Source organism: Tachyglossus aculeatus, chromosome 20 (genome assembly GCF_015852505.1).
Source record: "Tachyglossus aculeatus isolate mTacAcu1 chromosome 20, mTacAcu1.pri, whole genome shotgun sequence".
Classification (NCBI taxonomy): Eukaryota; Metazoa; Chordata; class Mammalia; order Monotremata; family Tachyglossidae; genus Tachyglossus; species Tachyglossus aculeatus.
Window position 1 is genome coordinate 27,030,114 of NC_052085.1, and position 54,715 is coordinate 27,084,828.

Below are 54,715 nucleotides of genomic sequence, written 5' to 3' on the forward strand. Positions count from 1 at the left end.
TTAACAAACACCCTCACTATGATGATTATTATTCTCTGCGCCTCAGTTCCCTATCTGTAAACTGGGGATGAAGACTGTGAGCCCCACGTGGGACCACCTCATGACCTTATATCCCCCGCTGCCCCCGGCGCTTAGAACAGTTCTTGGCACCTAGTAAGCGCTTAACAAACACCCTCACTATGATGATTATTATTCTCTGCACCTCAGTTCCCTCATCTGTAAAATGGGGATGAAGACTGTGAGCTCCACGTGGGACCACCTGATCACCTTATATCCCCCGCTGCCCCCGGCGCTTAGAACAGTGCTTGGCCCATAGTAAGCGCTTAACAAACACCCTCACTATGATGATTATTATTCTCTGCGCCTCAGTTCCCTCATCTGTCAAACGGGGATGAAGACTGTGGTCTCCACGTGGGATCACCTGATGACCTTATATCCCCCACTGCCCCCGGCGCTTAGAACAGTTCTTAGCATCTAGTAAGCGCTTAACAAACACCCTCACTATGATGATGATTATTCTCTGCGCCTCAGTTCCCTCATCTGTCAAATGGGGATGAAGACTGTGAGCTCCACGTGGGACCACCTGATCACCTTCTATCCTCCCCCAACGCCCCGGCACTTAGAACAGTTCTTGGCCCATAGTAAGCGCTTAACAAACACCCTCACTATGATGATGATTATTCTCTGCGCCTCAGTTCCCTCATCTGTCAAATGGGGATGAAGACTGTGAGCTCCACGTGGGACCACCTGATCACCTTCTATCCTCCCCCAACACCCCGGCACTTAGAACAGTTCTTGGCCCATTGTAAGCGCTTAACAAACACCCTCACTATGATGATTATTATTCTCTGCACCTCAGTTCCCTCATCTGTAAAATGGGGATGAAGACTGTGAGCTCCACGTGGGACCACCTGATCACCTTGCATCCCCCCCGGCGCTTAGAACAGTGCTTGGCCCATAGTAAGCGCTTAACAAACACCCTCACTATGATGATTATTATTCTCTGCGCCTCAGTTCCCTCATCTGTCAAATGGGGATGAAGACTGTGGTCTCCACGTGGGACCACCTGATCACCTTATATCCCCCCACCCCCGGCGCTTAGAACAGTGCTTGGCCCATAGTAAGCGCTTAACAAACACCCTCACTATGATGATTATTATTCTCTGCACCTCAGTTCCCTCATCTGTCAAATGGGGATGAAGACTGTGGTCTCCACGTGGGACCACCTGATCACCTTATATCCCCCCACCCCCGGCGCTTAGAACAGTGCTTGGCCCATAGTAAGCGCTTAACAAACACCCTCACTATGATGATTATTATTCTCTGCGCCTCAGTTCCCTCATCTGTCAAATGGGGATGAAGACTGTGGTCTCCACGTGGGACCACCTGATCACCTTATATCCCCCCCGCCCCGGCGCTTATAACAGTTCTTGGCACATAGTAAGCGCTTAGCAAACACCCTCACTATGATGATTATTATTCTCTGCGCCTCAGTTCCCTCATCTGTAAAATGGGGATGAAGACTGTGAGCTCCACGTGGAACCACCTGATCACCTTATATCCCCCGCTGCCCCCGGCGCTTATAACAGTTCTTGGCACCTAGTAAGCACTTAACAAATACTATTATTATTATTATTATTATTATTATTACTATTATTACGTGGTGCAATGACCCCCCATCTCCCTCACCAGTCAGGCGTCGTGTGAAGGCGGGAAACGCCTCGCGCGCCCCGCGCTTCCGGCTCCACGTGCGCCCCCCCCACCAGCATCGGCGCATGCTCAGTAGCGGGGGGGGCACCCCCCTGGGGTGAAGGGGAGGCGGAATCGGCGCATGCTCAGTAGCGGGGGCACCCCCCGGGGTGAAGGGGGGGTGGAATCGACGCATGCTCAGTAGCGGGGTGCACGAGGTGGGGGGGGTCGGCGCATGCTCTATAGTGGGGGGCACCCCCCCCGTCCAGGGTCGGCGCATGCTCAGTAGCGGGGGACCCCCCTTCCTCCACGGATCGGCGCATGCTCAGTAGCGGGGCACCCCCCCCCGCCCCCCCGTCCCAGTCAGGAGGAAGCTCCCGCCCGGCGTCGAGCTTCCCCGTGGCGGAAGAGCTGGAGCCCCGGGAGCGATGGAAACGGCGGCGCCGGCGGCGGCCGTGGCGTCTGAGGGAGAAGATTTAGGTACCCACGGCCCCCTCCGCTTCCAACGGAACCCCGGGCCGGGACAGAGCGCCCCCGATTTCCTTTTTGTCCGGGGGCCAACGACCGGTCCCCCCCCGCCGCGCCGAAAGTGGTAGCTCCCTCCAGGGGGCGCCTGAGGGGCTTCGGGACGTACCACTCTCAGCCGAGGGGTGGATGGAGGGAAGGGATGATGCTGGCATTTGTTAAGCGCTGACTATGTGCAGAGCACTGTTCTAAGCGCTGGGGGGGGGTACAAGGTGATCAGGTTGTCCCACGTGGGGCTCACAGTCTTAATCCCCATTTTACGGATGAGATAACTGAGGCTCAGTGAAGTGACTTGCCCAAGGTCACACAGCAGACAGGTGGCGGAGCCAAGATTCGAACCCATGACCTCTGACTCCAAAGCTCGGGCTCTTGCCACTGAGCCACGATGCGTCCAGACCAGTCCTGATGCCCGCGCTCCTTCCCTTCCCCACAGCACCTGTATATATGTTTGTATATATTTATTACTCTATTTATTTTACTTGTACATATCGATTCTATTGATTTTATTTTGTTAGTATGTTTGGTTTTGTTCTCTCCCCCTTCTAGACTGTGAGCCCACTGTTGGGTAGGGACCGTCTCTCTATGTTGCCAACTTGGACTTCCCAAGCGCTTAGTACAGTGCTCTGCACACAGTAAGCGCTCAATAAATACGATTGATTGATTGACAGACGGAATGCGTCCTCCAGCCCTTCCCTCGCCTTTTGGCTTGGCTGCTGGTGGGTGGGGGATTCCATCCTTGACCAGGGTGAATTGCTCAGTCAGTCGTATGTATTGAGCGCTTACTGTGTGCAGAGCACTGTACTGAGCGCTTGGGAAGTACAATCAATCATATTTATTGAGCGTTTACTGTGTGCAGAGCACTGTACTAAGCGCTTGGGAAGTACAAGTTGGCAACATATAGAGACAGTCATCATCGTCAATCGTATTTATTGATCGCTCTCTATGTGCAGAGCACTGTACTAAGCGCTTGGGAAGTACAGGTTGGCAACATATAGAGACAGTCCCTGCCCAACAGTGGGCTCACAGTCTCGGCAACGTATAATAATAATGGAATTTATTAAGCGCTTACTAGGTGCAAAGCACTGTTCTAAGCGCTGGGGAGGTTACAAGGTGATCAGGTTGTCCCTCGGGGGGCTCACAGTCTTAATCCCCGTTTTACAGATGAGGTAACTGAGGCACAGAGAAGTTAAGTGACTTGCCCAAAGTCACACAGCTGACAAGTGGCAGAGCCGGGGTTTGAACCCATAACTTCTTGACTCCAAAGCCCGGGCTCCTTCCAATGAGCCATGCTGCTTCTCATTAAATGTTCTGTCCTTTGGATTTTCTTCTCCATAAGTGCTGAAACTAAAAGTTGCGTATCTGCCAAGGCAAATGCACTGAAATAAGTGCTAGGTTCCAGTTTAAACATAGGGGAATATTGCCCCTCCAATAAATTAATACGACAAAAAAGGAAAAAGTCTTTTAAAGTGGGCAGCAGCATGTGCTCCTGGTTCTGATTGTATGTTAACAATGGTCAGAACTGAGTCAACAGCTCCATCATTTACTTAGACTCAAATGTGATGTATTCAAAGGTCAAAACGGACTCTGTGTAGTATTAATTAAGGATGTGGGGGGAGGATAAATAATCTCTTCAACAGTTACATACGTCCCTGTTAAAAAGCCAACAACTCCAATGACTGCTGTAAAGATATCTTTGAAGATGATCCGCGAACACAAATTTTCCCTATAAAACGTGAGAATTTCAACCAGCGGTGGAAGGATCAGGGCCAGGGTGCTGCTGCTCACAGCTCCAACAAAAGAAATCACCAGGCCTAAGCAAGGAATCAGAATTGCTACAGCACAATATAGAGACGGTCCCTACCCAACTGCGGGCATTCATTCCTTGTATCCCCCCAGCGCTTAGAACAGTGCTTGGCACATAGTAAGCGCTTAAGAAATACCATCATCATTATTATTCACTCATTCCTCGTATCCCCCCAGTGCTTAGAACAGTGCTTGGCACATAGTAAGCGCTTAAGAAATACCATCATCATTATTATTCATTCATTCATTCCTCATATCCCCCCAGCACTTAGAACAGTGCTTGGCACATAGTAAGCGCTTAACTAATACCATCATCATCATTATTATTATTCATTCATTCATTCCTTGTATTCCCCCCAGCGCTTAGAACAGTGCTTGGCACATAGTAAGCGCTTAACAAATACCATCATCATTATTATTCATTCATTCCTCGTATCCCCCCAGTGCTTAAAATAGTGATTGGCACATAGTAAGCGCTTAAGAAATACCATCATCATTATTATTCATTCATTCCTCATATCCCCCCAGCGCTTAGGACAGTACTTGGCACATAGTAAGCGCTTAACAAATACTATCATCGTCATTATTATTCATTCATTAATTCCTTGTATCCCCCCAGCGCTTAGAACAGTGCTTGGCACATAGTAAGCGCTATTATTCACTCATTCCTCGTATCCCCCCAGTGCTTAGAATAGTGCTTGGCACATAGTAAGTGCTTAAGAAATACCATCATCATTATTATTCATTCATTCATTTCTCATATCCCCCCAGCGCTTAGAACAGTACTTGGCACATAGTAAGAGCTTAACAAATACCATCATCATTATTATTATTCATTCATTCATTCCTTGTATCCCCCCCAGCGCTTAGAACAGTGCTTGGCACATAGTGCTTAACAAATACCATCATCATTAATATCATTCTTTCACTCGTTCACTCATTCATTCCTCGTATCCACCCAGCGCTTAGAACAGTGCTTGGCACATAGCGCTTAACAAATACCATCATCATTATTATTAATTCATTCATTCATTCCTTGTATCCCCCCAGCGCTTAGAACAGTGCTTGGCACATAGCGCTTAACAAATACCATCATCATTAATATCATTCATTTACTCATTCATTCCTCGTATCCCCCCAGGGCCTAGAACAGTGCTTGGCACATAGTAAGTGCTTAACAAATATCATTATTATTATTATTATTATTATTAATTCATTCATTCCTTGTATCCCCCCAGCGCTTAGAACAGTGCTTGGCACATTGGCTTACTGTGTGCAAAGCACTGGGGTTGTCATTCATGCATTCAGTAGTATTTATTGAGGACTTAATAATAATGATGGCATTTGCTAAGCACTTACTGTTGGGTAGGGACTGTCTCTATATGTTGCCAACTTGTACTTCCCAAGCGCTTAGTACAGTGTTCTGCACACAGTAAGCGCTCAAATACGATTGATTGATTGATTACTGTGCGCAAAGCACTGGGGTTGTCATGCATTCATTCAGTCGTATTTCCTCAGCATTTACTGTGTGCAAAGCCCTGGGACTGACATGTCTTCATTCAGCTTCAGCCGTATTTATTGAGCGCTTACTGTGTGCAAAGCACTGGATCATCTTTTCATGCATTCAGTCTTATTTACTGAGCATTTACTGTGTGCAAAGTACTGGGATTGTCACTCTTTATTGTTGAATTGTACTTTCCCAAGCGCTGAGTCCAGTGCTCTGCAAACAGTAAGCGTATACTTTAGTATATGATTGAATTAGATTGAATATGATTGAATTAGAGCATAGATTAGAGCCCGTTTTTACCTATGAATACATCACATTTGACATTTGGGTCTAAGGAAATGGTGGAGCTGTTGACTCAGTTCTGAACATTGTTAACATAAAATCAGAACCAGGCGCACATGCTGCTACGCACTTTAAAAAACTTTTTTCCTTTTTTGTCGTATTAATTTATTGTAGGGGCTATATGATTGAATTAGAGTACAATATAATAACTCAGGCACAAGCTCAGAGTCTAGAGGGATGGAAACTTAGAACACCTGGGGTCAGAACAGGGCACTGTGTGTTTGCAGGCTGGGGGGGACTTGCTATCTTTTTTTAAAAATGCATTTATTAAAGGGTCTTTTCCCCAACGTCCAGGGTTGCCTTCCACTGGATAAGGCTTTGGAGAGGGGCACCGTTGTGGCTTGCCAACTTTCCCCCCCCACCCTGCCAACAGCTGCACCAACAAAGCAAATCAAATCAGAAATAGAAATTGCTCCCACCTGAAGTGAGCGGTGGTGTCCAATTTTGCTAAAATAGGAGCGAGCCTTGAAGGGTTGTCTTTGGGGCCCGTGGGAGTTTTCTTTCTGCTTCAGTGACAAGGTTGTGACACCCTCCTGCCAGGAACAAAACGAACAGAATCAGCTTTTCCCTTGGCTGAAAGACACTCACCATTTATTCAGTTGTATTTATTAAGAGCTTACTCGTGTGCAGAGCACTGTACTAAACGCTTGGGAAAGTACAGTGCAGCAATAAAGTGACAGTCCCTGCCCCCAGTGATCTTACAGTGTAGAGGAGGGTGAGACAGACGTCCATACAAATACACAGATGTCTCTATATGTTGCCAACTTGTACTTCCCAAGCGCTTAGTACAGTGCTCTGCACACAGTCAGCGCTCAATAAATACGATTGAATGAATGAATGAAGGCTTTTTGGAGATGTGCCTTCAGTAAGGCATTGTGTGAGGGGAAAGAGTAGTTATCTGTTGGATTATAGTCTTGCCAATTTGTATTTCCTAAGCGCTTAGTACAGTGCTCTGCACACAGTAAGCGCTCAATAAATACGATTGAATGAATGAATGAAGGCTTTTTGGAGGAGATGTGCCTTCAGTAAGGCATTGTAATGGGGGGGGGGAAAGAGTAATCTGGTGGATTACTCTTACTATAATATTACTATATAATAATATATTATAATATATATAATATAATATTACTATATTATAATATATTATAATATATTATATATAATATAATATAGTAGTAATAATAGTATAATTATAATATATATTATATAGTAGTAATAATATATATTATATTACTATAATAGTCTGTAGGTTGTAAACTTCTTATGGGCAGGGAATGAGTTTACCGAGTCTGCCATTTCAGTCAATCAGGGTATTTATTGAGCGCTTACTATAATAATAATGATAGTATTTGAAGCATCGTGGCTCAGTGGAAAGAGCACGGGCTTGGGAGTCAGAGGTCATGGGTTCTAATTCCGACTCCATTCATTCATTCAATCATATTGAGCACTTACTGTGTGCCGAGCACTGTACTAAGCGCTTGGGAAGTACAAGTTGGCAACATATAGAGACGGTCCCTACCCAACTACGGGCTCACAGTCTAGAAGGGGGAGACAGACAACAGAACAAAACTATGGACGGGTGTCAAGTCGTCAGAACAAATAGAAATAAAGCTAGATGCACCACATTAACAAAATAAATAGAATAGTAAATATGTACTTGTCAGCTGTGTGACTTTGGGCAAGTCACTTCACTTCTCTGTGCCTCAGTTCCTTCATCTGTAAAATGGGGACTAAGACTTGAGCCCCACGTGGGACAACTTGATCACCTTGTATCCCCCCAGCGCTTAGAACAGTGCTTTGTACATAGTAAGCGCTTAACAAGTACCATTATTATTATTATTATTATTAACTAGTAGATGTGTTCCCTGCCCAGTTTTCTGCTATGTGACATTGGGCCTAAAGTTTTAAGCATCACAGTTCATTAAAATATTGTACATGGAAAATACACTTTTTATTATATGTAGAATGCCTAGGCTTTTAAAATTATTTTTAATAATGGGTGCACTTTGGAGTTTTCTTTCTCTAGCGTATTGAGAATTTTATCTTCAGCAGCTTCCTTTTTTTTAAGGATTGGCAGTCATTAAAGGTGTGAATGATGATAGCTGCTATCAGCACCATTGTTGGAAGAAAGGGCTCATGTTATCAGTTAAACTAAACTACTAAGTAGTGTTTCGCTGTTATCTCTTCACACATTTTTCTGCCTTTACGATTCTAAGGAGATGAGAGGAGGAATGGAAAACATGGTTAACTACTTACAAATAGTTTACTGTGGTGACTTGTAACAAATAATGTTGTTAAAATATGGTCCAGTATGTGGTTTGAGAGCCAGTTTTCATGGGTGATGTACATCAGAGCATTGAGAAAATTGAGAATTTTTTTTTCTTTTGAGAAAATTGCTGCCATGAGCTCATATTAATGGGTGTTTTGGCTCGGTGATTTCATTTCTACAATCTGAGTAGTTAACAATGAATTCAAATTTACCTGTTTACAAGTTGGATATTTTGTCTGTGAATTTGGTCCGCTCATGTACTGGTTCCAGGGGCTTAATGTAAAGACTGAAATTGAGATAGGGCAATATGAAGCCTAAGTTTTAATCGTAACTTCTAGCTTTCATCATGGTTTGGCAAGGTGTCTAAACAGATTTATCACCATGCCTCTGCTCACCTACGCCCTCACACAAAATTACCTTATTTCTAGTCAGTAAATGGTCATTAATTTACTTGTATTGGCCCACTTTTCATCTCTATTTTTGCTACAGTCAACTTGATGACTTCCTTTATTCTGGGGCTTGCAGTTGTTGCCTATTTACTCGCAGTTTTGAAGTTTTGTGTGGTATTTCTCCAGCATGTTCACTCACTTGTTCACCTATCAAGAATTTCCTGTATGGTATTTGTTCCTAAACTTCATTGATTATGAAAGCATTTTTTTTTTACAAAACTTCAGGTTTTAAAATCCATTTTGTTATTACCATTCTTCCTTCCAAATTCTTAACTTTGAAAAGACATTTCACTTGGAGGACTGGAGACATTTGTAATTCTTGGGTGGGGGAGGATTAGGAGGAAGGAAATGTGGTACATGATTCAGTTAAAAATATTGGTCTTCCATGCTTTCTTACCTGTCCCTTGAAAAGTGTTTCATTATCAGATTTTAAAAATACTGTTTCATAATACAGATTCAGCACCATACCCTCCTGTAGCTATTTTCTATAAAGATGTTTGGGCTTAATAAGCGCATTATTTCTTTAATTAGGAAATTTTTCCCTTGGAAACTTGACACCAGTTGCGTTGTTTATTGTTGCCAGTGTTCTGGCTTTATGATACTTCTGCTCTGTTGAAAACAAACTTTGTTTAGCTGGGTTTGTGGTGCTTCTGAAGCCTGGGTTTTTTGTTTATCTTTGTCGCCCTGTTTAATTAGTTTTTGTAAATATTTTCCGAGAACAAGATGTTATGTTCAAAACTTGCAGACAGGTCCTAATTGGAGAAGAAATAGCTCTCATTTTCTCCACTTGCAAATTGAATAATTGTCCCCACATCTTTACGATGTGGTTTAAGATACCCGGGAAAATAGCAAGTGTTACTATCTTATAGTCTTTTCCCTTAAGTATTACTGGTTTTATTTATACTATAAAGTTGCCTTTTTTAGTTTGAGCAACTAAATAAAGCCATTAGATAGAGCCTGTAGTAGATAATGAAAGGCTTTGGAACACTTACCTGTAGAAGGTGGAATAGATGGAAAGCTCGTTGTGGGGAGGGGTTATGTCTGTTCATTGTTGTACTCTCCCAAGCGGTTAGTACAGTGCTTTGCACGCAGTAAGTGCTCAATAAATATGATTGAATGAATGAGTATTTTAGGCCATGTTGCTTTCCATTGCCAGTCCTTTACCATGGCCTGGTGTTGCCACCTAGTCAGTCAGTTGTATTTATTGAGCACTTACTGTGTGCAGAGCACTGTACTAAGCACCAGAGAGAGTACAATATATCAGTAAACAGACACTTTCCCTGCCCGCAATGAGTTTACAGTCTAGAGGGGGAGGGTTTCGTGCTAACTTTGCTGCTGGGTATCTGGAGTCCTGCAAATGCCCCCTCCCCGTCCCCCATTCATCACTTTTTTTCCTTCCCACCAATTTTGCATGAATGCAGGGAGTGGGGATTGGGAATGGTGAAATGAGAATTTGGAGCCAGGACCGCCCTATTGTTACAGCTTCCCTTGGGAATTTTGTCTGTAACTCATCTACTCCCCCAAGACACACCCCCTTCAATTATCATAGCATCTTAAAAGTATTGCCAAGGCATAACCCATAGCAAAAATGTAAATGGCTGTTTGTAACAAGCACAATATCCAACTTACCAACTGAAGTATTGGCTTATACCAGGAAAACCTCATGCTCAGAGACCTTCCATCCATTCATTCAGTCGTATTGATTGAGCGCTTACTGTGTGTAGAGCACTGTACTAAGCGCTTGGGAATCACAAATTGGCAACATATAGAGATGGTCCCTATCCGACAACGGACTCACAGTCCAGAAGGGGAAGACAGACAACAAAACATGTAGACAGGTGTCAGGTCATCAGAATAAATAAAAATAAAGCTAGATGCACATTATTAACAAAATAAATAGAATAGTAAATATGTACAAGTAAAATAAATAGAGTTATAAATCTGTGCAAACATATACACAGGTACTGTGTATAGGGGAAGGAGGTAGGGGTGGGGAGGAGGAGAGAAAAAAGGGGGCTCAAGACTTCCCAGACTAAGCCTTCATTTCCTCTTCACCTACTCCTTTCTTCATCCCTATTGCACTTGGATTTGCCCCCTTTATTCACCCCTTCCTCAACCTCCATTGCACTTATGTACATATCCGTAATTTATTTATATTAATGTCTGTTTCCCCCTATAGTGCTCAGTACAGTGCTCTGCACACAACTGGGGCGCAGTAAAGACGACTGATAACCAAAGATTTTCATGGACAACACAGAGCTAAACACTATTAACAGCATCTGTTACCAAGGCAGCCCAGTGGCCAATGATGCAGTGATAGGCAAGGAAGTAGATAATCAAATCCCAGTATGGCATCAAAATCAACAGGTCAGAATTCCAGATCTGCAGGGGACACACCCAGTGGTTATGGCAATATTTGCTTTTTGCAATTACCTGTAAATGAAAGTAGAGCAGAAAAAGAATTGTTCAGTAAAAATGGTTAAGAAGTTCTGGATTTATTTATTTTTTTTTACCAGCACTGCTTTAGTAAAGACAGTCATTACGTTGTGTGCCGAGGAAAATCCAAACTTTTCATAAGTGGAGGTGGGTAAAAGCGCATGTCTCATGTTGAGAGACGTTATTGTTTAATTGTGCGGATTTTGGATGTTTTAGAGGAGCACTAGTTTTCTTAATCTGGAGTTCATATAGCTGTAGAGTCCATTCTCAGGGTTTCTAGCAAATCAAAACACTTTTTGATAATCTAATATTATCGATAGTTTGGTGGCTAATAGAGTTAGCACTTCCTAATAGGATGCAGTAATACGGTGACTCGAGTCAGCAATGAGTGGGTTTCCTAATTGTGATCTGCTTTACATTGTCAGTGGATACTTTGAAGTACCCAGGTAACTTCATTTTATGGCCTCTTTCAAATAAAAATCTCCATCATAAATAGTTTGGTGCTTCCAGGGACTAGGGTGAATGAGGTCTCTTTGGTTATTTGTTGTTCTCAGAGAAACTGTGATCATCATTAACTGCATAATTTCGTTTGTATGTCGGATAATCGGGCTGTTGGGCAAAGACAGAAGCTGGAACATATGTATATATATAATACATATGGTCACTAAATGTCTTTCTGAACTATAATTAAATTGCATTGCTCCGGATTCATTAGTGATAGAAGATGAAGTTGTATCCATAAGTAAATCCAGCTGGAGGTCTAAAGTTTTAAGCATCATAGTTCATTAAAATATTGTACATGGAAAATACACTTTTTATTATATGTAGAATGCCTAGGCTTTTAAAATTATTTTTAATAATAGGTGCACTTTGGAGTTTTCTTTCTCTAGCATATTGAGAATTTTATCTTCAGCAGCTTTCCTTTTTTTGAAGGATTGGCAGTCATTAAAGGTGTGAATGATGATAGCTGCTATCAGCACCATTGTTGTTGGAAGAAAGGGCTCATGTTATCAGTTAAACTAAAATACTAAGTAGTGTTCCCCTGTTATCTCTTCACACATTTTTCTGCCTTTACAATTCTAGAGACGAGGAATGGAAAACATGGTTAACTACTTACAAATAGTTTACTGTGGTGACTTGTAACAAATAATGTTGTTAAAATATGGTCCAGTATGTGGTTTGAGAGCCAATTTTCATGGGTGATGTACATCAGAGCATTGAGAAAATTGAGAAACATTTTTTCTTTTGAGAAGATTGCTGCCATGAGCTCACATTAATGGGTGTTTTGGCTCGGTGATTTCATTTCTACAATCTGAGTAGTTAACAGTGAAGTCAAATTTACCTGTTCATAAGTTGGATATTTTGTCAGTGAATTTGGTCCGCTCATGTACTGGTTCCAGGGGCTTCATGTAAAGACTGAAACTGAGATAGGGAAATATGAAGCTTAGGTTTTAATCGTAACTTCTAGCTTTCATCATGGCTTGGCAAGGTGCCTAAACAGATTTATCACCAGAAAATTCAGCCGGATGGAATGTTTACCAACTACTGAATGAACACCAGGTTCAAGTCAGATTCTGGAATTCTCTACAAGTACATTGGAAGCTAGTCACACTCCCTGGTCTCATTAATCAATCAATGGTATTTGAGGAGCACTGTAGTAAGCGCTTGGTGGCGTTCAATACAGTGGGTAGACATGATATCTGGCCTCCAGGAGCTTGCAGTCTATGCTGGATGAGCCCCCAGAAAATCAACTACCTGGAGAGGGATGGTTTTCAGAACCTTCTCTCATCTAACCTATGGGCTGGTTTTTGAAAATGCATTCCAAATAGATTGAACACCTTTGAATACTTTTGAAAAAAAATAAATCTGCCTCTTTGGCAGTAACATTTTTTCACTTGCTTATGAATGGTATAGATAAACTAGTTTTCCTTTGATTCAACAGATTTAGTTAAACGAAAGTCAAGGATTCATTAACTTTTGATACTCCTGCTGCATTTTTAATGGTTTTCCTTTATCATTTTAATGTACGAAAGCATTTAAATTTGCATAGGAAGCTCATCTTTTCTTTCTCCCTTTCCTTTGCCCCATTTTATCCAATTGGTTAGTAAAGTCATCAGTATAATGAATAGAAAGACCTAAATTTATCTTTTGAAGTCTTGGAGTAGTATCAGTCTCACCTGCTCCTCTATAAAATGGAGCTTAAATCCCTATTTGGCACTGGCATTTTAGAGGATCATTTAACATTTTCAAAATGGGTTGAAGGTACATGCAGTAGACCCCTGCCAAAAGGAACTGTATCTTTTAAGTAAAGAGCACTTGAAAGCACCATATTGATAGCTCTGAAGAATGGGTAAGAAACCTATTATTTGTTATCGTATTGGAATTCATTGAGTCCAGCCATCTGGGTTAAAGATAGGCCTCCAAATACATATATCACTCAAATTCCCCTTCTTAGTTTGCCTGATCATATCAATTGCATTTTGCGTGGTTATTCCCCAGAGGGAGTTATCATTTCAGGCAGAGAATAAGCTGCAGATATGAAGAGCAGAGCCCCCATTTTGATGCGGAGTGGTGCAAATGAAAAGCAATATCCTTTAAAGAACGGACTTTTTTTTGATGTTCCCCAGAGATAGCTTGATGAGAGAAGAGGTTCCAATCGAGCAGGAAAACACATTGTCCATGTCGAATAAAGCCTCACTTCTCTATGCCAGGTGTAGACTGAAGATCACTTGATTTTTCCCTTTCTCTCAAGGCAACTCAGTCCATTAAAGGCGTTTATCTTTCTGAAGGACAGAAAGCAATGTTTTGGGGTCCCTTTACCTAGGTAAGATTGACAGGTACGCCAAGGATATTAAAAAAAATACAGTAAACTCACCATTTAGGGAAAACATTTTTCATGAAACGTACCTCTTCTGTTTCACGAAGAACTGATTTCTTTAGCCAGATGAGCTACGTGGCAGTTGGGTTTCGGAAAAACTTTTGAGTGATTTTGGAATGATAAGGGTGGTATATTTTGAACACGAGTACATAGTGTACTGGGAAAGTTCCAAGAACACGATTTAGGTTCTAAGGGGGAGTGGACAGAATAAGGCATTGTGACAAGTGGGAGGAGTGATCAGAAACAGGGTACACTTTAGAACTAAGTGCAAGGTAATAATAATAATAATAATAATAATGATAGCTCCGCCACTTATCTGCTGTGTGACCTTGGGCCAGTCGCTTCACTTCTCTTTGCCTCAGTTATCTGTAAAGTGGGGCTGGAGACTGTGAACCTTACGTGGGACAGGGACTGTGTTCAACCCAGTTTGCTTGTATCCATCCCAGTGCTCAATACAGTGTCTGGCACCTAGTAAGCACTAACAAATATTATAAAAAAAACCCCAACACTGTTTGGCTCTCATCGATTGTCTCAGCACACAGGATGCGATCCTATATATAGGACCAATATGTACACAGTAGACAAAATGGGGGAAATTATTGACTACACACTAATTATCACCCTAAAAAGTAACAACCTAAAACTCACCTTTAGCACTTAGGCATGCATCTTCAGATTTCTTGGGGAAAGCCCATAAGGTCATTAAGGGAAAGGAAAATTGGATCAGTTAAAGAAAGGAATCTGCAATAGTTTGCCGGGAGAAGATAATAGTAATAATAATGATGGTATTTGTTAAGCGCTTACTATGTGCCAAGCACTGTTCCACGATCTAGGGTAGATAGAAGGTAATCAGGCTGTCCCACATGGGGCTCACAGTCTTAATCCCCATTTTACAGATGAGGGAAGTGAGGCCCAGAGAAGTGAAGTCACTTGCCCAAAGTCACACAGCGATAAGTGGCAGTGCCGGGATAAGAGCCCATGACCTCTGATCCCAAGCCCGTGCTCTTTTCACTAAACCATGCTGGCTGAGGGGTGACTTTGATTTTTTCAAGAAAAGAGTACTACAATGGGGCACTCTACAAATTGCCAATAAGATCAACAGTTATTGTTATGTTTTGACTTACTGTACTTCAATCCTCCTAGGCCTTACCTCTTCCTGTTTTTTTCTGTATTAAAATGCTCAAAAGTGTTTATCGGTGCTGTATTGTTGTTCTGTAGATATGGACGTGATGAAACCTCTAATTGAAGAGCAAAACTCTGATGGTGCTTCGGATGAGGAGCAGGAACACGAACTGCTGCCAGTCCAGAAACATTACCAACTTGGTGGCCAAGAAGGCATTTCGTAAGTGCACGGTTTAAACAGGGAATTTTCACTTGCCCCCTTCCAAGTCTCCTGCGCTGGTAAGAAGATAAGACACAATGAGAAGTTTTAGAATTTCCACATGGCTCTGATTGGACACTTTTAGAGATGCTTTCATCTTTTAGGTGTTAAGAGATTGTCAGGTGATAGTTTAGAAGTAGTAATGGTATTTATTTAAGCACTTACAATGTGTGAGAGCTAATGCTTTCTACAGTATGTGCTAAATGCTGGGATAATTGCATGGTAAACAAGAGTAGACCTAGTTGGGATTCATGGTCCAAGTGGAAGTAAACTGGCACATAGAACAGTCACAATAAAATAAAAAGCAACGATGATTTGACTCGACACTGAGATTACATCGAATAAGGCAGACAAACACAGTTATTGGAGGAGGAATCGTCCGAGACCCCAAAGCTCTTGGTTTTTTAGGGACTCCGGGGTTATGTGGATCTCCTGTCATCCTCCTCCCCCCCAATCAATCAATCAATCGTATTTATTGAGCGCTTACTTTGTGCAGAGCACTGTACTAAGCGCTTTGGAAGTACAAGTTGGCACCCTTAAAGGGCAGTGGATTGGCCGGGCCAGCACTTGGCAGCTTTTTAATCAAGAGCACAATCTCAATCATTAATTCCTCTGGTGTGGAAAAATCAGGAAAGTCCAAGTTAACTGCAGTGTAATATTATATTTAAGAAATCCTTATTTGTTAGTCAGAGATCTTTTATGATTCGCCTTTTGCTACCAAACCAAACTGCTCTTCCTTTTCCAGAAATTTCCCCAGAGTGTTCTTTAAGCTTCTGAGATAAAATTGCCTTCTCAGCTCATGTGTGCCTATTTTTAGACCATAGTGCCCCAAGGCAAGAACGTATTTATTAAGAACATTTGGAATATTGAGAAATCAGCCAGTACAAATAAATGTCCTGATCATAACTGACTATAAACACTTATTTTTTAAATCTTTTACTCATCAAAAGTTCTGGACTATCTGGCCTCCAATCCCTAGTACAAATGTAGCAGGAGCTTTATAAGATGTAGGAAAGGACTTATAGGACATACAAGCCTACAGACAGGACATGCGTGTTCATATATGCACAGATACTAACCTATCAGTAGTATTTATTGAGCACTTAACTGTGTGCAGAGCACTGTACTAAACCTGTGCTACGTTAAAGATGTTTTTACCTTCTGAAAAATGAGATTTTGGGCTTTTAAATCTAGAACAATTGGGACATTATTGGTGTTTCGTTTTTGGCAATAAATTCTTATCATAACTTTTGTTTTACAGATTTGTCCAAACCCTAACCCATCTCCTCAAAGGAAATATCGGGACTGGTCTCCTCGGACTGCCTCTGGCAATAAAAAACGCTGGGATTGTGGTAAGGGCATTCTTTGTGTTCACCTACTGATCCATCTAAACTGCCAGTCAGAACAAATTCAGATTGCGGTTAGGTATTTCATTGGTCGAACACATTTTGGTATTTAACAGCTAAATATTTGAATGGAGCCTGTGAATAATAACAAGTTAATAACTGGTTCTGATCACTTGATTTTATTAAGTGGTTATTTGCAGTTTTATGCAAAATGGCCTAAACAGATAGTTTGTTCACCAGAAGCTCTACATTAGTCTTTATTACCCAAATACTGCGTGACCTTGGGCAAATCGCTTAACTTCTCTGTGCCTCAGTTACCTCATTTTGGGGATTGAAATTGCAAGCCCCATGTGGGACAGGACTATGTCCAACCCGATTTGCCTGTATCCACCCCAGCGTTTAGTACAGTGCCTGGGACATAGTAAGCACTTAACAAATGCCATTATTATTGGTTGGAATTGTTGGTCATACATCTGTTCTTTTCAGCCACACCTATATATTTTAGAATCTAGAGAGCAGACACACACCCATTCACCTATGTAATAAATAATTTCTACTCTGAATTTTTCATCTGAATGTTTCTTTTTGTGGTAATTTTTCTGAACCTTACAAAGCTGAGTCGAAATGTGAAGGCAGGGAAAATGGTATAAAAGATCTGTCAAAGCAGTTTGGTAGGATTTTGATCCTACAGACCTTTTAGCCATTTAGGCCACTCACAGTTACTTGAAGGCAGGATATTCTGTGTTGGAACGCATGACCCTTGCGTTTGCTGGCGGGTTGTGAGAGTTCTCATCAGCACTCCTCTGATTCCTTCTGGAAACACAGATCTGTAACCCTAGCAGAGATTAAATGCAACATAATTGACAGTTTTACAACTTCATTTGGAATCCTCGTTTGTTCTTGGATTTATCAGATTTGTACTGGTATTTCATTAATTGTAATTGTGAATTTGATTAGTCAGGACCGTAATGTGTATTTCTGTGTGCTTATAAGATAAATATATATATATGCAATATCGATTTTTAAACTTGTTTTCTGAACTTTTGCTCCTGCAGCTTGGACCAATCAGTCTTGTGTTTATAGGGATTATATCCGTTCACTGTATGCACATCTTGGTACGTTGCAGTCATTTTCTATGTCAGAGGTAAATGTGAAGTTGTTCAACCTATTTAATTTCTTTATTAAAGAATCCTAGGAGTTTAAAAGATCTCTTCCCTTCTTGAATTGTCAGTTAACTTCATTGAACTCTCCCACAGTTAGAGCAGTGCTCTGCACAGAGTAAGCACTCAGTAAATACTACCAGTTGTTTATTAAACCTTACAATGGAAAGTGGTACTTTTGAGCCTAATCTTCTTCTGTTGATATGTCCCTTCAATCTCTTATCTCCCCACCCTTTTGTCTCTCTGTTCTGCCTCACCTTTCTTTTTCTAATAGTCTTTGTTAAGCGCATTCAGTGTTGACAAAGTCGGAAGGGCCATTCCTGTAATCTGTAAGCAATGGAATCTGTTCTGATGTTGATATTTATGCAGTTTTTCCATAGTCATCCGAATAATTACTCCTTTCCATGATGTATTTAAAGTGATTGTTCTGGACAGCAAATCAGTCAATCAGTAGTATTTAATGAGCGTTTACTATATGTAGAGCAGTGTACTAAGCACTTGGGAGAGTACAATACAACAAAATTAGCATATTCCCTGCCCATAATGAGCTTATAGTCTAATGGCAGGAGGCGGCCGCTAATATGAGTAAATACATCATTTATAATATATAATTTAAAGATACGCACATAAATGGTGTGGAGCGGGGGATGGGGAGAATAGAAAATGGCTCTGAAATGTTCCTCATTCCATTTTGTTGTTGACTTCAGGTTGAAGAAGCCAACACTGGGCTACAGTGACACTGTTAGTTTTGCTATGGAAGTAGGCCCTTGGAGTTGTCTCCAGAAACAGGCCTCATGGGGAAGGTAAGCACTTCTAATTTTATTAATATATTATCCAAGTAAAAGAATGACAAGTCTCTTCTGAGTTAGAAAACATTGCATGTACAATGTAACTGAAGACGTGCCAGTTTTGCAGACTCGAAGCAAACTGGTCATTCTGTAATCACAGCATCAAATCTAGTTATGATGTTTAGCTTCATGTCTGTCAAGACACTGAAAGCATAGGGATAGTGCAGTAAGGCACAAACTGATGTTCTTGTTTAAATATAGCTTAATCTGTGGTCACGGTGATAGGATGTCAGGTAAACACAGAAATGATGTAACAGAAATGCACTTGCCCCACTAGAATAATAGTGTGAATGTCAACTATCATTTTGCTTTAAGGATTCTTCTATAGTAGTCATTTTTTTGCAACGGTTGTGCCTACATTGTAAAAGCGCTTATCTGTACCTCTATTTTGTAACCTTCTTGAGGGGGGAAAAAAACTACTGAGTGAAAGTAGTTGAAGGCTTTTGGAGGAGAAAAGCATATTTGTTTTTTATGGTATTTGTTTAGTATTTACTAATTCCAGGCACTGTAATAAGCACTGGGGCAGATACAAGCTAGTCAGGCTGGATGCAGTCCATCTCCGACATGGGGCTCACTGTCTTAATCCCCATTTTACAGATGAGGGAACTGAGGCACAGAGAAGTGAAGTGACTTACCCAAGGTCACACAGCAGACAAGTGGCAGAGCTGGGATTAGAACCCAGGTCCTTCTCACTCCCAGGCCTGTGCTTTATCCAGTAGGCTATGCTGCTTCTCCATAAATCCAAGGTATTACTGTGATTGCAGTATTTGGGTGTTTTCCTTAGGTTTCCATTGTAGCCCGGTGAAAGTTCTTCCTGAAATGTCAGTTGTTGGACTCCTGAGTACTGCACAACAGGCCTTTGGGTATCCCCACTCTCCATTCCAAGAGGCCCATCTGGTTCTGTGTCCGGGCAGAGATTGCAGATAATGTTACATGCATGTAACAGTCAAGCTTGATAGGTCTGCTTTGCCTAGTGCCTAAAACAAAGACTGTTATCACTATTATCATTAACATTGGTTTTTAGGAATTTGGAATGTGCCTAGTGGGGGGCTGCAGAGATCTCTGGACCTCTAAGCCATGTCTTCCTTTCTTGCCCTCTTCCTTTTCACTTTCCTTCAAACGGTCAAACAATTAATGGTATTTACTGAGTGCTTACTATGTGCAGAGCCTTGTACTAAATACTTGGGAGTGTACAATACAACAGAGTTGGTAGAGACGTTCCCTACCCACAACGAGCTTACAGTCTAACTATTCCAACTCTGCAGGGTTACTACACTAAGGGCAGCCTTGACATCAACCTCCCTTCTGAGACGGTGGGGAGGTCAGGTGTCCCCAGGGTGGTCCTCACTCTCGGCTTCAAGGCTGTCCATCACCTCACCCCCTCCTACCTCACCTCCCTTCTCTCCTTCTCCAGCCCAGCCTGCACCCTCCACTCCTCTGCCGCTAACCTCCTCACTGTACCTCATTCTCGCCCATCCCGCCGTCGACCCCCGGCCCACGTCCTCCCCCTGGCCTGGAATGCCCTCCCTCCACACATCCGCCAAGCTAGCTCTCTTCCTCTCTTCAAAGCCCTACTGAGAGCTCACCTTCTCCAGGAGGCCTTCCCAGACTGGGCCCTCCTTTTCCTCTCCTCCTCCCCATCCCTCCTGCCCCACCTCTTTCCCCTCTCCACAGCACCTGTATATATGTTTGTACAGATTTATTACTCTATTTATTTTACTTGTTCATATTTACTATTCTATTTTTTTTAATGATGTGCATCTAGCTTTATTTTTAGTTATTCTGATGACTTGACACCTGTCCATATGCTTTGTTTTATTATCTGTCTCCCCCTTCTAGACTGTGAGCCCGTTGTTGGGTAGGGACCGTCTCTAGATGTTCCCAACTTGTACTTCCCAAGCGCTTAGTACAGTGCTCTGCACACACTAAGCTCAATAAATATGAATGAATGAATGAATGCCCTTCATACCTCACCACCTGGCAATCTCTCAGCCTAGGAAATTTCCTAGTGCCCATTGAAGTGCTGTGCCCCGGGCACAGTGTCAGAATGTGAGCCCGATTGAAACATTAGGTGCAACTCACAAAATACCCAGGATTCAAGCAGCTACACAGTACAACAAATAGTGATTGAAGAAAGTTACAAGGAAACCATTCGTTTTTTGGAGAAAATTTTTCTACTGATCAACCTGTCTGAAGGGAAAGTGAAAAGCCAAAACTCAGATTAAAAAAAGAGGAATGTTTAGGTTTTTTTTTTTTACAAGTAAGGGAAAAGGGGAGGTGGGGCTGAAACAGCCAATGTAGTAGCTCTGTCACTCAGCTGCATCGTAGACATCCTGCAGCCTCTACCATTTGCTGTCATGTCTACCATCTGACATATTTCTAACCCTGCCCTTTCTGAAAACCAGGCCACCCCTATTCTCCAATCTGGATATGGTAAGCAGCCCTGCTTGACTCCAGAAAATGCTCTGGGACAGAGCTGGCAAGTCCCGAAATAGGCTCGGGCATTTAAAAGTACAATTCAGTTGCTTCTGAACTTGAAAGAGCCATATAGAAGTTTCCAGTTTAAGGAGAGAGGTCAGGGAAAGGAGCTGGGATAAGAGAACTGGGATTAGACTCTGGCAGTTACCCCACATCTTCCTTTTGCTCTAAGGGGAGGTCAAGGTTCATTGCAGGATTGAGAGGAGGTATTCCTGAAACCAATGGGTGTGATTAGGCAGATCCTGTAAAGATAACAGCAGTAAACAAATCCTGGGGGTTAATATGGTTTACAGAAAGGGCAGGGTTAGAAATATGGCAGATGGTAGACCGGAGGACAGTTAGCCAATGAGAAGCAATAAGGCTCAGTGGAAAAAGCCCAGGCTTGGGAGTCAGAGGTCATGGGTTCGAGTTTTGACTCCACCACCTGTCAGCTGTGTGACCTTGGGCAAGCCACTTAACTTCTCTGTGCCTCAGTTACCTCATCAGTAAAATAGGGATGAAGACTGTGAGCCCCACGTGGGACAACCTGATCACCTTGTATCCCCCCAGCGCTTAGAACAGTGCTTTGCACATAGTAAGCGCTTAACAGATACCATCATCATCATTATTATGATTATCTCTCTATATATATATATGTTGCCAACTTGTACTTGTACTTTCCAAGTGCTTAGTACAGTGCTCTGCACACAGTAAGCGCTCAATAAATACGATTGATTGATTGCACAAGAGAAGGCTTTGCACAGTGCTTTCTAGTAGCCAAGTGTGGTTCACTGCAAACTTCTGTGTTGAGTCAGCAAAGCCCACAGTAGAATTAGTTTCATTCGGTTTTTGCCTTAGTACCTAAAAAATACTATGCTGAGCAGCCATCAGCCATCGGAGGTCAAACATCCTCATTTTTAAAGGCTTTGGAAGAAAAATGCCTCTTGTGACTCCATTCAAAATTTCTACCTTCAGTGTCTCCAAGAAAGATCTTACAGTGTAAGTTCATTGTGGACAGGGAATGTGTCTGTTATATTGTTGCAGTGTACTCTCCCAAGCGCTTAGTACAGTGCTCTGCACACAGTAAGTGCTCAATAAATACCATTGCTTGATTGATTAGAGAGGTTTTAAAGTTAGCTGAGTCTGTTTTATGGCGCTTTTCAATTTTTGCTGTTAGGGAACTACTTTGCAATTAAGATGGTGCATTGGACTAGCCCAGAGGACTTGTAGGCTAGTTAGGAGGTTTATTCTCTTGAGTTAAAAAGTAGTAATAATGATAATAATAATTGTGATATTTACTAAGTGCTTACTACATTCCAGGCAATGTACTTAGCACTGAGGTAGCTACAAGATAATCGAGTTGGACACAGTCCATGTCCCACATGGGACTCAGACTTAATCCCCATTTTACAGATGAGGAAACTGAGGCACAGGGAATTTAAGTGACTTGCCCAAGGTCACACCACAGACAAGTGGCAGAGCCAGGATTAGAACCCAGGTCCCCTGACTCCCAGGACCATGCTCTTTCCACTTTATTGTAAAATATTTTAACTCTATAACAGAAAGAAGGGTGTAGAAATGGTAATCATTTTTGGAAGGGCCTTTGATCATCTTAAATCTGTCAATCTGTGTTTTCAGGTATATCGTTGACTTTTTTCTGGTGATAACCCAGCTGGGATTTTGTAGCGTTTATATTGTGTTCCTAGCCGAGAATGTGAAGCAGGTAAGTAGTTTATCTTTCACTTACTGAAACAAGCAAAGACAACATTTGTAGCAACAAACTATTATATTACATAATTCATATAATGCTGTTGATATAGTTGCGAATTATCTCACTGTTGTTTTAACACAATGGCATCAACACCAACTATATATATATTTGCATTATGTGCAAGTTTCCCTTTGGAGACTTTCAGTATTACATACAACTTAATGACTAAATCCCAAAAGTCACTTCCTCTTTTTTAGGCAATACTTGTAGGAAGAGGTAGAGCTTTCCTAGGGAATCTGCTGTTCAGTGTGGGAGAAGAGCTCTCTAGCATTAGGGAATAGTAAGGGCCGACACTGAATGGAGAATGGAAAAATTAGGTGAAGAAAGTGGAAAGTAGGTTTCTACTCGAGGGAGTAGGATGAGGTTAAACTATCTCTTAGTCACTGGGAAGCTGTGAGGTATTTGTCTCTTCATAGATGCGACTAGCATTTGTCCTAGATGGCTAGTGTCAGGATGGGTTACATTCTAATAATTGGCCCCACTGCAGCACAATGTGGAAACAAAGCAGAATATGGAAACAGCACCCCAGGGATTTTCATGAAATGGCCAGTGTACCATTGTAGAAAAAGGACTACATTGCACTAAAACAGCTTTGCAGATAAAACCATCTACTTGTCTCTCTGCTCCCTCACCCAGTTGTCTACAGATGCTAAGAGGATTCGGACATCTGGGTAGGGAAGAGAAGCCACAGTTTCTGGCCCCTTTCCACTGCGTTGTTTATGGTCCTTTTGCTTGTCTTTGGCAGATGAGAGCTGAGTTTTTTTTAACCATGTAGAAGTCTTCACTAAATGGTATACAGGCCAGACATCTATTTATTGTTGACTGTGTTCAGTCGCTTTGTTGTACAATAACTGTTTTTTAGGGTTTTTTAAACATTTTTGTAAAAACATCAAATCTCTATAAAAACCCACTTTATATAGCAAAATCTGTCTATAGAGGGCACCAAAAGGATGTGAATGATCACTTCACAATTGGCATCTTGGCCAATATAGATCTGTACGACTCTTATTTCTAAGGTTTTGTGTAGTAAACTTTTTTTCAGAGAGCTCAAATCACTGCTCATCGGAGTTCTTCAGATTCTCTAAACTACAGGGAAGGGAGAAATGGAAAATAGAATAGAGTAAGGGAAGAAAAGGAAGGGTAGCAAGAGAGAACATTGGAGGTCTGTGATTTTCTGGAGAAAACCACAAAAAGCATTGTGTGAATTCCTTTGCAAAGGATTGTTTCTGCTCTGACTTCTTTGGTGCTTTCCTGAGCTCCAGTTTCTTTGGAGAGTTCGTGATTGCTGCCTTGAATTTGGGTTGCTTCTCCTTTCAAGCCTCAAATTTGGGGAGGGAAGGTTTAAAACATGAAACCCTTTGATTGAAAGAGGACCAATTTCTGAAGTCAGATTTGCCAAGTCTGTTGGGAAGGGGAACCTAATGACCTTGGTGTCCTCTTCCCCTCCTCTCCGGCTTTATCAGGAAGGTTTTCTGGGAGCACATTGTGGTCACCTGCCAAGGGAGACCAACAAATATCTGTAATTTATTTATTTACATTAATGTCTGCCTCCCTCTCTAAACTTTAAGCTTGTTGTGGGCAGAGAATGTATCTGTTAAATTGAGGAAAGTTTAGAAGTACATACTGGGGGTGCTTTGGGCATTGATATAAGCAGAAAGAAGAAGTAGAAGATATTTTAAAGAAGAAGGCCTGCAAATTTCATTTGGGGGGATTCATAATTCATAATTCAATTCATAATTCTGGATCATGCCTTGGATGCGGGTTTTCCTTGGGTATGAGATGCATTTACCTGTGTGGCTTTCTGGTAGAACTTGAGATCTGGGGGATTTTGATCTAAGTAGAAAGAGTTTCCTGAACAGCTGGACAAAGGAAGGGCTAGTCTCCCTCAGAGCGGTCCCCTTGGCAGTTGAGAAGTCATGGTGACCGACAGGAACGGGCACTGTGGCCTATCTAAAACACACCCTTCCTCCTCCCCCCCATTCTAACTTATTCATTACCTGCTGTTCTGGGTTATAACAATAGCTCCAACAGTATTAAGGAGGGAAGTACACACTTTGGGGAGAGCAAGAGGAAGTGAATTTGGGGTCTCAGGGGGTCCCCTAAACCTACCACTTCCATGCTGCCTCCGGGCCCACCTGAACCATAATCTGTCCCTATGGACATCTGCTTTCAAGTACTATTGTACTGTCTAACTTTCTTACCCTTTCCTATGCCAGAAAAAAAAAGCCCATGGAAAGCATTTGCTGCTATTTTAAATAAGTGAAATCTCAGAAAGTTGGCCAAGTTTTAAGTAGAGTTGGTCCTTGTAACCCCTCGAGGTCTAAATGTTATTTTGACACTTCAGTAATATACAGCTTGGCGATCCTAAAGGTTTCGAGTTGTCAAAAATGAGATTCACATTCCTCTTCTTACCCTGTTTCAGTTTATCACTGTTATCATCTCGCTCTACTTTTTAAGTGCTGACCCGGAGTGTATTGTTGGATGGATAAACAGAGACATGGGTTGATTTATGTTTCTTGTCCAAGGCCACAAAAGTGAGTTTGTGACAGAACTGGGATTGGAATTTCAAGCTGCAGACACGTCAGCCTGCTGTTTGCCCAGTTAAGCTAAGCAGCTGTTTAATGCAGCAGTTAATCTCATGAGAGTACTACTCTTAGAATTACAGTATGGAAAGAGTTGCTTTTCTAGAATTAAAATGATTATTCTGCCCCCAAAACACTGGTTTCTTTTGCAAGTCAGATTAATTAACAAATTAACAACAATATGTTATAGAATAAAGGCTACACAAATAGAATAAAGGATATGTAAATAGAGTAAAGGATAAGTAGAATAAAAGAATAAGTAGAATAAAAGGACAAGGAAATAGAGGAAAGGATAACTAATAAACCTGTAGTAAGATTTACTAAACAATTGGTTCCTGAAAACTTCCATCTTAATTTGAAATGTACATTGGAACTGATTTTGTAGAGCAGTGCTATAAATGGAAGATTGGTTCCTAAACCAGATGACTTATTTTTACACAGATTACCTAGAATCCATTATAGGTGAGTAATATAGTGGCATTAGCATATTTATCTGATGAGAGAGGAGCTGACTTTTATTACATCTGAAGTAAAATGGAGTCCTTGGTGACTTTGCTTGGCAATCAAATTAAATCCCTGCCCTCTCCCACTCTGCGTTCCCCACCCTCGTTAAACTTTCCTCCCTTCCTTCTCCTTCCATTGTGACATTTAACTTGTTTCCTTGTTTCCCCACCACTCCTATGCACCCTCTCCTTTCTCCTTAATTTTATTTGATTGTCTGATATCACAGTTACTCTGAAATTTTCACTACACTTAATCAAGTCTGTATTTATCTTCATCATTTAGGCTTATAAATTACTGCACTAAATGATATTTTGGGGAAATGTATTTTATGTATAATGTATTTGCTCCAGTTATTAAGGAAAAAATAACTGACACCTAATAGAATGCCACACATACAGTAGGTGCGTAATGAAAGTTTCTTGTTGATAATGTGTTTCTTGGTGGAAAAAGGCCTGGGATTCAGAGGACCTGGGTTCTAATCTAGCAGTTGTCTGCTGTGGAACCGTGGGTCAAGTCATTTAACTTCTCTGGGCCTCAGTTTCCAAGCCTGTAAAATGGGGACTAATACCCGTTTTCTCTCCTATTCAGATGTGAGCCCCATGTGGGTCAGGGCCTGTGTTCTACCTTATTAAGTTGTTTATACCTCAGGGGTTGTTAGAGTGCTTGGCCCAGAGTAAGAGTTTAACAAATACCACAATTATTAGTATTATTTACAGAATGGTAAACAAAAACTGAGATAATTAGCATCTTGTTAACCTTAGTTTAGGAAATAATCTAGAGAAGCAGCGTGACATAGTGGATAGAGCACCAGCCTGGGAGTCAGAAGGACCTGGGTTCTAATCCTGGATCCACCATTTGTCTGCTGTGTGACCTTGGGCAAGTCACTTCACTTCTCTGTGCCTCAGTTACCTCATCTGTAAAATGGGGGTTAAGACTGAGCCCTATGTGGGACAGGGATTTTGTTCAACCAGATTAGATTGTATCTATCCCAGCACTTAGAAGTGCTTGACACATAGTAAGTGCTTAATAAATACTATTTCTAAATAATAAAATAATCTATAAAGACCGGGGTCTTTACACAGCATGGTCCATGTTGCCCCCTACAAACATCCACACTTCCAGTTTGTGTTATTTTCAGGATCTGTTTAAAGCCTACGTAATGCCCTCCAGTGTATCCAAAAGAGTCCTTGTTTTCTCCCCACATTTCCCTCTTTCTTCTTTCTCCCATAAAAGCTAAATAGTTGAAGAAAACTAGCTCTGAAAGGAATTGAGAAAAATTGTTTGCTCGTAGCTTTGCTTCTGTAAACTTAGCCAGGAAAAAGTGAAATCATTCTAGATAAAATTCCAAAGATACTAAAGCATTCTGTTTTCTCCTTCCAATCCTGTACAGATTCATGAAGGATTTTTGGAAAGTCGGGTCTTTTTCCTGAACAGTACCAATGAAGCCGGTACCTATGAAAGAAGAAGCGTGGACCTGAGAATATACATGCTCTGCTTTCTTCCATTTATGGTTCTTCTGGTCTTCATTCGTGATCTGAAGAATCTGTCTATGCTCTCGCTCCTTGCCAATGTCTCCATGGCCGTCAGCCTTGTAATCATTTACCAGTATATTGTTAGAGTAAGTACAGCACATATAGTTTTCTCTCTTTGTTGGGGCCAAGACACCATCTCATCTGTTTTGAAATTCTTTCGTTCTTGTTTAAAGGACCGTAACTTGGGTAACAAGACTTTCAGAAGACATTCAGTGAAAGTCATTTGGGATAGTACTTACTGACTTTCACTGAAAATTAGATTTTTTGGAAAAATCTAATAAAACACTGAAAAGTAACACCGATTTGTATTCAGTAGTATATGGGGAAAGAAGAGGAAAGCAGTTATTTTGGGGAAATGGTGAGGAAGGGAAAGCGAAGCCAAGGAAGTATAGCAAAGGTAAAAAAAAAAGAACCGGCTGCCAGCCACGAGAGAAGGTGAAATAGAATTAAAAGCTGAAAAGGAAATAGAACACAGTTGAAAGCGTTTTCTAAAATTTAGACAGTAATTGACAGGGACCAGTGATATGAAAAAAAGATTGGAAACTACGAGCATCAGCGCAGCTTTTTTTTTTTTAACTAAAAACCCCCAGTTTCTCCCCACTAAAGTTCTTGGTTGTACGCATCCTGTTTTGTGATTCATTTCCTAGAGCTGCATTAACGGGCCATATCTGAAACTGCTGCTTTTTTTCCTCCCATCTTTTCCACTCTTGGATCCAGGTCTGACACTCTAAACCACAGATTTTAACCACTGAGTAGTCCCAGAGAGGCTCCCCCTCTAATAACAATAATGATGGTAAACTGAGGCACAAAGCGGTTAAGTGACTTGCTTTTTAGACTGTGAGCCCACTTTTAGACTGTGAGCCCACTTTTGGGTAGGGACTGTCTCTATACGTTGCCAACTTGTACTTCCCAAGTGCTTAGTACAGTGCTCTGCACACAGTAAGCACTCAAAAAATATGATTGACTGATTGATTAAGGTCCCACATCCAGCGCTTAGAACAGTGCTTCGCACATAGAAAGCGCTTAACAAATAACATCATTATTATTATCAAGCAGGTGGCAGAGGTGGGGCTAGAATTTGACTGCAGGCCTGTGCACTTTCTAAATGCCAGTCATCAATATGTAACTATTTCATTGCTTTTTGCGGGTTTTAAATTTTTTTACTTTGTATTTAGTATTTACTTTGTGTAGTATAGTCTAAAAGGGCAAATTTCATACTGCTGATAGTTTTGTCATATTCTAGAAAGGAAGAGAGTCTTGGATGCCTTGTTATAATTTCTAAACTCAATACATTTGTTTCTGATGGAAACGTTAAAAATATTAGTGTTCTATTCTTTCATAAGAAATGTGCATAAGCTGTAAGAACTATTTTAGTCACCTCACAAAAATAGCAAAAATGGGTCAGTCATATATATTGAGCTCTTTCTGTACTATGTGCTTTGGAGAGTACAATATAATATCTATCTATATATATGTTTTATATACATATATATGTCAGATATAACAATTAGTGCAAGGGTGACATTGTACCTTTCAAGATGCCATCAAAGTTTAGAGAAAACATAGAAGTTGCAGAAAAAATTTACCTCACACTCTTCAACTTTGCTTTTCTCCCTGAATGATTCCTTTATGAGGTGTCTTTTTTCCAGGCAGTTTAATTTGCTGATCATGGCCCTTTCGATATGATTCTCTCAGCAATGTTTTAAATGGCTGCCTTTAGAGTCACAGCAAAGTAGCATTTGAACTGAAAGCTACTAGTTAAAATGTGGAAGAAGCACATACACAGCTTCATTTTATTCTGAAATTATAACTAAACCATAAAGAAATGGAGCTCATTGATACTGCTCTCCAAATGTTTTATGTTTTTCAGCTACTTTGGTAAATGCCCTTGCAAATCATGCATAACTGGTAATAAAACTGACATTCCACAAGTCATTCAGCAAATATTTGATGAGCATCCTGATGGTATTTAGTGATTGCTGGGTCCTGATTTCTTCCCTTAATCACTAGAAGGCTTCCAAAATATTAGCAAAATTGTTCTTGAAAGGCACTACTGAAAGTGTCTTTTTTTAGATATGATGATGATGGTAAAGGCTTGGTTCAGGGATGAAAACATCAGGACTGAGAACCTGTGTGAAGGAATTGATAGTGCTAATGATTAGCTCTGCACCATTCATGCTCTCTCATCTCTTAGTCGTACCTCCGTCTATAATTTATTTGAATATCTGACTCCCCTTGTAGACTGTAAAGCTCCTTGTGGGCATTAGGTCTATCGGGTTGTACATTTCCAAGCACTTAGTAGAATGCTTTGCACAAAATAAGCACTCAGATGCCACTGATCTAAATTCCCCGCTGGGGCTGTGGAGGCAGTTAGTGAGTAGGTAATAATCATTAATAATTATGATATTTGTTAAGCGCTTACTGCGTGCAAGTCACTGTACTACGTGCTGGGGCACTCTACTATATGCTGGTAGGCAGAGTGCTAACACACCACAGAGTGTGTGCAAGAATTTAATGTGCAAAACTAATTTATGGCTAGTCTCCCTCCTAATTAGCCTGTGAGCTCTGGGTAGGATAGGGACTGTGTCTGATCTGATGAACTTGTATCTATTGCAGCTCTTGGAACAGTCATAAGTGCTTAACAAATATCATAAATAATAAAATGAGGACCTTAGTGTGCTGAAGTGCCAAAGACCTACATTCAGTTGCCAGGGCAGCTGCCTTGGTAGCCACTGCTGCCTTCATCACCCCAATTAGCCAGTTGTTTTCCAGATTATCACTGAATCTGTGTTCTCAATAAGTCCAATTGAATGAATGAAAGTAAGTCTTCCACAGTGTTTCTTTAGCCAGAGGCCCAAATAGAGCAGAGCTTCAGCTGGTATTTCTCTTCTTTTGGTGGTTTGACACCCATACCCCAGTCAAGTGAGTGTCAGACTTTGGGGTGAGCACTGTACAGATATGAGAGATGATCATCAGTGCCTTTTAACCCTGCCCTCCATTTCTGCTTCCAACGCACACTGCTTTGAGTAGAAACTCATTTTATCTGACCTTCTCTATTCTTTTTCAAATCACCTTTTGAGATTAATTGAAGGTAGAGGCCACTTGATATGTATAATGCCCTGTAATTTATGACAAGGCACAGAATTTTAAAAAGCTGCACCCATAGGTACCAGCTTAGGTCTTTCTATTTTTTTTCCTTTAGTGTTTTTAAGAGCGTAATTTACATTTATAGTGCCTAAGTAATGTGGGAAAGAAAAATGCAGTGACCTAAAATCTTGGCTGCTCATAACCCCTAACTAGCACCTAAGGTTTCTAAATAGCAATCTGACCTATTTCTTAACCTTCTCTGCTAATGTAGTATAAAGAGGAAAGAATATTAAATTACTTCCTATTGATCTTTCATGATATAAATGCATTGGATTTAGCCAATGCAAGGAATGAAATTTATGCAGGACCAGTCAATCAGTGGTATTTTTTGAGTGCTTACTGTGTGCAGAATCAACAGTATTTATTGAATGCCTACTGAGTGAGGAGCACTGTACTAGGTTCTTGGGAGAGTAGAACCAAAACAAAACACACTCCTTTTGAACTCAGTCTCATTTGATCTTTCCCACAAAGTAGAGCACTTTGAGGACTTAGTTCTCCTTTCCAAAGGAGTATTTTGAATCAGTACACTTTACCTGTACAGCACCTTACCAGCAGTGACTCATTAATCCTGACAGTGTCCAGTTCTTGGCTTCATTTTGCAGATGGCAGTTGCGCTAGAAACTTTAAAATGATTTGCTTAAGGTCGCTCAAAGATGTGAAAGTGCTGGGCTTTCAGGCCAGGGCTCCCGTTTCTTCCTCCAGAGCTCCATCTTCAGGACTTTTCTTAAAAGGAATTCGGAACAACTGTGAAAAGGAACAAAATCAAAGTTTATGTTGATGAGGGAATACAGTGAAAATGAGACTTTTAAAAAAAATTCTGATTACAGGAGTGATGATATTTTAAAAATTCATGTTGCAGTTCATAAGTGCAGAATGATCATCTGGGTCTTTGATCCAGAGAGTTTATCTTTGGCATCTTGTTACGAATGGTCTCTCCTTGTTTATGAATTGCTTACCTTTTTCTTTTTTCCACCAGGACATGACAGACCCCCGAAGCCTTCCAGCAGTTGCTGGCTGGAAGAAATACCCACTATTTTTTGGAACCGCCATATTTGCTTTTGAAGGGATAGGAGTGGTAAGGTTTTCCTTTAGTGTTTTTAATAACTTCATTTACATTCAGATGAGACTGTCCTTGTGGGGCTATTAGGTAGGCAGTTTGCTTCCATTTATTTAGAAAGTTGATTTTCTTATTTGTGAGGCAAACATGACACAGGCCTGCCATCTGTCTGGTATGTGACATTGGACAAGTCAGTTAACCTCTCTGTCACTCATTATGTCATCTGTAAAATGGGAATAAGCTACTTGTCCTCCCTCCATTTCAGACTGTGAGCTCCATTCAGTGCTTAGAACAGTGCCTGGCACATAGTATGTGGTTAACAAGTACCATAATAATAATAATAATTATTATTATTAGGGACAGGATCCTGATTATCCCGCGTCTACCTCAGCGCGTAGCCCAGTACTTGGCATGTAATAAGCTCGTAATAAATACCATTAAGAAAGTTTAGAGCAAGATGACTTAGAGTATCTACACAATATTATTCAGAAAGAACTAATACAATATTCCTTTAATTTTTTTTAATCCTCTCTAAACTGTCTCATTGTAGATCTTCATTCCTAAAGGCTTTTCTGATCCTCTGGGTAGATCCAAACAGCAAACCATAAGCCTGCTGTTTAGGTTGGCTCACTCAGATTATAGTCTTGGCAGGTGTGCCCTTCAACCTGCTTAGGAATCTACTAACAGCTCACAATACAATAACCCACCCTCGATTAATTGTTTCAGTGGAGAAGAGCAGTGGAACAAAAAAGTGAGTGGTTCACCTGCCTGCCCCCAGTCCCACACAGCGCATCTCCTCTCTGTCTTGCTTGGGAGGATAGTAGAATGTGAGGCAGTGCTCTGGGGCTCAGATCTGTCTGTGTTTAGAAAGATGGAAAGCAAGAGAAAGGAAAGGCCATATGGAGAAGGCATGGAGAAGAATTATATTCCATCTGAGTAGTAAAGAAGAAGACATCTTATATTTTTTTCCTGTTCACGTGCCCTCATGCCCCAGATAAAGAACCGCCAGAGGCAACTTGCATGGCTTGTGTCCTAGGGATTGGTAGATGGTTCCCAGTGCTGTCTGTTTTGGAGGAGGGAAGTAAAGGGAGTTTAACTTCTGGTTTTATTGCCTCCTAACCGATCTTCTGGTCCATTTCCCTTCCCACCCCCGCATAAAACAGCAGAGAGCTTGTGGATATTCCATTGATTGATTTGAATCCAGAAATTGCCATTTTGGTTAATTTTCCTTACAGTGAATAAGATCCCTTAGAACCCAATCAAGTTTTAAGCTTACAGATTTAAGCTTCCCGCCTCAAAGTCTACCATCCGTTTTCTGATGATGTTGGCAAAATAAAACTCAGGTCCTGAAACCCAACTGACCGTCTCTCCTGCTCCTCTACGTCAGTCAGTCATATTTATTGAGTGCCTATGGTGTGCAGAGTACTGTACTAAGCACTTGGGAGAGTACAATATAGCAGACACATTCTCTGCTCACAATGAGCTTACAGTCTAGAGGGACAAACTACCAGGCAGCTGTGGATCATGTTCCTGAAGCCATGACGAGAATCCACTCGTAAGACACAGTAGCCTTTTTGTAAATCATAATTGCAGTTCTCCGTCTCTCTTCTCTCTCTCTTCCTCCTCCCCTTACCCTCCACCCCATCTTCCCATCTCCTCAGGTTCTGCCCCTGGAAAATCAAATGAAAGAAACAAAACGCTTCCCACAAGCATTGAATATTGGCATGGGGATTGTTACAACTCTGTATATAACACTAGCCACTTTAGGATATATGCGTTTTCATGAAGAAATCAAAGGCAGCATAACTTTAAATCTGCCTCAAGATAAATGGTATGTAGAGATATATTATTGATTTCATTTCATTTTATATTTCTGCCACTGGTATGGGGAGAATTTTACAAATACAAAAATTTTTATGAGCAATAGATGCTCAAAATGACATAGATTCTTCATTTTTTTCTGTTCAGTGTATTTAGATTTGATAGTTGCTTTCTGATCAGTGTATTTAATATATATTTAGCTGTCCCTTAGTTTCAGAGATGAGCCTTCTGATGAGATTTTTTATCTGTGTACATTCCTGAGACCGATAGGATGATATATAATCGACAGTCATGAAGAGCAAGTAAAGATTGCCTCTTGCCACACTATTGCATTTGCAACCCTTAATGCTTGACACCCTTTCTACTTCTCTCTCTTTGAGATCCTAAGATCCTTTGTTAGACTTAATCAGTTGTATTTATTGAATGTTTACTGGGTGCAAAGTACCATATGTACTGTTCGGAAGGGTACAACAGAGTTGGTAGACCCATTCCTTGCTTACAGTGAGGTTACAGTCTAAGTGGGCAAGACTGACATGTAAATAAATTACAGATAGATATGCAAGGGAGAGAGAGAGTAGGGAAAATGAGGGCTTAGACAGGGAAGTCCTTGCTGTAGACAACACCCCATCGCTTCTGTCTCACAAGCCCATAACCTTGGTACTATGCTCAGCTCATCCTTCTCATTCAACCCACATAATCATTCTGCCACTATGAGGAAAGGAGTTGCTCTCTTTGAACAAAAGCTTCATAAGTAATGAGAGACAAGAAGGTGAAAGAGAAAGCAGAACTAGGCACTGCAAATATTAAGCATGACAACATTTTTGTGTGCATAATGTGGCCAGTTCTGCAGGTGTCCCACATTGCCCTATTCCATCTCTCAGCTACACACACTCACACTTGTGAATTTTACCATCAGTGGTCTCTTCTTCAAATACAAAGGACAACTATATATATGATTGGTCAAAATTTATCAACAAGACTGCAGACTTACAGATAAAAGCAAACCAGAATCTCATGAAAAATCTTGTACTTTTTAAATTTCGTTTTCTAAGTGGGATTTGTTCCTTTTTGGAATATATGCAATACTTTCAAGTACTTTAATGCTTTGAAAGAATTACTTTAATAATGTATTAGTGTTGCTTACCATTTCAAGAAAGCAAAAGAGTGTTAGGAAAGGGTTTATAATGCCTGGGCACTTTGACTAAATTTTGTGTGTATATTTCCAACAGGTTGTATCAATCAGTTAAAATTCTGTATTCCTTTGGAATTTTTGTGACCTATTCAATTCAGTTCTACGTTCCAGCAGAAATCATAATTCCAGCTGTCACATTCAAATTCCAGAAGAAATGGAGGCTAATCTGTGAATTTGTGGTGAGGTCATTCTTGGTCGCCATTACTTGTAAGTATAGGTCCACGTCTTTATGAAAAGTAACTTCACATTTCCAAAAGTAATTTTGTGTCCAAATTCCACCTTTGACAGTGAGTTGTGAGCTATCGGTCGCCGCTTAGGGAAGGGATCTTTGGAATCATTGTTGAATATTCCCTCAATCATTGGTTCAGTGAAGAGCAGAAGCCAAAAATGGCTAGGAAATTGTCGGGCATCATCAGGACAGGCGTAGATAGAAAAAGCATATAGTACAGTGTTCTGCACACAGTTAAATGCTCAATAACTACTGACTCATTTGAATAAGTGAAATGCCATAATTGGGCACTGTAGAAGCTCAAATTATGTCCAAACCTGGAATATTTTGCATGTGATTCTGGTTGCTGTGTTTTAGGAAATTAATTCATTCAATCGTATTTATTGAGCGCTTACTGTGTGCAAAGCACTGTACTATGTGCATGGTGCTCTGGAGAAGGGAATGATGGAGCTTCTTTCATATGAAGATAATCTAAAACCTATAAGCCTGCTTCCATCTGGAAGATGAAGGTTGGGGGGGGTGGTATAATTGTAGTATTCTGCACCCAGTAAGCATTCAATAAATACTATGGATGGACTGAATGATAGGTTAGAAATTCATGCTGGGTGAATGACTCTGGAATGGGCAGACATGGAGTTATTCTCCAAATCCCTTAACATCTCACTGTCTTTCCTTCTTGCAGTCCATTGCCAAACCCTGCAGTTTTGTCCAGCAGTCACCTCTTCTCCCATCCCTAAAGCCAAATTCTTGGTTATCTCCCACCTGGACTATTACATTGTCATACCCCCCCCCCCTGCCTCTCTTCACCCGTTAGTCAATCCTAAATAGAAATATTTCTTTTAAAAGTCTTCATCTTTGTATTCTGTCTTTCTGGGTCACTTCACCCATATTGGCCTCCACCTTGGAACTTGGCTGTGGCTTCCCACTTTCCTGACGGGACTAAGGGTAGTTAGTCCCCAGATATTTATTAATAGCATATTCAGATGCTGAATCCATAGGGTAGGCTCATTCTGGGCTACATTTCTTCTTCAGCAAGAGCATTTAGCCGAGTGAAAGAAAGCTAATCTCACCTCTAAGTACCATCCAGAGAAGAAAATCTGAAAGATGACTGTTGATAATGAAAACCAGAAAAAGGAATTTAAATTATTAGCTGCTTCAGTGGTATAGAATGAGTGTCTATTCAAAATGAAATCTGAGTTAATATGCTTTCTGTAGGGAGCGAAACACTTCATATATAATTTTATTTTGGGCTATAATTGAACTCCCCAGCATAGATCCACTTTCCACAATCACATTACTTCTATTTAAGGAGTATTTTCAAGCCTTTTTAAAATACCCTCCCATGAAGAAAACCACTGTCATTCTAGAAGTTGGGAGAAAAGGAGAGTAGGTTCACTGGGCATATTGTTTGACCTGAGCCTCTTTATCAATTTGCTGTTTTTTTTTTTTTAAATGACAGCATCAAATCAGAATGTGTTAACTGTGTATTTCTCTTGAAAATTGTAGAATGAAATAAAAAGCAGTGTAGGTTTACGGAGGGGAGTCAGAAGGCACAGGTAGGGCAGGGGCAGGAGAAAGAGGTTTGGCTAGATGGGGCATGGAGCAGGAGGAGCTGAATGAATGAACGAATGAATGATTGAGGGGCAGAGACCATCACTGGGAAAATGGTATAGCCTTTTCCTTCCTTTTGAAAACCTCACTTAAGGGCTTAGAATCGCTTTCAGAAAAGATGATTTCTTTTCTGACAAAGCAAGTTAATAGAAATGGAATAATAATGGAAATAATAGAAATATACAGCACTTATACATATTTTAAATCGTATATTATAAATTATACTAATGCCTGTCTCCCCCTCTCAACTGTAAGCTTGTTGTGAGCAGGGAACCGGTCTCTGTTGTACTCTTCCAAGCATTCATTCATTCAATCATATTTATTGAGCGCTTACTGCGTGCAGAGCACTGTACTAAGCTCTTGGGAAGTAAAAGTTGGCAACATAAAGAGCCGGTCCCTACCCAACAGCGGGCTCACAGTCTAGAAGAAGTTAATACAGTGCTCTGCGCGTATTAAGAGCTCAGTAAATACCATGGAAAAAATAGATTTTTAAAATCAGTTATAGAAAATAGTTTTTAAAAATACTATTTTAGTATTTACAACCAAAGGGAAAGGTTGTAAATGTGAGAAATAGTTCAACATTCACCTCCTGCGGTTCAAGGGAGAGAAACAGTTAGGGGGAACCAAGTGACATTTTTTCAGTATTGAAAATTTCTGAAAAGACTGAATTCGTTTGCTGGTTTTGCCTTACCTTCATGCCCATCGTGTCATTGGCTAAAATAGAAAGATTTGACATACCATGGGTTTTTTTTCTTTATCCAGCTTTGTATACTTTTACATGAAACATTTCACTAGTTGTTTGGGTGCTTCCTTATAAAAGTTGTATTAACTGGATGTGTTTTTACATTCTAATAAATTCATTCATTCATTCATAGTTATTAAGTGCTTACTTTGTGCACAGCACTTCAATCCTTTGTCCTAATCAAGAACTTTTTGAAAATCATGGTTTATGGCAAGGACTGTGCTCATGATCAATGACGGGATCTTCCTGTTATGTCATTATGAATGTAAAGCACAGACATGTTTATAAATATTAGTGGTGACTCTAACACAGTTTTCCCCTGGGACAAGATTCTTCAAGGAAACAAATACATGATTACAGCAGGAATAACTGTAACTGCAAAATGCAGTAATCCAACATAAACACCACAAGTTATTTTTTTAAGTATTTGAAAAGCAAAAGTTTTTGTTCTGCTTTTACCAAGAGAAACAGACTCAGATTAAAATGCATTCTCAGACCAATGTGCAGCCTTGTAGACCGCCCGCCACCCCAACCAAGTTTGCTCAAAGCAAAGGAGCCGGGAGGCTGAAACTTCATGGAATGAGTTAAAGGTAGATCATAGAAAGTGTTAAAAATGCAGCAACTTCAAACCCTTTTGAAAATAATTTTACCATTTATGGTGATTGTAATCTTAAAGTTTAGCAGCAGGGCAAATAAAAGACTTCTCATTAGAGTCTCTTATGAAATCATTCAATCATACTGAGTGCTTACTGTGCAGAGCACTGTACTAAGTGCTTGGAAAGTACAATTCAACAACAGAGACAGTCTCTGCCCACAAAGGGCTTACAATCTAGAAGGGGGAATCAAATAATAATAATGATACCATTATTTGATGAAAGAACTTTGGGGTTCTGGATCTAAAATAGAACTACAATGGGTTTATTACTGTAAAAACAATTTCCAGATTAATTTGGTATCCATTTTGAGCCTTTTAATCTGAGGTAATAGTAAACTCTTAAATTTGGTTTGCGTGAATCAGGATGTACCTGGGGAACACAGAAAAAGGAAAAGATATGGTTACTGCCCTCAAGGAGCTTATACTCTGAGGGAGAAAGTAAATGTATACTGATGAATATATCCTAACCAAGAGCGAAAAAACAGATCTAAACTAGACCCAAGCAATAGATTATAAAAAAAGAAGAATACAAGAATCCTGAAAGATGTGTGAGAAGCAGCATGGCTCAGTGGAAAGAGCGCAGGCTTTGGAGTCAGAGGTCATGGGTTCAAATTCCATCTCCGCCAATTGTCAGCTGTGTGACTTTGGGCAAGTCACTTAACTTCTCTGGGCCTCAGTTCCCTCATCTGTAAAATGGGGATTAAGACTGTGAGCCCCCCATGGGACAACCAGACCACTTTGTAACCTCCCCAGCGCTCAGAACAGTGCTTTGCACATAGCAAGTGCTTAATAAATGCCATTATTATTGTTATTATTATTATTATTTCCTCAGATGATGGGGAATACAGGAGAGATAAATGCCTGTGGCTTTCAAAGGTATAAACTTTCTTTCATAATCTGATTCTTTCTGCTCCGAATCGGTTTTTATTCATCTTGCAGGCGACTTAAATTTATAGCATCTCTTCTCATTCCTGGTACTGTGTGATATATTTTATATTAAATTTCTGCAATAAGAAATAGATTAAATTAGGGAGATGTTAAGAACCTGATACGTTAATACCGTTTTCAATACAGTGCTGCCCTGTTTTTGCCTGTGGTAAAGTGCGATATTCTATAATATGATGTTAACTTGAACTGTCTCCAATTATTTCTTTCCTGGAACATTAGATTTTCAGGGGAAGGTGAGAGGTGAGCTGCAGGGCTACAGTGCCAATTGGATTGCAGTTTTATCTTCAGGTTTTATGCTGTTTCAGAAAGTACATTGAAATTTTTGCTATCTTTCTGAGAGTTTTACCTTCTAAATATAAAGAAGGTGATTAGGATCCTTATATGTATTTTCCCACATGTCAGTCTCAGTAACAGTTTTTTAAAATTTCTTAGTAATGGTTTTAAAGATTTCTCAGTAATGGTTTAAAAAATTTCCCTTCCCTAGGTTAATCCTGTCTCTTCTCAGACTACGTTCCCTAGTTGTCTGCAATTGCAGCCATTGCTTTCCTCAGCAGAGTAGAGGGGATTGGAGGGCAATGGGAGCAAAAGCTGTGAGCCCACTGTTGGGTAGGGACCGTCTCTATATGTTGCCAGCTTGTACTTCCCGAGCGCTTAGTACAGTGCTCTGCACACAGTAAGCGCTCAATAAATACAACAATGAATGAATGAAGGAGTTGTGCTGAGTATTGAAGTGAGAGCTGGAAGTGTGGCTGCCGGAAGATACAGTGTCTCTGGTTCTGAAACCTGTGGGAGATGACAGTGGCAAAATTTGCCAAATAAAGCCATCACTTAGTCCCTCATCAATCTGACAGTGGACTAATTCTAAGGAATTTTGATTTTTAAGGCTTTCAGAAAAGAGACTGTTAATTGTAAGGAACCATTCCATTAATTCAAGTGGCATTTGTGGAAAGCAAGGTCCTTAATGATTTTGCTTTTCTAAAGCAATCTGCAAGTGAAGTGAATATAGATGTTTGTATTGGGAGGAAAGGTGGGGGTACAAGGTAGGCAGAGGAGAAGCAGTCGATGGGGTCTGGCTACGCTTAAATGAGGTTTTTGATTCCACATAATAATAATAATAATGATGGCATTTATTAAGCACTTACTATGTGCAAAGCACTGTTCTAAGCGCTGGGGAGGTTACAAGGTGATCAGGTTGTCCCACAGGGGGCTCACAATCTTAATCTCCATTTTACAGATGACAGTAATAATAATAATAATGGCATTTATTAAGCGCTTGTAGTATCAGAGTGTTAGTAGCAGTAGTAGCAAGCAGCAGTAATATCAGCAATGGTATTTATTGAGTGCCCACTGTACTAAATGCTTGGGAAATTACAACCAAAGCATGAGACACGCTCCCTGCCCTCTAGACTTTACAGTTATTGGGGAATCTGATCTGATGCTGGAGAACAGGGAATCTGGTAATCCATGTCAGCTAAGGATAAGCCACAGAAGTTTTGATCTTTACCATTCATGCATACTGCCATTATTATCATTAGGGTGAACAGATTCTTTCAGTTGTGTTGACTGAGCACTTACTGTGTGCAGAGCACTGTACAGAGTGCTTGGGAGAGGACAGTACAACAATAAACAGACATATTCCCTTCGCACAACGAATGTACAGTCTAGAGGATCACACCAAAGGGTAGATATTGATGGTTTTCCGTCAACCTGAGGAGATGCTCTTTTTTTTAATGGTATTTGTCAAGGGCTTACTATGTGCAGGCATTGTACTAAGCGCTGGGGTAGATACAAGTTAATCAGGTTGATCACAGTTCGTATCCCACGTGGGGCTCAAAATTTTAATCTCCGTTTTACAGGTGAGGTAAGTGAGGCACAGGGAAGTGACGTGACTTGCCCAAGGGCACACAGCAGGCAAGTAGTGGCTGGGATTAGAACTCAGGTCCTTCTGCCCTGGAGGCCCATGCTCTATCCACTTGTCCATGCTGCTTCAAGTAGTGTGTCTCAGGAAATGGTCCTGAGCTAGTGCTCTTCAATACCTTGTTGATCTAAACAAAGAACTTTGAGAATATGCTCCCTGAATTTACAGGGAATGGAAAATTGGGTGGGGTTACTGTCATCGGGGAAGGCAAAAAAAAAATAAAATAGGAAAATGGCCCTTCAAAACCAGAATGAAAAATTACAAAGAAGTCCCTGTAGAGTTGAATAAATAATATAGGGTATAGGGTTTGGCAGTTTTGAGGAGATCTTTTCAGCACACCTATAGATTGGAGCTCACCGTCAGTAGTACGGCCATTGAGAATGAGGGACCAGACAGCTTTATACCTCTGTTGGTGTGGAGATATACAGATGGAAGGAAAGTACTTAGTACAGTGCTTTGCACCCAGTAAGCACTCAATAAATACAATTGAATGATTGTATCAGCCCCGGTACAATCCTAGCAGGAAAAAGAAGGGTCTTGACCATCAGCAAAAAGGTCTGGAAATTTAAGCTGCTAGTAAAAAGCCAACATCAATCAATCAGTGGGTTTTATTGAGTGTTTACTCTGTGCCTGATACTGAGGTGTAGTAAGTTGGGTAGGACATAGAGGAGCTGGGAGGAGAGCCACTCGCTGGAATGGTGAGGCCGTTATTTGGGGATTATGCCCGGTTTTGTTCACTGTACTTTGTAGAGGCAATGGAAAAACACGAGAGGGTCTAGAGAAGAACAAATTATACTGGTGACAAAAATGATGAAAGGTACTTGAAACAGGTTCTATGAAGGAATTGAAATTTTTTTTTCTATTCCAGGGAGGAGAAGATTTTTAGGGGAAAGATGCTGGCTGTGTTTTGTCTCTGTCCACAAAGCAGGAGCAGGGGACTTATTGGACAGGAGCAGTTGGTTATTTGGACAAATTTCTTTACTATCAGAGGGGTAAAAGTCTCCTCCAGGAGATTTTTGCCGGCTCTCCTTTTATTTGCCAGGTCTTTTTTCTGCAATTTTAACCTATTCACCTGCCTGGAGGGTGGGGATTGGACCAGAGGTTTCCTTTCAGCTCTTTTCTGTAGATTCTCCTCTCCAATTAAATATAGAAAAGCATAAAGTGATTTGTCATTAAGAATGATATTGTATTTGTATTTTCAGACTCTGGGGAAAATCCCAGTAGATCATAACGTTTGTTAGGAAACAAAGCCGTTTTTCTCTCAGAAGTAGCTAAGTAGGGCATGGTCATTTATTATGAGTCAAATAACTCTTTTGTTTTTTTTGCTGCTATAATTTTCAGGCCTTTTACAAATGTAACTTAAGGTTGCGTGGTGCTTTAAAATATTGAACATGAAGACATTTTCATTTTATTCTTCTCTTAACTTTCATTCCCAAGTGATTTTCATGGAAGCCAGAGAAGTATATTTCATCAGATTGTCTTTGATTTCTTTTATTCATGAGACATCCACATCTGTGTCCAAAGGGGAAAAGTATTAGATTATATAAAATGTACTGACTTTTTTTCTGAGTGAAGAACTATATAAAAATCATTCTTTGCTGCCTGCTTCTTTCTGTTGATGATTATATTTGGATTTAGACAGGACGTGTACCTTAATTGTAAATGAAAATGAACATTTATGGGACCCAAAATCAGGGAAAGTTGGGGTTTAAAGAGAACAAAATATTCATAAATTATCACGGCTTTACCCAGTGTCACGGGTCCCCAAGAATGTCTTTCTTTAAAAAAACACTTCTTTTGAAGCTTTGATAGTATCCTAAAAGTGTAAGAGATCATTTGGGAAAAGCTTCCTTTATCTTCAAGCAGGTGGGCAGAATTAGAGGATAGGTTTGCTGTTAGCTGGAAAAGAGCAAAGCACTTTGGCCTATTGTTAAAGATCATCTTTCTCCTCCTGCGTGAACCACTGTGGCCCTTAGGATGAACAGGAGGGCAGGTGTCAGAAACTAGGGCAGGAGAGTTTCCTCAGAACTACTTCCTTTCCCTTGACTTCAGACACTTTAAACCAAATCGTAACAATTCCCAGCACACAATCCCCAGATTCTGCTATTTGTCCTGCTCTCTCTCCCACCCCGCCTCTCCCCAGCCCCTATCCTTGACTATTCCTGTGAGAGCAACTGGACTTCCTCTGCAAGGCCAGAACCCTGGAGTGTTGGACAGTGGACTGGAAAGCCACAGTTTGAGTGTGAGACATCCCAAACTCCAGACTGGTGGGGCGAGAGGGAGGGTCCGGGTTTTGTCTTCCTACTCCAGAGCTGGCAGGTGTCTCTCACACTATCTGTTGCTCCTCTGCTGCATTCATGGGGGTTGGTTCCCTGATCCCTCTAGATTGTGAGCTGATTGTGGGCAGGGAATGTGTCTGTTGTTGTATTGTACTCTCCCAAGAGCTTAGTACAGTTCCTTGCACACAGTAAGCGCTCGGTAAATACGATTGAATGAATGAATCGCTGCAAGATAAGTTTTAGCCACTCGATTTGGGGTGGAGGATGCCTGTTTCCTTCCCCTTTAGATTGTTAGCCCCTTGTGGGACAGGAACTGTGTCTATCCTGATTATCTTGTGTCTACCCCAGTGCTCAATACAGTACTTGGCACTTTGTAACTGCTTAAATACCACCATTATTACTACTACTACTACTACTACTACTAATGATGATGATCTTTGTTAAGTGTTTACTATGTGCCAAGCACTGTACTAAGCACTGATAAGAATCCCATAGCATCTCACTATTGAACAATTATTCAATACTGAATAATTCACTATTCACTATAATTCACTATTGAACAAATATTGAACAATTTAAGGTTTTCTCTTCTGAGTGAGCTTTTTTCATTTTTCTGACAGCTGCTTATAAACAATCTCTGTAAAGAAAAATATTCTTAAACCCAGAGATTCAGAACAGTTAAATGGGGGAAATTTGTGTAAAACAAATGAGGCAACCCTCATTAGTTCTCTTACCGGAACTAATTTCAGTGTTGAGATATGGCTGAAGATGTGGTCCGCTTACCTGGATTTCCAAAGCTTGTAATTAGGCTATCTTGCTTAACACATTGGTGTGTAATTATAAAAAGAAAGGAGGAATTATGATATGCTAAGATAAAGGCTCACCATATCTGCCTGTCTTTTTCCTGTGGAATTTTCAATTAGAAAAATTAATCTCATAGACTCTCCTTACATAATACTTTACCCCCACAAATTCCATTTTTGTTCTTCGCTGGCTAACTTGTTATTTTTCTCTGGCAGTTGCAGTAACTGAATGGGGCAATTTGAAAAATACGGTTACTGAATGGGGCAAGCAGGGACATCCTTCTTTTTGATAAAAAAAAAAGAAAGGGAACTTGGCAATTGGTTGTTTTTGTTAACTTACAATTAGCAGAAAAGCCTGAAGTTCTCAAATCCACCTTTCTTTCTCTGTGAGATTATATCCTGGAATGTGGCTTCTAACTGATCCAGAAGTCTGCTTCTTCCAATTCAATAGTATTCGTTGAGCACATACTCTGGGAGAGAACAACAGAATTAGTAGGTATGATCTCTACCCTCAAGGAGTTTACCGTATAGCAGAGGAGAAGCAAAATAATTACAAAACATGAAGCATTCTTTCAAATGTAATTATTTCACTGTACTCCTCTCCCCTACCCACACTTCAGAGGAAATTTCAGTTCCTTGTGAGGCTTCACTTTGAACACTTCCTGCTTCTTTCATCTGCCCCATCTCTCTTGTCAGTATTGGTACTTATTGCACCCTTGCTGGGGGCAGAGCAGAATACTGAACATTTGAGCACTCACAATTAAAGTACAGGCTCTAGAGAAGCTTCCATTCTAAGAAGGGAGACTAATGGGCATAAATTACAAATAAAATGGGTGGCAGAGAAAGAACCTACAGATATACTGACTGTGTTTAACTCCCACCTGTATAATTTCTCCCGGCACTTAGTACAGTGCCCTTCACACACCAAGCACATAATACATTTTATTACTACATATAAAAGATTAAAAGAAAAGTAGGCAGAGAAATATGGACATGAGGGCTGAGGTAACTGCTGACTGATGCAGGACCAGAAAGGTGGGAATCAATCTGGGGACTTCATTTTTCCCCACCCTCCAAAGCTCTGCACCTGGAACAGGAAAGCATATATGTTGCCAATTTTTACTTCCCAAGCGCTTAGTACAGTGCTCTGCACATAGTAAGCGCTCAATAAATACGATTGATGATGATGAAGATGAAAGCAGGAGACAGGAAGGAAATTAAGTGCTCCCAAGAGAAATCTAATGGTCAGTTGCTCTAAAAGTTGGGGATTTTGTGACCTTGACAACCTGAGTCACCAAAGAGTAACACTTTACTGAAGGCGTAAATGACGGCAACTAGTCCTTTCCTGGAAGATCAGAAAAACATTGCCAGTTCATAAGGATTTATTCATTGAATAAAATGGACACAAGCCAGAAATACCTAGAGAGCTGGCTTCTGGCCCTCCTTGTTTCTTGTCCAGTTGCTGCAACCTCATGGCCACCACATCAGTCAATCAGTGGTATTTACTGAGCATTGACTATATGCAGAGCACTGTACTAAGTACTTGGGAGAGTACAATACAACATAATTAGCAGATACGTTCCTTGACTAAGATGAATTTACAGTCCATAAACCTGAAGGACTCCTCTGCCGTTCATTAGTATTCCCACTCTCACCTCAACCCTGCTTGATTCTTTCTCTGACTTCCATCCCACTTCCTAATTACCCCTGAGAAAAAAAGGTTCCTTGAGGGAATTGAATGCAGGCCCCACAAAGAGGAACCATACACAGAACAAATCCATCTTGCATTAATAATAATAATAATAATGATGGCATTTATGAAGTGCTTACTATGTGCAAAGCACTGTTCTAAGTGCTGGGGAGGTTACAAGGTGATCAGGTTGTCCCACGGGCCTCACAGTCAATCCCCATTTTACAGATGAGGTAACTGAGGCGCAGAGAAGTTAAGTGACTTGCCCAAAGTCACACAGCTGACAATTGGTGGAGCCGGGATTTGAACCCATGACCACTGACTCCAAAGCCCGGGCTCTTCCACTGAGCCACGCTGGTTCTCCAAGGTATTCCATCTTATACCATGTTAGCGTGTCCTCCTGCAGGAGACTCAGAAAGCAGCAAAAGATCATGTGAGAGGTGAACTTTTCGCATTCCAGAAAACTAACAAAGAGAAGTAGAATAATTTTTTCATGGGAGTGGTTAGTATTTTAATCTACTGATGGTGTTTATTGAGCGCTTAGTGTGTGCAGAGCACTGTACTAAGCGCTTGGGAGAGTACAGTTTAACAGAGTTGGTAGACATGTTCCCTGCCCACAAGGAGCTTTCAGCCTAGAGGAGACAGAGATTAAAATAAATACCAGGTATTGTCACAAGTGCTGTGAGGTTGAGGATTGGATGAAAATCAAGTGCTTAAAGGGTATAAGATCCAAGTGCAAAGGCAGTGCAGAAGGGAGAGGAAATAGTGGAAAAGAGGGCTAAATAAGCCTCCCTCTAGCTCTTTGCGGGCTACCAACTCTGTTGCAGCGTACTCTCCCAAGCACTTAGTACAGTGCTCTGCACATAGTAAGTGCTCAATAAATATGATTGATTTGAAGGCCTCTTGGATGAGATGTGATTTTAATAAGGCTTTGAAGATGCTCTATCTGTCATTTGTGGAAGGGGCGGGAGATCCAGGTCAGGGGAAGCACTTGGGCAAATAGTGAGTGGTGAGACAGAAGTTGCCATTAGAAGAGCAAAGTGAGTGGGCTGGGTTATAGTTGGATATCAGCAAGGTTAGGTAGGAAGTTGGATGAGCTGATTGAGTGCTTTAAAGTCAGTATTGATTAGTATTATTCTAAACAGTCGGGTGTTAAAAACATAGTAGGTAAATGAGCACATTCGTGTTTGGCAATCTAAACGTTGTTGTAACATTTGCTTACCTATGATATTTGGCCCAAGCAGAATCCAATTTATATCAGAACAAATTCATCCATATCAGTGTAGATTACATAAACCAAAAATGGCATTTTTCATTTTCAACTCTGTGGTAAAGGGAAAAAAGAACACAGAGAAAATGCAAATTGAAAAACATTTTCATTTTAATTAAAAGCCCTCTACTAGAGGATATAACAATATTTGCTATAAACCCACTAGATAATTATTTTTTAGTTTTGAATGAATTTAAAAATATCGGTTTAAGGAAGTCTAGCATTTGTGTTTCAAAAGGAGAAGGTCTTAATCCCTTAATACTTGTCTTAAAAAAAAATTGCAGTTTCACCCCTGGGCAGAGTCCTTTTTGAGTCTTTATGAAAATGGAAGGCTTTAAAGTGGTGAATGACTGTGAATCTCTTGTGGGACAGGGACTGTGGTGGGCTGGGCTGGGTGTCTATTGCAGCGCTTAGTACAGTGCATTGACATTTTTAGTAAATGTTTAATAAATACCATTAAATACCTATGTTTACAAAGCATAGAACATAGACTTAAGACGAGGAGTTTCAGTTCTCTTACATTTTTCCAAATTATCTTTCTGTCCACCCAGAGTATGGTAGGCACTCAAATTTTAAGCCACAAATTTTAAATCTTTCAAGGATTGTGTGGCTCTGCTTACTACTTGCTCTTTCCTCGGAAGCTATTTGAAGTCTACCTGGAAGGCAAAATCCATTGGATTGAAATTTAGCCTCGGAGAAGAGGACTAGGTTTGGAGAGACTGTATTGTACTCTGCCTCCTCCAGGATTTTACTTATAGAGGGTACTCTATAAATTCTGTTTTCCCTGGCACCTTTTCTGGTAAGCACCTGGTTCTTCCTTCTGCTCCCACTATTTGAACTTAACTTAATTCTGCCTGTCTTCCTTCTTAGAGTAACTTCCTTGAGGGGAAGAACCATGTCTTTTTCTCTTGGTGTACTCTCAAAAGGTCTTAGATTAGTCTGCACACCGAAGGTGCTCAATAAATATGGTTGATTGATCAGAGAGGCAATGCAGGGTGTTTAATGCCATCAGGAATGATGATATAATCCCAGAAGAAGCTTTCTAGCCACAGGCAGAAACTCTGGATTTTAGAACACTAGACAATCCCTTGAAACCCACAAGCATCCTATATCTTGAGTATTTAAGGAGGTAGTACAGTAGAATAGCACTCAGGCAAATAATTTGAAGTTAGGAGTTTGAACTGAGAACTCATTTCTTGAGAACACCTGCAATATAAACCATAAACCATTAATCAGTTATGAGGAATTGATGTCAGGAAGGATCCCTGCCCAGAAAATTGGTTTGTCTTGCCACGTAACTGGCCAAGATGTTTTTTTATCATTGCTTTTAAAGTATGTTTTCAGACGGTGCTTTTGGTTCTGCTTCATTTGGCTCTTCCACTGTGAAATAATGAACCTCTTTTGACTTTTTCTCATAAATTTTGGCCCTGTTTATCAGTGATATTGAAGGCTTGGATTGCTTTAAAATTTCATTTCTAGAGTTGAAAATTTCCACAGTCAGTATTTATAAATGGACCCAAGGTTAAAATGGGAAAAAAAACCCCTTAAAACCTCTCTCTTTCTTTTTAGGTGCTGTAGCAATTCTGATTCCTCGCTTAGACTTGGTGATTTCTTTTGTTGGAGCTGTGAGCAGCAGCACCCTGGCCCTGATCCTTCCACCGCTGGTTGAAATTCTCACGTTTTATAAGGAAAATATGTGCTCGTGGATCATCTTCAAAGATATCTTTATAGCAGTCATTGGAGTTGTTGGCTTTTTAACAGGGACGTATGTAACTGTTGAAGAGATTATTTATCCTCCCCCCACATCCTTAATTAATACTACACAGAGTCCGTTTTTACCTTTGAATACATCACATTTGACATTTGGGTCTAAGTAAATGATGGAGCTATTGACTCAGTTCTGAACATTGTTAACATACAGTCAGAACCAGGAGCACATGCTGCTACCCACTTAAAAGACTTTTTCCTTTTTTGTCGTATTAATTTATTGGAGGGGCAATATTTCCCTATGTTTAAGTTGGAACCTAGCTCTTATTTCAGTGCATTTGCCTTGGCAAATACTCAACTTTTAGTTTCAGCACTTATAGAGAAGAAAATCCAAAGGACAGAACATTTAATGAGAAGCAGCATGGCTCATTGGAAGGAGCACGGGCTTTGGAGTCAAGAGGTCATGGGTTCAAACCCCGGCTCCACCACTTGTCAGCTGTGTGACCTTGGGCAAGTCACTTAACTTCTCTGTGCCTCAGTTACCTCATCCGTAAAATGGGGATTAAGACTGTGAGCCCCTCGAGGGACAACCTGATCACCTTGTAACCTCCCCAGCGCTTAGAACAGTGCTTTGCACATAGTAAGCGCTTAATAAATGCCATTATTATTATTATTATTATTTAATATGCTTTCTAAATTCCTTTGCCATGCTTTATTCTCAGTTCCAAACCCTTCATAACAAAGTTTTGTGTCACTTACCTCTTAGGATAGGCTACTATCCTACTTTGCAAGTCAGTGAACAGAAACAATTAAAGTTAGTAAAATGGCTCACTAACCATTTCAGCGACTACGAAATTGTTTGAAGGTGTCTTGTTATTAGAGAGAGTTAAGTTTTTAACCCAGGTTTTTTTTTTTTTTACCATTAATGGCTGGAGATGACTGCTAAGTTGCTGCTTAGCTCTCTTCCCATTTGGGCACTTATTCATTCATTCAATCGTACTGAGCGCTTACTGTGTGCAGAGCACTGTACTCAGCACTTGGGAAGTACAAGTTGGCAACATACAGAGACGGTCCCTACCCAACAACGGGATAACAGTCTAGAAGGGGGAGACAGACAACAAAACAAAACAAGTGGACAGGTGTCAAGACCTAGTCACTCACTAGTCACATCCTCCTGGACACAAAGGGAAGATAAGCTGTCTTCTTCATTCTTCCCAGGACCCACCAGCCAGGGCTAGGCCTGTCTAGCAGGGAGAGTCTCAGCGTTTTGCAGCACAAACTGCTGAGACCGTCGACTCACTTGAAGGTAAGTGTGAGCTTGCCTTCTTACACTTGCTGGCAGCTGAGCTGATGGATGGCAGCTCCACATTTCCCTAAATCATGCCTCCCTTTTGAGCCAAGTCTCTTACCTGTTCAGGAAGTACAGCTCTCCTTAAGAAGTTTTGGAAAAAAAACCCCTCCCTACCCATTGTCATCATCAGTAGGGTTTTATTGAGCACCTCTTGTGGGCCCGAGCACTGTCCTAATTGTTTGGGAGAGCTCAGTAGATCCCTGCCCTCAAAGATTTTATAATCTGACAGTCCTCGCCTGAAAATTGGGATAGGGATTGGAAAGACTGATTTGTGCAATACAAAATGTTAGGATTTCCTGAATTTCAAAACCGTGGTACTTTCGGCTCGCTAGTTGCCGCTGAATAGAAGGGGTAGAACGAAAGCATTTCTAAGGAATGTTTCCTCAAAGAAGTCACTTTAAGGAAACTAGATGAAATGACATGACTTGAGACTAAAATTCCCAGAGCATTCTATGCTTCATCCAAAAAATACCTCCCCCTCCACCAGGGAAAGGAATTTTCAGTTTACAAAGGGGAAGGAAAGATCCTCAAAATTCTTGAAGATAATGAAACACCTAGATGAAGTTTAATCTTTCTAAACATCGAAACGTTGCCCTCATTAGTTTGAAAGGCCTCAAACTAGAATTATTTGCACTTTATGTCAGATTGATTACCCCCTGAGTATGTGGGGGCATTTGGCAAGGCAGTCGTCAAAGTCACAAGCTTTGTACGTAATTTATCTTGACATTTGTAGATTCTTAACTGTAGGGCCACTTACATGATTAGTGGAATTTTTCAAGTATACAAATGTATTGATTGCTGTCTTTTTGTACTTATTCATAGGAGATAGACTTGCCATCTATATTTATATTAACATTTCTAAATACTTAGTTTGCTAAGTCTTTTTTGATATCAACCCCATTTTGTTAAATATTTCAGTTGTTAAAAGGGAGTCCACGAGGATGTAGGAAAACAATGTCATTTTAAAGATACTGTTATAGTAATTTATTTTTTGCCAAGAAACTTTAGTAAAGAATAACTGCTGTAATTGTTAGAAAATTTTATTTAAATATATATTTATTGAATATCATAAATAATCAGAAGACCACTACTATTCACCTAATTTAATGTGAGGTGATGTTACCTAATTTAACTACCTTCAGGAAATATTTCTAATCCATTTTTTATTTCCATCGTAATCCTTTGTTTAAGAATTTTTCTGATGAGGTTCATTATACAATCAATCAATGATACTTATTCTGCATTTACTACATGCAGAGGACTGTACTAAGCACTCGGGAGAGTATAATACAATAGAATTGGAAGACACGTTCCCTGCCCCCAGCAAGTTTACAGTTTAGGGGATAAGTATAAAACATAAACCCTGGACCCTTTTAAAACAACTGATGTGGCAAATCACCTTTCCAGTTGAGTATGGGAAACAATTAAGTGGTTGCCGCACTTATCAAGTCGTTTCCAATTCATAGCAACTCTATGGATATATTTTCTCCAGAACATCCTTCCTCTGCCATAATCCGTAACCTTGCTAACAGTCCTTCCATTATCGGGCTGCAGCACAGCAAGTGGTTTTTGGCAGCCAGGATTATTATTAAAGAGGAATTTACTAATGATGAGAATTCCCCCCTTGGCCAAGAACACTTAAAAGGTTTAAATGATGTTCACTGGCCAGCAAGTAGTGATCCACCCAGCATCAAAGTGACTGAGTTGATACTGTAAATAAGTAGCAGGAACTTAATCCTTACATAATTGAATAATTTGGTTATTTAAAAGAGGGTAAGTGCTCAAATGAAATGATCTGCCTTATTTTTTCAGTGATCATTCCCTTAATTAATCACTTGTAAGAGCCAATGCATGCAAACCCCAGAGAAACCGGGTGAACTCAATATAATAAAAAACCGTAAAGTAAATTCTGAACTAACCTTGAAGAAGAAAAGTTAAAAAAACTTTTCATTCCCAAGTGGTAGAGGTACAGCTTTATTTTAAGAAAATCCAGGACGTCTGTAGTCCCATTTTCTTTTCAGGCAGTCACCTCTCTTGATACAATTTTTTTTTATACTCAGTAAATTACTGTCAGGCTGTGAGATTGGCTCAGATTAACTAAATCGTTTTACATGTGCTTTCAATGGCTTCCTTAGGGCTCCTGCCCATCTGCTGGCTCTTGGCCTTTGGCTATCAATTGGACTCAAAATTGTACACAACCTTCCCAGGGACAAAAAGCATATAAGTGCTGAATGAACACACTGCTCCTAGAGTCATTGAATTACCCAGTACTAATACTGGCGAATAAATTAAAAACTAGCCATGGAGAGGGATTAAAGAGTAAGAAAGAAATCACAGCCTCTCAGAAAGGTGTTTCTCCCCTTTCAATTAAGAATTGTAAGGTACCAAGGTGCAGGTTTTGGTTGATAAAATGAAATTTTACAAAAGAAGTCACACGGCAGGAATATGAAAACTCTTTTTCTGGGAAAATTGTATTTCATTGGTTCACTAGATAGATATTTCAATAGGACCGGTAGAAACTTAGGGTAACGTTTTCTTTGGCTTCTCTTGCCCAGCTGTTGCTTTGGGTGGATTGCAAGGAGAACCAGTGTGTGTTCATAACTGTCCAATATATTCACATTTGTTGTTTTCTGACCACCATGTAAGGGCTGAAGTAACTTCTGTATTCCTTCATGTTGAAGGATTTAGATGGGACCATTTGTGGGAGGGCCCACAAGCTGTTGGAGAACCTATTCCTTTGTAAGTTGCTGAGCTTTAATCTCCAATGTCTCATCTACCCTGAGAGTTCTGGGTCGTTTTCCAGTGACCCAGCACATAGAAGCTTTCATTTATTTCCTGGAACAAAACCCTGTAATTTAGAAGGTTCATAACGTGCTGCTTACTAACCTGCTCGAAGGCCTTATTATTATAACAGTTCAGATATTACCTCTTTTTTTTTGGTGTGTTTTATCTCTTTGTGAAGGACACTCAACCCAACCAAATTAATGTCAGGGTGCATAATAAGGAAATTTGGTCTCCATTCAGAGAGTAATGGCATAAATAAAAATAGGAAATCATAAAATTCAGATGAACAATATAGAAGAAAATCATGTCAAATAAATGATGGGCAATATTAATCAAGTCCCTTTAATCCATTAGAGAATTGAAAATCAAATACCATTTTTTAGTTCCCATGAACACATTCATTCTCTAAGCTACAGGAGTGTGTATGGATTTATATTTTATTTGGAAACAGGCTTTTTGTGTACGAGTCATGTTAAAGTGATGTCATTGGAGTTGCTAATAAGAAATGGGAAATATAGTTGTATTGGCTTAAGGGGTGTTCTCAAAACTGTAGCTATGTTATGCTGAGCCCAGTTCTCTCAGTGCTTAAAGTTACTTCATGGAAGCGTGTTGGGCAGTTTAGGAGAATGTCTTAGGGGACAGTTTTTTCAGAACTGAAGTAGTAGGTCCATGACAGGGAAGCTATTTGCATATGAGGCATTTGTTTGGATTATAGATGTGCCTGGGTGCCCTTATCTGAAACAGGTTTTAGCTCTAATTGGCTTCAGTCTTTTTTGGAACCCACTAAACCAATTCCCTAGCAGCCCGAAAGAGGTAATGATCCTCCCAAAATGCCTCACTACCAGGGAGTTACTTAGGTCCTGGGAGACTTGGGCTCGTAGTTTACAGAATCATATTGTTAATATAATTACAGTAAAAATGGAGGTCCTTCTTTTGCGTAAATGTTTTGACCACCAGTTGTTTTGTGTGTGTGAGTGAGACAGAGAGAGAGCGAACTGTATGTCTAATGTTCTGTAATGTAAATATTCTGAATTTCAATAAATATTACATCATTATTGTTTGGGTAATGTTTTTTTCCTTTTGCTCCAGGCTTTCATAGGTAAAGTGTTGTATCGTAGCTCGGGTAAAAGATGGACAACTTGGACTTACTTTTTCGTGGGTGTTTTCTTTGGAGGTGGGGGTAGTTTTGCCCAAAGCATGAATTGTCAGCAGTAGTGATTCTAGGGCTGTGGTTTAAAATGCAGAAGCAGAAATGTACTACTGAGCCCTAGAGAGTGTGTGCATGCAAACACACACACACACACACACACACACACACACACACACACACTATCTCCTCCCGACCCCAAAAAATTGCTCTCTAAGCCCCCAAACATCTATATCAGCTCCTGCTTGGATAAGGTTTCACTACACACAGCCTAACCTCAGCAGCAGTAGAAGAAGCCAAGAGAAATACTTGCTTTTTAATTGACTTTGATCTTTTAAACGAATGTTTTAACTACTCTTCCTGGGCCCCGAATGCCATTAGACCCACCCATAATGCTGTTAGTTATGATATTTACTGTGTTCCAGGAATTGTCCTAAGCTTTGGGGTAGATAGAAAATAATCAGAATGGACACTGTCCATGTCCCACATGGGGCTCATCATCTATTTTTTTTTAACCTCTAGCCCTAGATGATAGCGAGAGGTCTTCCTTTATTTGGTAATGGAATTAATAAAGGAATCCATGAAGATCTCTGAAATTAAAAACAACCTCTTTGTTGAAGATATCGACGGCCATCTGTTCCTTAGATGTGAGCTGTCCAAGTCTTTTAAGAATTTTGAGATGCAGAATTAGTTTGTCTAGTTTAAAAGAGTGAGGACTGGAAGTCAGAGGGCTGAGACCCCAGACTCTAGTCCCAGAGTAGCCGCTTTTCTGCTGTGACCATGGACAAGTCACTGCACTTCTCTGTCCCTCCGTTTCCCCATCTGTAAAATGGGGATAAAATACCTGCCCTCCCTTTGCCTTAGTCATGAGCCCCATGTGAGACA

At 40.5% G+C, this 54,715-nt stretch overlaps 1 protein-coding gene across 2 annotated transcripts; it reads left to right on the top strand.

Annotated features, from left to right (window-relative positions):
* The first annotated feature begins 2,082 nt into the window (after positions 1-2,082).
* On the top strand, positions 2,083-53,738 carry SLC36A4 (solute carrier family 36 member 4). 2 transcript variants are annotated; one of them, XM_038761959.1, is made up of 12 exons: positions 2,083-2,169; positions 15,117-15,240; positions 16,541-16,631; positions 17,681-17,769; positions 18,493-18,588; positions 22,729-22,813; positions 27,338-27,565; positions 31,603-31,701; positions 33,345-33,514; positions 34,734-34,903; positions 48,411-48,606; positions 49,767-53,738. In XM_038761959.1, exons 1-12 carry the CDS (start codon positions 2,118-2,120, stop codon positions 49,897-49,899), a joined length of 1,533 nt encoding a protein of 510 aa, XP_038617887.1. In that variant the 5' UTR covers positions 2,083-2,117; the 3' UTR covers positions 49,900-53,738. The 2 variants fall into 2 exon arrangements, with proteins under 2 accessions (XP_038617887.1, XP_038617888.1); XM_038761960.1 differs by lacking the exon at positions 49,767-53,738 and having other exon boundaries at positions 48,411-49,002.
* Positions 53,739-54,715: the final 977 nt, after the last annotated feature.

What these genes read in the sequence shown, in the direction of transcription:
- SLC36A4 (XM_038761959.1), top strand. Translation starts at nt 2,118, where the DNA reads ATGGAAACGGCGGCGCCGGCGGCGGCCGTGGCGTCTGAGGGAGAAGAT. An exon ending in GTCTGAGGGAGAAGATTTAG is followed by an intron (nt 2,170 to 15,116) that starts GTACCCACGGCC and finishes GTTGTTCTGTAG; the next exon opens with ATATGGACGTGATGAAACCT. An exon ending in GGTGGCCAAGAAGGCATTTC is followed by an intron (nt 15,241 to 16,540) that starts GTAAGTGCACGG and finishes TTTGTTTTACAG; the next exon opens with ATTTGTCCAAACCCTAACCC.